This window comes from Schistocerca americana, chromosome 3 (assembly GCF_021461395.2).
Source record: "Schistocerca americana isolate TAMUIC-IGC-003095 chromosome 3, iqSchAmer2.1, whole genome shotgun sequence".
NCBI lineage: Eukaryota > Metazoa > Arthropoda > Insecta > Orthoptera > Acrididae > Schistocerca > Schistocerca americana.
Genome location: NC_060121.1, coordinates 540,739,517 through 540,811,605, shown reverse-complemented (window position 1 = coordinate 540,811,605; position 72,089 = coordinate 540,739,517). Strand labels below are relative to the sequence as shown.

Below are 72,089 nucleotides of genomic sequence, written 5' to 3'. Positions count from 1 at the left end.
CCTGCGTAGTAGTAGCTTTATAAAGCTGGTTTAGATCATGTACTTGCTGCCTGAGCCTAATCGGATTTGTTGGGAGTTTTAGTCTAGGATTACTTCCATTTTGACAGTGTTTAACTACCTTCTGGATTTCTCTGACTGGACAACTATATTCATAATGATGCAATAGGGTTGAGTAGAATTCATTCCATTTCTCATCCAACCCTTTTACCTGGTACACAGAATCCCATTTCTCATTTGCTAGTTTGTCTTTAAGAGCATTATTATTTGAGGTATTCAGCATTCGTTTCTGTAGCACAATTTTTGTTATTTGAGGCACAATTGAATTTTTGTATTCTATCACCTGACAGAAGTGGTCAGAATAAAGAAAATCTAAGTTACTGTAATTTACCTTATCTATAATATCTTTGTTGATTATAGCATAATCTATTATAGTGGAACATGTGTCCGTCACTCTGGTGTCAGAGTTCACCATATTTACAAGGTTGTATGAGGTCAGTACATCACTGAGTTTCAAGTTTACTATACTATTTGAGTTTGCACCTATATTAAAGTCACCTAATATAGTAAGTTCATTAGAACCAGCCTGACCAGCAACACTACTAAGTTTATCCATAAACAGCATTAAATCAGCATTTGGTGGCCTATACACTCCAATCACTTTATGCTTTGGTAACTTAAGATCATTACTGTGGAGTACAATGACTGTCATTTCAATTGATCCTTCTTTGGTGTGGTGATCAAGAAAGGAAATTGTTTTAGCTTCTACATCCTTATTATCATAAATTGCCACACCACCACCTTTATGGTTTTGCCTACAATAACTACTTGCTAGTAAGTAACCTTCTAATCAATAGTATATTATTTCACTGCATTTTAGCCCATGTTCTGTTATTACTAGTACATGTGGTAAGTGTTTCTCTATGAATATTTGCAGAAAGTCTAGTTTGTTTCTGAGATATTGCACATTTAGGTGCATTAACTTTAAGGGTGTTATCCCTTCTTGTTTATTTACCATTTTGCACGAATCAAAATTGTTTGAGTTACACTTTTTACGACATTTTGCATACACTGGTTTTTTGGAACTGACCTGCAATGACTGAGCACTTACTTCACAGCCTCGCTTTTCTTTGCGCACATGGGACTCGGTCATACCTGAAATACATCCCTGAAAACTATTATTATGGTCCTTTATTCTAAAAAAGTCTTGCTGTTGTAGCTCAGAGCAATTGGAGCTTTCTCCGCACTGTGTTTCTCGCACAGTTTGCTTATGTGGGAAACTATCTTGGCCTTCCCTTTCCTGTTTAAGTGAAATCCGTGTTTTGTATGTTCATCACGACTCATCTTACTTAAGTCTATCAAATGTACATGGCTAAATTTATTACACAGTTTCTTTAGCTCTGAATTGTAGTGTCGAATCTCTTTGTTTACACATGATCACATTGGTAAATCATGTCACACTTGCACGTTTGTGATGACAATATTCATTTGAAATAGTTTTGGTAATATGTTATGGAAGCCTCGCAAGGCTTGGGTGGGTAAGACACATACCTGCCTGCCCATACTCTAAGCACAATTGTGCAATAACATGTCGTATCTCCAAAACTATTTGGAATAAGACATACATCCATATGACTTTTCTTCCCCTCCAAATGGGCATTGCTGTCATATCGCTGAATATTGACCATTCCTCCTGGGACACCCTGTATATTCTGTGTGTCCCTATATTTGAGATATTTATTATAACAGTGAATAATCTGTGTTATGTAAAATCAATCTATACATATGATATCACATCAGTTGCACAACATACAAGCCTGGAAGAATTACAGCTTAATGTAGCAACAGGAATAGATTAATAAAGCATATGGTTCAAGGCGAATACTCTACAGATAAATGGTAAAAAATTAAATATCCATTGATCACTTTAAATGAAGCCAAACAGGACCATAATTCAATAAATATTCTTGCTTTCCATATTACTTTAACGATACTTTAGTTTAGCATAAGGATTACTTTAAACATAAATTTACAGTTGTCTGATCTATACTAAAGAAAATATAAATCACTTTAAATTTAGGAACTCATTACATCAGTATGACATAATAAAAGCATAATAAATTGAAATGTCATGAACCAGACTAGAAAAAGTGTTAACAGTTTTGAACTTATGTTTTCAGCATACTCCAGTGGAGAGCTCATACAGTATGCATGAAATTTTTTTAAAAAGTAAGAAAGGAATATGACTTGAAAATAAACACTTTTATACAATGAAAGAATTTAAAGGCTGTACAACATAGAATCTAGTTTTGAAATGCCAAGGTATTTAAAATGATTAATTCTAGTATGGTACAATAAATAATTTGCAACAATTTGATACATAAAGTATAAAGTCTGCTGCGCAAATATAATGTCGTTGCATGTAAACAACACCAACTGCATGTAAAATGCTCATCAACTCATTTTACATCTCAGAGTGAATCTTGAATGGAAATAATTACTCATATTTAAAGGAAAAATCTGTAGATTGCCATCTTGTAGCCATATAAATAATTTTTGTGTTTTTCTTAAATTTATATGTGTTCTATATTTGTTCAATTGACACATTCAAAGACATAATGTTTCTTATGAGTATGGTCTATAAAGAAAGTAACAAACTAAATCAGTAGTTATTGACAGTTTTAAATGTGCTATAGGGACATACATTCATAAATATAGAGATAGAAATATCACCTGCAATTATAGACCATTTCACTCCTACCTTCACTTTAGTATATTTTTCCAGAAAGCATAGCACCACAAAATATTAAATAATTTATTAATCTTAACTGGTTAACTGCCTCAAAGTCACGTTTTCATAAAAAAAAATGTTCTCTACAGAAAAAGACTAGTGCAATACAATTCGAGTGCTGGCAGAAATAACAATTAAACCATCATGTTACTATATTCATGATTTTGAAAGTATATGTTTGTGGTATTATATGCAGAAATTGATTTAAATGTACCATGGTAATAAAGTTAAACTCTATATGGATGAACATAAAATGTAAAGTTCTGCATGGTTTAGTATTAACTCTTCTCCTAGCATCAAGCCACACAAGTAACACTCCAATGACTTTTAGTGGACTGGGCTTATTCCATGAAGTTTTCTGATGATGTAAACATACCCATTATGGGCATGAAACCAACAACAGAAGACTATTTATTTATTTATTGTAGCTGACATGGGAGCTGAGTAGACCTACAAATCAATCACAGCAAACACTAATCGTTTAATCCCACATATGTAAATTACAAAATTTCAAACAAGCAGTAAGGAGGTACTAGTCCCTGAAATTGACATTGATAGTCAATATTGGTTGCACTCATGGTCTATGGGTAGCACCTTTGACTACTATTCAAAATGACCTTGATCTGGCTTTGAACATCACTGATGCTTAAATTCTGATAAAAATCATTGGCAATGGCAGCCTGAAACTTCCAATGTAAGAAGTCACCTTCATTCTGCCAGCAGCCTTGTTAAAGTGGGTGGAGAAATGAATAAATATTCATGGTACTTGGGGGTGGGAAACTGGCTCTCAAAGGCAGAAGGATCAGCAATGATCAATGGCATGAGGACATGGAAGGCAATGAAAACCACTGCATCAAAGACACATAATGTATGCGCAGGACGTGTGGCCTTTAATTGGAAGAATTTGTATAAGGCCACATCAAACCAATCGCAAAACTGATGACTCAAAAAAACTACTCCTATCAACTACAGGGTCCCCATCCTGATCTATGCAGTTCATTCAGCAGAGGAACATATTCATTTTATTGGACAAGGGGTACCTGATGAGTCTGAACATTTTCTAATAATGAAGCACAACTAAAACCAGTCCACATACAAGTAGTCAGTGACTTTTACCAGCTTCCTACTTAGTTCATACCATTCTTCTTCTTCTTCTATGGCTTATCTGCCTAGACTGGAATCAGTTGGATTGTCTCAACTTTCCTCTGTCCTAGGCTTCTACTTTAAGGGGAGGTTTACTATCTTTGGCCCAATAAAAGAATGTTCTTTGAGAATTTTTTTCTTGGTATGTGTTATAGATATCAATGTCAAATTTGATCAAAATGTTTATTGATATTTCCTCTACAAACCGGTATTTTTTCGACTGTACATGTCAAAGAGCAAAGGCGGAAGTGCCGTCGGAATGAAACAAAGTTTTGATGTAGACCTCTACACATGGTATATCACAGGTCAGCCGGCTTGTCTGAAATCAAAATTGAGTTGACATTAGAAAGTATATAAGATTCTTTAGAAGTTGTTCCTCGCTTAAGTTATTTGGACCATAGGAAACAAAATGGCGTCCATTTGAAAAAATAAGGTTATTTTCATTAATTTTTCGACTTCGTTGGCCAAGTAAAAATATTTATAATTGATGGATTGGAATAAAAGTGGTACAACTCATAGACAATTTAGTTAGTTTTGTTGTAAACAAAGAATTGTGCCAATCGGTTCAGTAGATTTGAAGTTAACATACCGTGTGATAAAACAAAGTCATTTTGAGAAAAACATGTTTGAAGTTTTGACTACATATTATGCAACTTACGTTCAATCTGCTATTCTGGGTCCATAAACTAGTCCTTTCTCTTCCTCATAGAGGGCACTCTGCTCGATCTGAGCCATCCTGCACAGCTCCAGAGCTTGGCGAACAGAGTTGAATAGTGTCCCAGGGTGACATTCATCATTGTCATGGTCCTCAGAGTTGCTGAATGCCCTTCTTTGAAACAGCTCACTGCCAGGAAAGTCGCAGTCTTCACAGTCTTCGCACCAGAATGCAAATGCTTGGGGGCTGACTTCCAAACACATGCTTTCAAATTTTCATTTGTATTTTGGGTGTTTCCTCCCAAGCCCCGGTACAATAACTTGTCCTCAAAAGAAAGAAAAAACTGGTGCTTGAAAAAGGCCGATTTCAGGGAGGTGCATTTTTTTGTTCAACCACGAATAACAAACTTTAATGTTCCATATTTGGAAAAACCATTTCAGGGGTGGATTCTAAACACTTTTATGGATCCAAAAATGCAATTTAAAAAATTCGATTTTTTGAACCAAAAGATAGTAAACCTCCCCTTAATCTGCTGTTAACCTCATCCTTTAATGTCATCCAGCAATCAAGCCTTACTTTTCTTCTCCCTTTTTCCCTGGAATCTGTTTCTTAAATGTCCCTTCATTATATATATATATATATATTTAAAAACAAAGATGATGTGACTTACCATACGAAAGCGCTGGCAGGTCGATAGAAACACAAACAGACACATACATGCACACAAAATTCAAGCTTTCGCCACAAACTGTTGCCTCATCAGGAAAGAGGGAAGGAGAGGGAAAGACGAAAGGAAGTGGGTTTTAAGGGAGAGGGTAAGGAGTCATTCCAATCCCGGGAGCGGAAAGACTTACCTTAGGGGGAAAAAAGGATGGGTATACACTCGCACACACACACATATCCATCCACACATGTACAGACAAAAGCAGACATATTCAAAGACAAAGAGTTTGGGCAGAGATGACAGTCGAGGCGGAAGTGCAGAGGCAAAGATGATGTTGAATGACAGGTGAGGTATAGGTGGCGGCAACTTGAAATTAGCGGAGATTGAGGCCTGGTGGGTAACGGGAAGAGAGGATATATTGAAGAGAAAGTTCCCATCTCCGGAGTTCGGATAGGTTGGTGTTGGTTGGAAGTATCCAGATAACCCGGACGGTGTAACATTGTGCCAAGATGTGCTGGCCGTGCACCAAGGCATGTTTAGCCACAGGGTGATCCTCATTACCAACAAACACTGTCTGCCAGTGTCCATTCATGCAAATGGACAGTTTGTTGCTGGTCATTCCCACATAGAATGCATCACGGTGTAGGCAGGTCAGTTGGTAAATCACGTGGGTGCTTTCACATGTGGCTCTGCCTTTGATCGTGTACACCTTCCGGGTTACAGGACTGGAGTAGGTGGTGGTGGGAGGGTGCATGGGACAGGTTTTACACCGGGGGCGGTTACAAGGATAGGAGCCAGAAGGTAGGGAAGGTGGTTTGGGGACTTCATAGGGATGAACTAACAGGTTACTAAGGTTAGGTGGACGGCGGAAAGACACTCTTGGTGGAGTGGGGAGGATTTCATGAAGGATGGATCTCATTTCAGGGCAGGATTTGAGGAAGTCGTATCCCTGCTGGAGAGCCACATTCAGAGTCTGGTCCAGTCCCGGAAAGTATCCTGTCACAAGTGGGGCACTTTTCTGGTTCTTCTGTGGGGGATTCTGGGTTTGAGGGGATGAGGAAGTGGCTCTGGTTATTTGCTTCTGTACCAGGTCGGGAGGGTAGTTGCAGGATGCGAAAGCTGTTGTCAGGTTGTTGGTGTAATGGTTCAGGGATTCCGGACTGGAGCAGATTCATTTGCCACAAAGACCTAGGCTGTAGGGAAGGGACCGTTTGATGTGGAATGGGAGGCTGCTGTCATAATGGAGGTACTTGTTGGTGGGTTTGATGTGGACGGACGTGTGAAGCTGGCCATTGGACAGGTGGAGGTCAACGTCAAGGAAAGTGGCATGGGATTTGGAGTAGGACCAGGTGAATCTGATGGAACCAAAGGAGTTGAGGTTGGAGAGGAAATTCTGGAGTTCTTCTTCACTGTGAGTCCAGATCATGAAGATGTCATCAATAAATCTGTACCAAACTTTGGGTTGGCAGGCCTGGGTAACCAAGAATGCTTCCTCTAAGCGACCCATGAATAGGTTGGCATACGAGGGGGCCATCCTGGTAACTATGGCTGTTCCCTTTAATTGTTGGTATGTCTGGCCTTCAAAAGTGAAGAAGTTGTGGGTCAGGATGAAGCTGGCTAAGGTGATGAGGAAAGAGGTTTTAGGTAGGGTGGCAGGTGATAGGCGTGAAAGGAAGTTCTCCATCACAGCGAGGCCCTGGACGTGCGGAATATTTGTGTATAAGGAAGTGGCATCAATGGTTACAAGGATGGTTTCTGGGGGTAACACATTGGGTAAGGATTCCAGGCGTTCGAGAAAGTGGTTGGTGTCTTTGATGAAGGATGGGAGACTGCATGTAATGAGTTGAAGATGTTGATCTACATAGGCAGAGATACGTTCTGTGGGGGCTTGGTAACCAGCTACAGTGAGGCGGCCAGGATGATTGGGTTTGTGGATTTTAGGAAGAAGGTAGAAGGTAGGGGTGCGGGGTGTCGGTGGGGTCAGGAGGTTGATGGAGTCAGGTGAAAGGTTTTGCAGGGGGCCTAAGGTTCTGAGGATTCCTTGAAGCTCCGCCTGGACATCGGGAATGGGGTTACCTTGGCAAACTTTGTATGTGGTGTTGTCTGAAAGCTGACGCAGTCCCTCAGCCACATACCCCCGACCATCAAGTACCACGGTCGTGGAACCCTTGTCCGCCGGAAGAATGACGATAGATCGGTCAGCCTTCAGATCACGGATAGCCTGGGCTTCAGCAGTGGTGATGTTGGGAGTAGGATTAAGGTATCTTAAGAAGGATTGAGATGCAAGGCTTGAAGTCAGAAATTCCTGGAAGGTTTGGAGAGGGTGATTTTTGAGGAAGAGGAGGTGGGTCTCGCTGCGACGGAGGACGGAACTGTTCCAGGCAGGGTTCAATTTGGATGGTGTCTTGGGGAGTCGGATCATTAGGAGTAGGATTAGGATCATTTTTCTTCATGGCAAAGTGATATTTCCAGCAGAGAGTACGAGTGTAGGACAGTAAATCTTTGACGAGGGCTGTTTGGTTGAATCTGGGAGTGGGGCTGAAGGTGAGGCCTTTGGATAGGACAGAGGTTTCGGATTGGGAGAGAGGTTTGGAGGAAAGATTAACTACTGAATTAGGGTGTTGTGGTTCCAGATTGTGTTGATCGGAATTTTGAGGTTTTTTGGAGGGAGTGGAGCTGGAAGTGGGAGATTGAGTAGATGGGAGAGACTGGGTTTGTGTGCAATGAGAGGAGGTTGAGGTTTGCTGGAAAGGTTGTGAAGGGTGAGTGAGTTGCCTTTCCGGAGGTGAGAAACTAGGAGATTGGATAGTTTTTTGAGGTGGAGGGTGGCATGCTGTTCTAATTTACGGTTGGCCTGTAGGTGGATGCTCTGAACAGCCAGTGTGGATGTGGGAGAGGAAAGATTAAGGACTTTTATTAAGGATAGTAGTTGACGGGGGTGTGTTCATTGGCTGAGTTGATGTGTAGGTGAAGGATTAGGTGGGTGAGGGCAATGGATTGTTCAGTTTGTAACTGGTATAGGGACTGATGGAAAGAAGGGTTGCAGCCAGAGATGGGAAATTTAAGTGTGAGGCCTTTGGAGGTAATGCCAAATGTCAGACAAGCCTGAGATAATAGAATATGGGAGCGTAATCTGGCTAGGGCGAAGGCATGTTTGCGGAGGGAATGTAAATAAAACTTAATGGGGTCTTTGTGGGGGTGTTGTGAGGGTGACATGGTATTAGAAGGTGGAAAGTGTAACATGAGGAAATGAAAATGAAAATAAAAAAAATATGGGGAGGGATAAAGGTGGACTGGAAAGTAACTGGAGATCTGGTGTGAAAAAAGGCGAAAAGGTGTTGGTTACAGCTGGGCTATGTTGGACTTGAGTTGGTGGACAACGATGTGCACAAAGGTTAGGTGGTTGTGTTGCCGCCAAAACACGTTACAGGACGGAGAAATTCGGGAAAATTTCGAAAAAACTGCGTGTAATATATTAAAAGGAGTGGTTATATGGTGGCAGATTATGAAAATGGGGCTAACAATAGTCTGACGAGGAAATAATGACATTAAAACCTGTGGGAAGCGGCTAAAAATTATCAGTGATGTGGGAAAAACGGAAATGGAAATAAAGCGAAAATTATTAGAACTAGCCGAAATGGTTGTTTAAAAGGTGAAAGGAACTGTTTGTGAATTAGAAATGGTGGATTTTATAGCGGCGGTAGTGTTGAAAGCGGCAAAAAAATTCTTTTGGTTATGGTTTGGAAGTGGGTTACGTATTATTGAGTATATATAGACGGGATAAAATTGTATAGCAGATTACGGCGGACAAGGGTTCCACGACCGTGGTACTTGATGGTCGGGAGTATGTGGCTGAGGGACTGCGTCGGCTTTCAGACAACACCACATACAAAGTTTGCCAAGGTAACCCCATTCCCGATGTCCAGGCAGAGCTTCAAGGAATCCTCAGAACCTTAGGCCCCCTACAAAACCTTTCACCTGACTCCATCAACCTCCTGACCCCACCGACACCCCGCACCCCTACCTTCTACCTTCTTCCTAAAATCCACAAACCCAATCATCCCGGCCGCCTCACTGTAGCTGGTTACCAAGCCCCCACAGAACGTATCTCTGCCTATGTAGATCAACATCTTCAACTCATTACATGCAGTCTCCCATCCTTCATCAAAGACACCAACCACTTTCTCGAACGCCTGGAATCCTTACCCAATGTGTTACCCCCAGAAACCATCCTTGTAACCATTGATGCCACTTCCTTATACACAAATATTCCGCACGTCCAGGGCCTCGCTGTGATGGAGAACTTCCTTCCACGCCGATCACCTGCCACCCTACCTAAAACCTCTTTCCTCATCACCTTAGCCAGCTTCATCCTGACCCACAACTTCTTCACTTTTGAAGGCCAGACATACCAACAATTAAAGGGAACAGCCATAGTTACCAGGATGGCCCCCTCGTATGCCAACCTATTCATGGGTCGCTTAGAGGAAGCATTCTTGGTTACCCAGGCCTGCCAACCCAAAGTTTGGTACAGATTTATTGATGACATCTTCATGATCTGGACTCACAGTGAAGAAGAACTCCAGAATTTCCTCTCCAACCTCAACTCCTTTGGTTCCATCAGATTCACCTGGTCCTACTCCAAATCCCATGCCACTTTCCTTGACGTTGACCTCCACCTGTCCAATGGCCAGCTTCACACGTCTGTCCACATCAAACCCACCAACAAGTACCTCCATTATGACAGCAGCCTCCCATTCCACATCAAACGGTCCCTTCCCTACAGCCTAGGTCTTTGTGGCAAATGAATCTGCTCCAGTCCGGAATCCCTGAACCATTACACCAACAACCTGACAACAGCTTTCGCATCCCGCAACTACCCTCCCGACCTGGTACAGAAGCAAATAACCAGAGCCACTTCCTCATCCCCTCAAACCCAGAATCCCCCACAGAAGAACCAGAAAAGTGCCCCACTTGTGACAGGATACTTTCCGGGACTGGACCAGACTCTGAATGTGGCTCTCCAGCAGGGATACGACTTCCTCAAATCCTGCCCTGAAATGAGATCCATCCTTCATGAAATCCTCCCCACTCCACCAAGAGTGTCTTTCCGCCGTCCACCTAACCTTAGTAACCTGTTAGTTCAGCCCTACAAAACCCCCAAACCACCTTCCCTACCCTCTGGCTCCTATCCTTGTAACCGCCCCCGGTGTAAAACCTGTCCCATGCACCCTCCCACCACCACCTACTCCAGTCCTGTAACCCGGAAGGTGTACACGATCAAAGGCAGAGCCACATGTGAAAGCACCCACGTGATTTACCAACTGACCTGCCTACACCGTGATGCATTCTATGTGGGAATGACCAGCAACAAACTGTCCATTTGCATGAATGGACACTGGCAGACAGTGTTTGTTGGTAATGAGGATCACCCTGTGGCTAAACATGCCTTGGTGCATGGCCAGCACATCTTGGCACAATGTTACACCGTCCGGGTTATCTGGATACTTCCCACCAACACCAACCTATCCGAACTACGGAGATGGGAACTTGCGCTTCAATATATCCTCTGTTCCCGTTACCCACCAGGCCTCAATCTCCGCTAATTTCAAGTTGCTGCCACTCATACCTCACCTGTCATTCAACATCATCTTTGCCTCTGCACTTCCACCTCGACTGACATCTCTGCCCAAACTCTTTTTCTTTAAATGTGTCTGCTTGTGTCTGTATATGTGTGGATGGATATGTGTGTGTGTGCGAGTGTATACCCGTCCTTTTTTCCCCCTAAGATAAGTCTTTCCGTTTCCGGGATTGGAATGACTCCTTACCCTCTCCCTTAAAACCCACTTCCTTTCGTCTTTCCCTCTCCTTCCCTCTTTCCTGATGAGGCAACAGTTTGTTGCGAAAGCTTGAATTTTGTGTGTATGTTTGTGTTCGTTTGTGTGCCTGTCGACCTGCCAGCACTTTCATTTGGTAAGTCACATCATCTTTGTAAAGATGCTGTAACTTACCAAACGAGAAAGTGCTGGTAGATAGACACAATAAAAACACACACACAAATTTCAAGCTTTCACAACCCAAGGTTGCTTCATCAGGAAAGAGGGAAGGAGAGGGTAACACAAAAGGATGTGGGTTTTAAGGGAGAGGGTAAGAGTCATTCCAATCCTGGGAGCAGAAAGACTTACCTAAGGGGAGAAAAAGGACAGGTATACACTCACACACACATATATATCCATCCGCACATATACAGAGACAGGCAGACATGTCTTAAAATTTGTGTGTGTGTTTGTGTATTTTTTATTGTGTCTATCTACCAGCACTTTCTCATTTGGTAAGTTACAGCATCTTTGTTTTTTATATATATTTTTCCCATGTGGAATGTTTCCCTCTGCTAATTCAATCTATACAAGATGTAGAATCTTTAAGTTATTAAATAGAATTTTAAGAGGTGTTTCCATGCATCTCTGTCCTCTGCTGTCTTCTGCCAGTTGAAGCCCACAACTTTCCTGAGTTCCTGACCCCAGTAATCAGGTGGTCCTGGTGGTGTTCGTTTTTCTCTGGGACTCCACTCTAAAACTGATTTTGTCCATCTTCCATCCTTCATTCGTGCAATATGTCCTGCTCACTGCCATTGTAGAGTCTTAACCCATTCTATAATATCTTTTACTTCTGTTATTGCTCAAATGTCTTCAGTTTTCTGTCGATCTTTCTTGGTGAGACTTAACATTGACCTTTCCATAGCTCTCTACGCAGTTCTAAGTTTCCTTTTGAAAAATTAATTTAAAGTCCAAGTTTCACACTCGTACGTCTAAACCGGTAGTCCACACTGGTCAAAAACTGTCTTCTTTAAGTAGACTGGCATGTTATATTTGAAAACTGTTGCATTCCTGCCATAGGCCCTTGAACCCAGTTTAATTTGACAAAAAGTTTCAGGTTTCAAATCCACTTTTGTGTCAATTAATTGCCCCATATAAACATATTCTGTAACATTGTTTAGGATGTTGCTGTTCAGTGTTGCTTGTCCTGCAGCTACCCACTTATTATGCATAGCCTTAGTTTTGGAGTGATTTATTTTAAGTCCAACTTCTTGACAATGATCTGTTGTCTTTTATAGAGGACTGCATTTCCATCTTACTGTTAGCTAGGACCACTGTATCGTCATCAAATCTCAGGCTTGTGAGCATTTTACCATTTATCCTTATTCCTCTGTTGTTCCAAATAATTTTCTACATAGCCATCTCGAGAACTGCTATAAATAACTTCGGGGATATAGTATCGCCCTGCTTTACTCCTTTTCATTTCCAATGGGAAATTCACACTTGTGTTTTCCTATGCTGATAGATGTTACAGACGTGCCATAAATGTTGCACAATATGTTTATATATTTTTTTTTTACTCCTTTTACAAAAGAGTAAGAATGATTATATGTCTTGTACTTTATACCGAAGACTATTGTGACTTTGTATAGCGTTGTTTACTGTGGAGGTTTTATAGGCTGATGTCCTTGTTGACTGGACATGAAACTTTTCCTTTTGTCTTGTATCATGTTGATGGATATTGCAATGCTCATTACATCTTTTAAATTCTTTCTAATATATTTACTGATTTCTAATACATATAGACATGGAAGTGGGAGAATTGATGACTTTTGAAAGAGGGGTTTGCAAGAATATGTTTGTCGAGCATGTTGCACTGCTCTTACAGTTCTTGTTTGAGCTAAGAAGTTGACTGAACTAGATGGTGTATTACCCCAGAAAATAATTCCGTACAGTAGGATGCTGTGGAATTGGGCAAAGTTCAGACAGTGCTATAACTTGCTTTGACAGAGAGTAATTACAGACTTTAACGTATTTTCTTTAGTGTTCCATTAATTTTGTTTATATGTGTGTGCCATTTGAAGTTATTTTGAGTCATAAGCCTAAAAACTTTGTTTCAAGAGAAGATGAAATTTTGTTGGAGTTGTCACACTGCATCACCTTTTAAACAGAAATTTAGGAATGTTGGTTTTTGGTGTTTATCATAAGTTTATTCCCCTCAAACCATCTATTTAGCTGTTCTGTAGTCTTATTAACAGCTATTTGAAGTTGACTTGGGGTATTTCCAGTAATTAGGATGTTTGTGTCATCTGCAAAAAAAAAAGTGTTTGCTTGTGACTCAGTGTACAGGTCTAGATCATATATATACAGGAGAAAGAGGATTGGCCCAAGAATGAATCCCTGAGGGACTCCTTTATTTAGAGCATCTGCATCTGAGAAGCATGTCCTGGTGTTTTCCTTTACTTCATGTTTTATTTGTATTTTTTGTTTCCTGTTTGTCAAGCACAAAATGAATCATTTTAGTGCAGTGCCTCTAATGCCATATACTTAGAGCTTCTCCAACAGTATGTTGTGGTCCAGTATGTCAACAGTTTTACTTAAGTCTAAAAAAAATGCCAGTGGCTTTTTTTGTCTATTGCTTGCAGGGCATTTTCTATCAAATCATAGATTGCACTGGTTGTTGAATTATTTTTTCTGAATCCACGCTGAGAGTCAGTGAGAATTTTGCTTCTCTCTAAGAATTTCACTAACCTATTATACATTACTTTTTCTATGATTTTGCTAAAGCCTGATAATAATGAAACTGGTCTATAGTTTTCTATATTTGTTTCGTCTCCTTTCTTATGGATAGGGACCACTTAAGCAATTTTTAAAGTGTCTGAAAATATGCCTGTCAGAAAAGATGAATTTACTATATCTGCAAGAGGAAGTAAAATGTTTTTAATACATTGCTTTATGATATAATCAGGAATACCATCAATCCCTGATGACATTTTCCTATGAGCTGATGTAGCACTGATGATTTCATCTGGCATTGTTCTATCAATGTAGATTGAAGAGGAACATGAGCACACTTTGTTTTTCTGTTTCTCTCTAGTATCTGTTTTGTCACTGACTATTAAATTATTTGTGATCTCTTCAAACGACCATTTAAAAATATTTGTGATGTGTTGGGGATCAGTTATACTCTTGTTCTCATGGTTAAGAGTGATATTTTCCATTTTATGAGACACTTTATTTGCTTCCTTCTTTCTGACTTTCCATACTGCTTGGCTTTTATTTTCTGATTCTGTTATGTACTTATCACTGGACCTAGTGTTTCATCCCCCTCCCTCCCCCCCACCCCCCCACCCCACCACCACCACCACCCTGTCGTATCACTCTTCTGTAGATTTGAATGTATTTCTGTATGTAACTATTTAGATGAGGATGTAGGTTATTGTTTTTCCTGTATCTGAATAATTCTCTTTTCCTTGCTCTTGATATTTTGATCCCTGTTGTTATCCATAGCTTTGCTTCTTTAGTTGTGCCTCTTATTTCTTGTGTTTTGAGAGGGAATGCAATTTGAAAGTAATCAGTGAAGATGCTAAAGAATTTCTCAAACTTTTTGTTGATGTCATCTATTTGCAAAACTACTTCTCACCTTTCTCCCATTAACATGGAGTTGAACATCTCTATATTGGAAGTATTAAACTGTCTTGCTGTTAATAGTTCTTCTATAGTTCTGGTTGGGCAGTAAGTGGCTTTCAATGCTGACAACTTGAGCTTCGTGATCACTAAGGCTTGTACTTATACAGGGTGAAAAGTATTTAAACCGACAAACTCTGGGAGGTTGTAGGGGACACCAAAACCAATATTTTTCCCTGATGTCATTTTTTCCTATGAGGAGTATTTAAACTTGTAGAGGAAGATTTCTCTGGTGGCAAATTAATTAAACCAACAAACACTTTTTCATTTTTTTATGACCAAGAGACAACAACTAGGTAGCAGATACGGCCCAATTAAACAGTCTCCAACAAAACCCCAATTAAACAGTCTCCAACAAGACTGACCCATACATTAACGAAGAGCCACACTTGATGAGTGCTAGTAACTGTGGCATGTGGGTTATCCTCACTCCAAACACGCAAATTGTGCATGCTGAAGACTCCGTCACACCCGAATGTTCCTTCATCGGTAAGCAATTTTGCGTCATCGGTAAACAATACAGAGGATGGAAATGTAGGATGCATTTCACACTGTTCCAAGTACAACTGCGAAAACTGTGCTCTGGGTAGATAATCAACTGGTTCCAGGTTGTGGACACGCTGTAAGTGAAATGGATGTAACAATTGCTCTCGAAGGACTGTTCTTACATTCGTCTCATTCATCCCCATGTGACGTGCAATTGTACGAGGAGTGCTGATTGATGGATCCCACTCCACATTCTGCAAGACAGCTTCCTCAAATTGCAGCGTTCTTACTGTGCAACAGCATCCCTGTCCAGGTAATCTGCTAAATGGCCTGGTCTCATGCAGACATTGGTACACAGCATCAAATGTTGTATGATGTGGGATACGGCAATTAGGATATTGTTGTTGATAAACCCGCTGTGCAGCTCGCCCATTCTGGTGCGCTATGTAGTACACACCAACCATATCAGTATACTCACTCCAGGTGTATCGCTCCATTAGCAAACAGAGACAATGCACTACTACGCTGGCGGACAGCAGTTGCCTACAACTGAAGAGCGTAATACGCCCTCTAACTACTGAAGACCGTAATACAGCCTCTATCAACTGATGAGCTTATTACGGCCTCCAACGGTTTAAATAATCCTCGTAGGAAAAAATTACATTAGGGAAAAATATTTGTTTTGATGTCCCTTACAACCTCCCAGAGTTTGTTGGTTTAAACACTTTTCACACTGTATATTTTGCAGTACAGCTTACATTCACAAATATCTGAACCAAAGCAGTAGCAGTAGTTTTTGTTATTTTTGTTGGGATTGTTATAATCTGTTTTAAGTTGAAAGTATCTGTGAGGTTCCAAGAAAATCAATGTTGAAGTCCCCACAAAGCACTATTAATTTTTTGTGTAGATGAAGCCTGTTTAGTACATATTCAAGCTTATTTAGAAATGAGTCAAAATTTCCATTGGGGAGTGATAAATACATGCTACAACTGTATTTGCCTCACTGACTTCAATGAGTGTCAGCTCAAAGTCTCTTTCTGCACTGAGATGTTGAAACTTATTGACTGATTTACATTTTAACCCATGCTTGATTAAAATTGTGGTACCTCCATTTTTATAGCTGTTTCTATGTAAATAATTTGCTAGTGTGTATCCTGGTATAGAAAAAGAGTCAATTTCGTCATTATTTAACCAGTATTCTGTAATGCACAGAACATTAATAAAGTTAAGCTCTGTATTTAGTAAGATCTCTACATCTAAAAATTTGTTTGTTATTGACTGAATATTTTGATGGCAAACAGAAAAACGTTTGTTGCTGTAATTTATTTGATTACCAGTAATGGGATTTACATTTACAGTTGAGATTCCTAAGGGCATTTTTATTGTATCACTGACCTCATTCTTGCTTGGTACAGATCAGTCCTTAAAAACCCATCTGTGTGGGAGCCTGCAGTCTTCTTCTACAGTGATGGAGTCTGCTTCTCTTCTTCCAATGTGCTGTGCCCCACTTCTGCATAACAGGGAGATGACTGCTGTTTTTGTGAACAGAGAAGATGTGATGATGTATCTGTTTTCTTTGATTCTGCATGTCTTACCTCCAATTTCTTGTCGACACATATGTTCATTTTTTCCACAACAAGCTGCTTCCCTAACCCATTTAGGTGTAGTCCATACGTCATGTGGAATCTACGTCCTATACCACTCAGATTAATGGCTTCTACTTTTTCATATCCTGTGCATATTTTCGACAGTAACACGTTTGCAGAACTTACCTCTCTGTTTACACACGACTGTGGTGGTAGGTCGTATTTTTGTCAAAATAGTTTTACAAACTATCCTATTTTCCAACATTTCTTGGATATGCACCCAGGATATTTTAACTATGGTATTATTCTTCCTCTTTCCCTTTAACTGCCCATGATTCGATGCAGAGGCCTGTAGCAGTTCTCTTCAGATAACTCATTCCTGTCATCTAACTTTCCAAGTACTTTTTCCAAGATCTTTCCTTCTAATGGTATATTGATGGAATATTCAGAATAGTTCTATGCATACCTTTACGTCAACTGACCTCGTTATATGTCCCAATGATAAAAATGATCAATCAGGATACTACACCACGTCCCACAGCCTTTAAACATTTATCTGGCACTTTATCACAGCCTATTGTTTTCTATTTCTGAGATCCTTAATGTCCATCTCTACTTCACTTCTCAGTATAACTTTGCCACATTCCAGTTCAAGCTCTAATCTCAATTTTGTATGACCTATGTGTGTTTCTTATAATTCTTCAACCTACTCCTTCCATACACATTTGTTTCCTCTCACACATGCTGAAACCTTTCCATTCTTATTGAGTATTTTCTGTTTGTTGACTGCCTTTGGATCTTTGATTGTAAGAGAGATTGTTTCTAATTTTATTATTATTTTTTTTTTAAATCCCCTCATCCATTCCTCTTTACCATCCTCAGTTAATCTCCTTGATTCTTTATCCAGCTTTATATACTTTTTTCCCCTCTGCTCCACAATTATCATTCTTCCGTTATTCACATTTATTTATTTTATTGCAAGCTCTGTTGGTCCTGATAGCAATGGAATTGCAAGGGTATGGAACGAGTCAGTATTTTTACAATGTTAACAATACAATAGCACACAATATGGCTAATTCATGACAAGACTCATAGTAACAACTTGGAACACTAGAAGGAATTAAAGCTGATTACGTACATAATAATTAATATTTATGTATACACATTCAAATTAACAATAACAAAGTAGTTGAACAGTCCACAGGTGCACTGCCTGTCCATAGTGTCCAACAGCCACAATATTTCGGCGATAAGATATGTCGCGACATGACTGTTCAAGCAAGAAATACGGTGGGAGAATCTGAAGAATCATAACAATATCAAAGTATTTGAACAACAATATAACACTACAACAACAAATAGTTTACATTTATGCTTACACTGAATGGCTAACTCAGTTGTATAATAAAAACTTGCTCCTATGCACTAAAAAATTCACTAATTGAATAGAATTACTTTTGTATTAGGTATTCCTTCAGCTTGCTCTTGAACTTTGGTGTTTCACGAGCAAGACTTTTGATGACACTGAGTAGAGCACTGTAAATTTTGATTCTCTATAATTTACTCCTTTCTATACAAGGCTATAGTTTGACTGGTTGCTATGAAAGTCCTCTTTTGACCTTCTGTTGTGACCATGATATTCACTATTGGTTTTGAAGAGAGAGTGGTTTTTATTAATGAAACATACAAGGGAGTATATGTACTGAGATATCATTGTAAATACCTGTAGTTTCCTAAACAGATTCCTGCGTGAGTGCCTTGGTTGCACACCACTCATGATGCATATAGCTCTCTTCTGAGTAATAAAAGTTTTTTTGCCAAGGGCTGGTTGCCCCAAAAGATGATTCCATAAGACGAAATTGCATGGAAATATCTGAAGTATGCAGCTCTTGTGGCATCCTTATGTGTGGTTGATGCAATTATGTGTAAGGCAAATGTTTCAGAATGTAGCCTTTTATCTAAATGAAGAATATGGTTGGATCAATTTAATTTGCAATCTATGTACACACCCAGGAACTTAGATGAATTGATTTGCTTTATTTGTTGCCCACTACATTCTATATTTATGTCTCCCGGTTCTTTATGTGCCATGTGAAACTGTACATAATGAGTTTTTGTGATATTCAGAGAGGGTCCATTACAGTTAAACCATTTCAGAATGTCATCAAATGCATTGTTCACAGATGTTTCCCGGTTGTTCCCTTTTGCTTTATTGTGTAGAAGAGAAGTATCATCAGTGAATAGGGTGAACTTGCTCACTGACGTTGTTCAGTGTGGGAGGTCATTTACAAATATAAAAAACGCTCCAATGTTGACTGTGCCCCACTTGGATAAAGCTCGGACTCCATTACTGTCAGTGGTTATTATCCTTTGTTTCCTATCTGTAAGGTAGGATTTAATCCATGTCCCCATTTTTCAACTTAACCCGTGGTAGTCTCCTTTATTTAGCAGAATTTCATGGTTGACACAGTCAAAAGTGTTGGGTAGCTCACACAGGATTCCAATCGGTGCCTATTTTCTGTTAAGAGATTCAAGAATTTGATGGGTGAAAGCGAAAATAACATCATCAGTCAATAGGCTTTGCCAGAAACTAAACTGACATTGTCTGAGAATGTTATGGCTGTTCAGGTGATTAACAATTCTCATAAATACCAGTTTATCAAGGACCTTTGAAAAACTTGTTAGTAGGGATATTAGGTGATAGTTTGTTACATCAGTTTTTTCACCTTTCTTGAAAAGTGGATTCACACAGGCATATTTTAATCTAAGTGGAACATTACCTTGTTTTAGGGATACATTAAAAATGTGACACAAGACTGCATTTATATAGCCATGACTGTGCTTAAGTATCTTCATTGAAATGTTTCCAATGCCACAAAAGTTTTTTTTGTCTTCATCTCTCTGACTGTCTTATTGATCTCACTAATTGTTATGAGGGTTATCTGCATCTGGCAAACTCTGGCATTGTTAGCTTTATGCAGAAGGGCTATCACATCACTCACTGAGCCTTCACAGCCAATTTTTTCAGCAACTGTTGAAAAATGTTTATTGAAGGTATTAGCAACTTTCTCAGTATTTTTTACAGTATTTCATTCTGAATTAATATTCTATGTCAGCCATGTATTCTACATTTTTATCACTCTCCCTTTTTGATTTGTTATTTGAGTTATCAATTTCAGATGTTATGTACATAGTTTTCAATTTTTTTATTATCTTTTTTAAAATATTACAGCACAACCTATAGTCCTCCTTTTTGATGGGATCATTAGATAGCCTTAGGTATTCATACAAGTTTCTTTTTGTTCTACAGCATATTCTGGTCCCTTTGGTAATCCAGGATTTCCATTTTGCACCCTGAGGATTTTTTCTCAAGATTATTTTTGTAAATACTGCTTCAAACAATGACACAAACTCATTAGAGAACAGATTAAAATTTTCATTGCTGTTCCTCTTCATAAATACAAGGGTCCAGCCGATCTGCTGTAAGAGAAGGTTGAAGAAATCTACGGTAAGTTATCATTACTGACTGACCTGACAGTTTTAAAGGAGTGCTTCGGTTTATCACACAATTTGATATCATTTATTGTAAGCAGCTGACCATCATGATCTGACAGACCATTGAGAATTTGACTTACATTAATACTGCTGCTTCTGTATCTGTCCAGGGATATATTGTCAGTTAGGCTCTTACAAGTACTAGTTACTCTAATAGGAAAGTTAACTACTGAAATTAGATTAAATGATTCCATCAGGTGCTCTAGTTCCCTTCTGCTGTTGTTTGTAGTTAAGAAGTTAATATTAAAAATCACCAATGATAATTAAATACTTGTGTTTTCAATATATTTGGTCCATAAGTTGTTCCATATGGTTTAGAAAGGAAGATTTTTCCCCGTAGAAGACTTGCAAACTGCTAAAATTATGTCTAGGGATTTATATTTTGCATAAGTTTTAACATAGACTGCAGTCCCTCCTTCTTCCTTTATATTTCTACAATGGCTGTCTGCTAATGAGTATCCATCAATCTGAGGCATTTCAGTTCCACTTGTCACATGGTGTTCTGTAAGACATATTACTAGTGTGTGGTTTACAGGTTCAGCATCATTAATGTCAAGGTTTGAGGCTCCATTTTGCTTCTGAGACCATTGATGTTTTGGTGGAACACACAGAGTTTACTGCTACTGGTATTTCTTGGTTCGTTGCTACACTTAAATAGCTTGGCATCTCCCCATTTTTGGGAAATTATTGCATGTCGGATTATCACCAGTCTTTAATACTTAGCCTAAAAAAGCCTTAGAAACAGAATACTTATGTTCGTCTAATGATATTGTCCATGTGATTACCTTCTCAGGCTTCATGCATTTTAGCTTATATATTTCAAGTCATTCATTCTTTCCTATTCTTTCTTATCTTTAACTCTCCAACGTTTTCTTCAAAAGCTTTTAGAACTGCATTTTTATTCACCTCCTATTCTTCTGTTATGGCAGTACTTCATATCAAATTTTCCAATTTTTCTTCAATAGGTTGAGACCTGACCCTATAGTCTTCAGTGTTGACCTATATCTGATATTCTTACCAATTGTCATCTTTTAACATACTTTAGCTATTTTCATCTATCTGAGCCAGAAAGTCATGATCTGTGTCAGCATCTGCTGCAGGGAAGGTTTTTATGATTTTGATTATGTTTTTGGATCTTTGATTGTTATAATATATCTACTTGATCTACTCATTATATAACTAGTACCACTGAAACACTTACATGCCTGCAGTCTTCAATGGTGATTGTTAAACTGAGTGTCTGTAATACAGAGATCAAAATGAACACAGAAGGATATTGGTTTTCACCCCTCTTGTTGCTCTGTCTATGTCCATACTTACACTACATTCTTCTTTTTAACTTGACCCTAACAGGCTGTTAAAGTCCCGCCATTCTGTACCTTTTACTAGTCCCTGTCCATTTCTGTATAGTTTTTATCTTCCTCTTTATTAGTTTTTAATAATCATATCCAAATTTTTGTTTTACATAAATCCAGGACCGTTTGCTTTTCCTCTGCTCCTCCTTCTTCTTCCAACAACACTTAACTCCTTTTTAAAATATTAGCACTGTAAATATTCATTTCTCTTATCAGTCTTCAATTTACACTCTCTGTTCATCTTTATTACATTCATCATCTGTGTTCTCAATTCAGATTTTTTCTTTTTCCCTCCTTGTTATTCACTAACATTTAACAGTTCACCCCTGAAATAGTTCACACTTGGAGAGCATAGTGTAGTTATTACTCTGTAATTCTTCTCAGGACCTGATATGCCTGCAAAATTCATCCAATGGGGTGAGGAGGCCTCTAGGTCCTTTACTGTGATGTTTTTCGATTCCTGTTGACCTTAGTATTTTCAGCTGTCGTTATGAATGGTTCTGCATGTAAGGGTTATTATAATACTCTACCCTCCTCCCAATTACCTCTTCCAAAGAGACTATTGGTGTTTTGATGGAAGGGATCCACTTGTCACAGGGTGTATTTAGTCCTCACATCAATGATCATCTGTACAACATTTGATCAAATGTTGCTGCATCTCTGTCATGGAAAGATCTTCCTGAAGTATATGACCCTATGAGCATTTCTAGACTTCCTAGTACTTCCAGAGAGGCACTGAAGTGTATCCATCTTGTCAATGACATGTCACACGGTTATTTTTTTTGTGTGTGTGTGTGTGTGTGTGTGTGTGTGTGTGTGTGTGTGTGTGTGTGTGTGTGTCTGTGTGTGTGTGTGTGTGTGTGTGTGTGTGTGTGGATATTTACTGACTTTTCTCAGATTAATAAATAGAGCAAAGACTCATGTTTAATATAGATGAATTTATTATTTCTAGACAATGTTCATGATCATAGTGATGCATATTTAAATTTAACAATGAAAGTAAATGTTTTAGACTGCCACATATGTTTATATTTTTCTTTATGTAAAAAGCAGATGTTGTTAAACTTAGCTGTTTGAAAAGGTTAGTAATACATTTATTCCTGTTTGAACATATTTAATTCCTAGTGTTGTCCATCTTAAGATCCATATAACACTGTGAAAGATCTTTGACAACAATCTTTCATAAAAACCCTTTTGTCAAATTTTTGACAGTATACTAGATACATTTTTATAAAAGATTTCTCTTCTCAAAGATCTTTGATAAAATTGAGAATGTAGTCCTAGATTTTGTAAAAGTTTGCCGTTGTATATATGTCACTTTACTTGCTTCTGTTCCCTTTAACCTGTAAAAAGTAAAAAGTGACAAAATATATTTGGTGGGTCGCTATCAACACAGTGGTCATTGCAGAGTATGAAAAGTAGGATGCTCTTCATAAGAACAACACAAAGCAGGCTGACTTCAAAAACTGCAATAGACAGTTAGAATGTTATAAAGAAATGGCTTCAGTGTTCAGCTGAATTCAAAATGGCTGCACTGTGGATGATGTAAGGAAGAAGTTAAATGGACCAAGGACTCATATTTGCTATAGAAGTATAAAGTTAGTACATAGAACCACAATTAATTGTAAATATACTGTTTATGTAGACTGATATGTGGTAACAGACTTCAAGTAGTGTGAACAGCATCGTAAGTGCATAGGCTATACACAAGCCCAATGTTTAGTGGCACCCATCAACGGGTTTTGCTGATAACAGGAATAATCATTTTCATGTCTTGCATATTATTGCTTATATTCTGTGAGAGGAAAGACTGATGAGAGTTCATCAAGTAATTCATCAGGTTCTTCAAATACAACACCAGTTGTTACATGTAGCCCACCCCCAGATTGAAGGAAAAGAAAACTATTACTGGTAACTCTCTATGGTGATATGCAATTCCAACTGTTGTAATAAAGTGTACACAAGTGAAACAAATATATTTATTTGTTACTCTAAATATGTTGTACTTCATAAATTCCTTCATAAGTAATTTGTATATTGATTCACATGTTTCTGTAACAGTATTTGAATTGGGACACTGTGGGATGTAAGTATCATATTTCAAGCTGAAATAGCCTCCAGCTGTTACTAAAAATCTTATTGTAATCATGAAATTACCTTTAACTGAAATAGTATTTCTTAAATGAATATCTTATTTGTAAATCCAAGGATCAACTTTCATAAGGACTAACTAAAATATTTGCTTTGTCATTCTCAAATAATTTTTGTAGCTCTTTATGTTCTTGCACTATTGCTCTGGTGAACATTTCAAGTTTCTCTTCTCCCTGTCCATGGTTTCACTCACAATGTTTTCTGTTTCTCTTTATTTTCAAGCACTGCACTACCTGTCAACATTACATTAAATGTTGCTGCACAGGCAGTTAACTGTTTAGCATCCATTTCTGAGCAATTAGGACAAAAAATTTATGATAGTGTAATGGCTCCACTAGTTGGATCAAAGATGTTTAACAAAGTCTTCAGCAAAGATTTTTTATAGTGTAATATGGGCCTAAGGATTGGAGCAGCAGTTGTGAAGATCATTGTTATAGTTAATGTGAGGAATATTACTCACAGATATGCATTATGGGAGGCTACTTGTTGTGACAGTCTCCTACCTGGTTTGCACAACTGGCTCTTGTCAGCCATAATGTTCTTTGTAGCATAGTTCTAGCTGAAAACAGTTCATGTTGGTGGTTCTATTGATGAGCCCTACCAAGTATTAGCTTTTAAGAGGGTTCCTTCATGTTTATTGCCACTTTAAATGTTGCAGTCATGAAGTACAGGAGTCTGATTATGCAGGCTGTGAAACTCAAGTTTTTCCCCTCTTCATTGTTCAAGCAACACATATCAGTGACAGAACAGCACTCAGACACAGTCCTCATAGTTAGCAGTAGTATGGAAACACAAACTGAACACGCTTGGAAAACTATTAATACTATCAGGTTCAATGATGGTACTTAACAAACACTTCAAAATTATAGTCCCAAAATTAAGAATCAATTTCTTGTTTCTATCTAAAGTTTGGGCACTAGACATTACAAATTTGATAACCAACCATGCAGACTCAGTTAATACTCTGCACAATACCTTTTAAATTTGATAACCCTGGAGAAAGCTATATGGTATTTGAGATGAACAAATATTTAATGAAGAGAGCTGAAGTGACAAACCATATCAATGTAATTGACGTAAGCAGGTTTCTTAAATGAAAAGATTTTTCATGGCATGGATTTCACGTGGCAAAGTTAGGGAAAGCTAAGATATGTGCAAATTTATTGAAGCTGCTGACAAATAGTAATCCTACTATCAAATGCCTGATCCCTTCCCATCAATTTTTTTCTATCTCCTTGTGCCAATAAGTGGAAAAATAATCCAAACAAGATGGGAGCCTCAACAGTTGCTGTAAAACCAACACAAGCTGCAGAAGTTGAAATACAGGCTGCACTCTCCAAGAAGACACCACTACCACATACAGAAAAGAAGAAAGTAGCCTCAGGAAGTACAGAATCTATGTCATCTCCTGCTGAAGTGGTACCAAGTACTTCAAAACAGCAAGGTCGCATAAATTCTGCAGAAGGTCATGTAAAGCACGTGTGTCTGTGTCTCAGGCAGACTCAAAAAAATGCTCAGAGAAGTGAAGATTTTTTATGGGCTGCATCATGGAAGTCCAATTGCAAACTCAGTTAGGACCTACTGCCTCACAGACAATTCTGTGTTCTACCCAATTTCCCCATAACACAATAAATCTTCCTTCCTGTAATAACTGTTCTGTTTTATTTTTACACTTAAATATCAGGTCCTAAAATATAAGACTGATGAACTTGGTATTCTTTTGAAAGATAATAGAAGAATGACATTATGCTTAAATGAACAATGGCTGAAAGAAGAAGACATAAAACTTAATGCTTCACCACATTTTCATCTAATAACAAGTTACTGTAGCCCCAGTGCAAATTATGGGTGTGCCTCCACACACACACACACACACACACACACACACACACACACACACACACACACACACACACATGAAAGTGATACAGAAATTTACTGAATGCTTAGAAAAGTTTGTTAACCATCTGCAGAAACATACCAAATACAGCATACTAATTTTTGGAGACTTAAACACTGATGTTAGAAAAAATACAGGTTAAACTGCTAACTTAGTATAAGTAAAGATTATATAATTTCTTCTTTACAACTGATAGTCCTACAAGGCTTTAATTCTGCTTTGATAACTTCATAACAAATGTACATAAAATCAAATATGAACAAGGACTGTTTAATGTTGATCACTTGTCAGACCATAAAGGTATAAGGGTGGAATTAATTACTGAGAAAATAAATGCAGACCAAAAACAAATTAAGTATCAGAATGTTAGATTATTAACTGACAATAATGCAGAGGGAGCCTTCAACAGATTCACGAATATTATCCTTAAAAGTTTTAATATCTGTTGCCCAAAGACCAAAAAACAATATAGTAATAAAGTCAGAAGACCCAGGCAACAAACCAAAACAAATGGTTTACACCTGACTTACAGAAACTAAGGCTCTTGGGAATTATTTTCTGTGAAAAAGTAAAAAGTGGTAACGTGGACAAAGCCACATATAACAACCCCAAAGAATATCATTGATCACAAATTAGAACAGCTTAATGTAGGTCAAATGAACACTACATTGAAAACTCAAATAGATGTAAGACTGTATGGAGGATTATAAAAGCAGAGTCGATGTAAGACTGCATGTAGGATTATAAAAGCAGAGTCAAGTGTAGAAATAAATTGTAAAGAAATCACAAGTACTGACAGTTTCATAGCATATTAATTTAATCAATTCTTCAACAAGGCAGCAAATCCTTTTACCATCCCAATTTCTGGCTGTCATATTTCCAATTCAATGTACACTCCTAATCTAGACCCCCCCCCCCCCCCCTTCTGGCAATCAGTTTCTTCAAAATTGGGCAAATACTGTGCCAACTCTCACATGGACATAAATACAAGTAGGTGACATGGTTAAATCAATAACAAAACTAGGAAAACCAAAATCTGAGGACATTTATAGCTTATCAAATTCTGCAACTAAATAAATAGTGGACCTCATATCAAACCCTCTTTGCACACTAGTCAACTGGATCTATACTAGCGTCAATTTTCCAGAGTATCTAAAAAGAACAGTTGTCATCCCTATTCATAAAAATGGTAACAAGTTATGCACAAACAATTATCAGCCAATTTCACTGGTAGTTATTCTTGCTGGAATAATAGAATACTTCATACAATAGGATACTTGCAGACATTTATCTGAAAACAATATTCTGACTCAGTCCGAGCATGGTTCTAGGTCCAAATTATCAACAGTGAAAGCAGGTGAAGACATCATTTCTTTTACACAAACCTCATTTGAATCAGAGTTATCTGCTGAAGCCATTCTTATGGACCTAAGCAAGGCATTTCATTTGGTGAAGCATACAATACAACTGGAGAAACTTTGGTGTTATGGACTCAGTTATTACTCTGCCTCATATGCTCCTATCTGAGTGACAGGAAATAAGTTGTAATTTACAATAACCAAAAGTCACAATACTTAGATGTAACTTGATGCATTCCTCAGTGTTCCAAGCTTGCTAAATAATGATAATGATTATTTACTCTAGCCCAAGTTTTTATCAGTATGCACTAATATCCCTACTGTCTGTGAAGAAGCTCAAGCAATGGTGCACACTACTAGAACAATGCTGTTGTTATTCTATATCACAGGTAAAGATATTGACAAGCAGACAAGACATAAATAAATTATATAGGGTTGGCAGCTTCTTCTCCAAAATGTTCAAGATATTCACTAAATATATGACCAGCTGCATTGAAAAACATTGGATTTTAGTCAGGTAAATGAACAAGTTAATTTTAGAAGTGGATATTGCATATGGTATAGCATTTTCATATTTTGAAAGAAATGAATGCTTTTCATTCAGTTCTAACAAAATCAATACTAAACACATCTTAGGAATCATGGGATTGATTCAAAATATTTTAATGTATTGAATAGTATTAGGGTAAGCAATGCTACAGCATCAGGGTTACAGAAAATTCTAAATGGAAGCTAAGTCTTGCAACAAAATTCCATATCTCAAACATTAGTCTCACTGTACTTTAGCATATTTCAAGTAGTCAGGAAAGTAACCCTGCTTGAATGATTGGTTTATAATATTAACTAATGGTGATAACAGGCTCTCTATACAGTCTTTAGTTAGAAAAACTGGAACTTCATCTAAACCAGCTGAATTTTTATTTTTCAGTTTTCAGACTACTTTGTAGACTTCTTCCTTTGTTATGGGCAGTAATACCATTGAATGTGGTACACTTTTGTCTAGATTTGCGATCTGAGGGACTTTTTGCAATTTCTGCTGTAATTTTGTACCTGTGCTGCTGAAATAATTACTTATATAGTTGGCCAAATATTTTGGATCTTTTATTAGAATCCCTTTTTTTTATTTTTATGTTTGACACATTCATGTTTCTATTGCTGGTTTACTGTTTTACAATCTTCCAGAATGCTTTGTTTTTGTTTTCAGCACTCAGCACCAGTTTGGAGTTGTGAGCCCTCTTAGCAACAATTGTAAAATTATATTGTAATGACAAACCAATTACTCTTTTGCAACAGGAATTATATAGTAATATAAGTATGAATTTGTAGGATTTCACCAATCGTAATATAACCATGTAATAACAAACCTATTGTTCTTTTGCAACATGAACTATATTGTACTATATGTATGACCTTGTCAATTGCAATATTATACGGTAATAACAAATATATTGCTCTTTTACAACAGGAATTAGATTGTGTTATAAGTATGACTTAGTAGGATTTCATCAATTGGAATATTACACTGTAATAACACACCTGGTGTTCCATTGCAACTTGAATTATATTGTATTATATGTATGACTTTCTCTATTGTCTTAATGGCCTAACGACAGTAAAATTATTCTACTCTAATCTATTCTATCCCCATAGTGGGATGTTAGCATTACCCCGGAGGGACAAGATGGTGGATACCTAACCCTACAGACTACTACACACTTTGAAATGTTACAACTGCTGTACCAAAATGTTCCAGCTCCACACCTCACGAGACAATACAACAAACTAGCATATTATTTTCAAATTATGCACAATGAAAATGTCAGTAGAATAGTGCGAGCTGCGCTGTAACGCCGCATAAAGGTAAGTCTGAAGCCCACAAACTTAGGTGACTCTTCTCAGTATGACGCTGCGTGGCACATCAGTACACAGTCAAATTCACTCACTAACGCATTCGACATTTCATTTCTCCAAATTTATACCAATATGCTAGATTCCTCATAAATACATACTAATAACTATCACATGCAGTATACACAAAGTAATGAGTAATAGCAACCTTTGCAACTATATGGATGTAGACGTTAAATACCTCAAAATCGCGCTCGTCATCATACGTAGTACAGGCATCTGGCGCCACCAGCTTACTGTAGAACTACGTATGGGCCCTCGTACAGGTGGAAGAACAGTGTGATCCTTTTCCTTTTGGTGTCCTGTGGGTCTACTCATTCTTAACGAGATCTCAGTCCTTCCTTGTTTTCCAGAAGTACGTTTGGCAAAACTGTTAGGAACAATATCTTGTGTCTTTAGAAAATCACCAATAAAAAAATCAATCTACTGATTTTGCGATTTTTGAAAAGCATGCGTCACACCTTGACAGAACAAGGTCGTTATTTCGTCTTTTCTTTCAACCTAGATGGATTTTTTATTGGCCAGTTACACGCATTGAAAAGACTGAATTACCCATGACTCGTATATGATGCTTCTTCTGTAAACAAAATCTTGCAAACATTGCATTGCTTTGCTTGCTTTTATCTACACTGTTCGGAAAAGCTGTTGGAGCGAAATCTGGAAGGAATGAAATTCTCTGGAAAACAGAACTCGCAGAACACTCCTTTGGCTGATACCACGTACACACTCAAGCTACCTTTTAGCGACATATGAATTGTATGTTAACTACTGCTGAGATATTCGTTGCAGTTCTACAGTCAGTTTCTATTCTGTTCCATTGGCATATTTTGTATTTGACACATCCAATTCTTGAATTCTTAACGATGTTTGCAAAGACAGAACGTGATTGCTAGTATAGAGGAGCACAGGGGCTTCAGACACACACGTTAACACACTAACTGTGGGGAACCTGAGACAGAACGGTTGAGGCGAGGCAGAACGGGGTAATTGTGTTTTTTGCCTTGTATGTGCTGCTATCTCTCGGATATTGCTAGAATTATAACGATAGACCGACTCAAAACATTTTAACAACGCGTCGACGCCACTGCGAGATTTATTCTTTCTTGTGAATCGATGCATTTTTGCTACACGTTTCAACCATATTCAGGTGTTAATTCACTGAGATGACAAAAGTCTTGAGATAGCCATGTCCATATACACAGATGGCGATAGTATTGTGAACACAAGGTAAAAAAGGGCAGTGCATTGGTAGAGCTGTAATTTGTACTCAGGTGATCCGTATAAAAAGGTTTCCGACGTGATTGTAGCAACATGTTGGGAATCAACGGATTTAGAACGCGGAGCTAGACCCACGGAACATTCTGCAGTATTTTGGAAATTGTAAGGGAATTCAATATTCCGAGATCCAGTGTCAAGAGTGTGCCGAGAATACAAAATTTCGGGCATTGACTCTCACCACGGAAAATGAAGTGGCTAACGGCCTTCACTTAATGACCGGGAGCAGCGGCATTTGCGTAGAGATGTCAGTGCTAAAGAACAAGCAGCACTGCTTGAAATAACCGCAGAAATCAATGTGGGATGTACCATGAACGTATCCATTAGGACAATGGAGCGAAATTTTGTCGTTAATTGGCTATGGTTGCAGACGACCGGCGCGAGTGCCTTTGCTAACAGCGCCACATCGCCTGCAGCGCTTCTGCTGGGCTCGTGACCATTTATCGTTTGGGCTCTAGACGATTGGGAGCCCGTAGCTTGGTCAGCTGAGTTCCGAGTTCACTTGGTAAGAGCTGATGGTAGGATACTGCCCTGTTCTGCCTCGTGTTCATTATTTCGGATTTTTTTATGTTTTGTACACAAATTATTTTTTTGTTTTCTATACAGAATATTTCGAATCTATAACAGAAAAACTAAAAGGTAAAGTTGTTTCATTATATCCACGGAAAAGGCTGAAAAAGCTGTAATAACTGGAATAATGGGCTATAAGAAAGCGGCAACTCAATTCAGCATTATTCAGATATTTGACCAAAAATGCAAGCTTGACTATTTGTATTAACAATTAATGAGCTTCAAGAATTCGCCAAGGAGTAAAGTGGGTAAGAGGATTTTTGAGGTGGCGTCAAACACTGAGTTTACAGAAGCCAATAAATACATCAGGACTCAAGCTATGGGCTATAATAAACCAGCAGTTGACTGTGACTTGTTGGGCAGTGTTGTCGGCGAGCACAAGCTTACTGGGGATACAACATTTACTAGTGATGAACTGCGTCAGTAAACCCTAAAGGCCACACAGGACTAATTGCTCTGGAAGGGCATAAGCAAGTAGTGACTCTCACTTAATCTGAATGAGGTGATACTGTGACAATGGAGATCTGCTTTTCCACATCTGGTATGTACATCCATCAAATGCCAATTTCCCCTAGGAAAAGGATGAGGCAGGAGTTTCAGACTCCCAGACGTTCAAGAAACAGGGTGGATGACTTAAGAGCTCTTTTTAGAATGATTCAAACTGTTCGAACCATTTACAATGGTTAATGAACAAAATCCATGTCCTCTCATTCTGGTCGGACACTCGACTCACACAATAATTTTGGTAAGTAATGGCGGCCAGTGTGAAATATTCTCAAAACAGCAAATTTTGTTAGTAAAATGAAAGCGTGTGTTAAATGAAAAAGGTAAAATATGAAACCTAAATGAACGTGTTTCTAGTTTGCAACATTGATCAGTGTATTTAAAGTGGACATAAGTAAACTTACATTAGAAAATCGTGAGCGGATGTCGAAGCAAAATATGACGAAATTCAATCAACAAAACGCGAAGTCTTCGGATATGTGGACAAATGTATATAAAAATAGCCCTCAACCCACGGGCGTGAGGCCGGCCGATGTGGCCGTGCGGTTAAAGGCGCTGCAGTCTGGAACCGCAAGACCGCTACGGTCGCAGGTTCGAATCCTGCCTCGGGCATGGATGTTTGTGATGTCCTTAGGTTAGTTAGGTTTAACTAGTTCTAAGTTCTAGGGGACTAATGACCTCAGCAGTTGAGTCCCATAGTGCTCAGAGCCATTTGAACCACGGGCGTGATAATAGCACGGGAAGTGATCAAGACTATAGGACGGGTGCTCTTGTGGTCTCCGACATTAGTTGGCGTAACTTCCGCGCTACGACGTTTGCGATAAGGGGATGTGCGTCATCATGAAGCAACAGCACCCATTCTCACACCATTCCACAACGGATGTTTTCGACAGATATGCTGCTCTATACACATTCTTCATCTTCCGATGGATGTGTACAGGTTTTTGCCCTTCATCAGTCGAGAATAGAATAACAGCATGTTGGTCTTATTTGGACGCATTTGGTGGTAACGTCGCCATAGTTCACGTTTGACTAGATTTCCTATCAGCCCAACTCAAAAAGTTCACTTTACATTATCTACTATCGAGGTTACTCATTTAATTACATTTTATTAAAAATTTACAACATAATTTCTACCCACAGTGGATGGCGGAAAGCATACGAGATGTTACATAATGTCAGAGATGTTAGAAAAAAATGAACTCTAATGCACTCAAAGCATAACACCCTGTCTTGCATAAGGAAGTTTCCGGGATTGCTACCACAGCGACGTACGTCGGGAACGTGGTCTTCTTGCACGCAACCAATTCGAGCCCTGTAACATATTTATCTATCCGTGGTAGTGCTGAAAAAGTTTTCATCTCCGAAGGATGCGTGACGTATTGCATGGAAATCATCCTGTTCACCTTCATCGAAAGGGTGAAATTTGTTTAGCCTGCACGTAAGCAGAAAGAGGGACAGAAGACCATTTTAACGACCTGTCAACGGTGAGGTCATTAGCAACAGAACACAACCTCATACTGATAAAGTTAGTAGGCCATATTCATTTCAAAGAAACCATCCCGATGTTTGCCTAAGAGATTTATGGAAACCAGTGATCTTTATAGCAAGAAGGGCTAACTGAATCTCGGCCTTCGTGATTTTTAAGTCCTGCATTTTAACCTGTGTGCTGTCTCCGTCGGTTCTTGTGTACGGTGAAATGGTTCAAATGACTCTGAGCACTATGGGACTTAACTTCTGAGGTCATCAGTCCCCTATATCTTAGAACTACTTAAACCTAACTAACCTAAGGACATCACACACATCCATGCCCGAGGCAGGATTCGAACTTGCGACCTAAGCGGTCGCGCGGTTCCAGGCTGAAGCGCCTAAAACCGCTCGACCACCACGCCCGGCCCTGTGTACGGTGACGACGATTTGATTCTTTGACTGCCGTAGAATGGTTGTCAGCATCAAAATCTCAAATACAACGATTATGTGTAAGCTAAACGAGGATAATGGAATGTAGTCAAATTAAGTCGGGTGATGCTGAGGGAATTAGATTAGGAAATGAGACACTTAAAGTAGTAAAGGAGTTTTGCTATTTAGGGAGTAAAATAACCGATGATGGTCGAAGTAGAGAGGATATAAAATGTAGACTGGCAATGGCAAGGAAAGCGTTTCTCAAGAGGAGAAATTTGTTAACATCGAGTATAGATTTAAGTGTCAGGAAGTCGTTTCTGAAAGTATTTATATGGAGTGTAGCCATGTATGGAAGTGAAACATGGACGATAACTAGTTTGGACAAGAAGAGAATAGAAGCTTTCGAAATGTGGTGCTACAGAAGAATGTTGAAGATAAGGTGGGTAGATCACGTAACTAATGAGGAGCTATTGAATAGGATTGGGGAGAAGAGAAGTTTGTGGCACAACTTGACTAGAAGAAGGGATCGGTTGGTAGGACATGTTTTGAGGCATCAAGGGATCACAAATTTAGCATTGGAGGGCAGCGTGGAGGGTAAAAATCGTAGAGGGAGACCAAGAGATGAATACACTAAGCAGATTCAGAAGGATGTAGTTTGCAGTAGGTACTGGGAGATGAAGAAGCTTGCACAGGATAGAGTAGCATGGAGAGCTGCATCAAACCAGTCTCAGGACTGAAGACCACAACAACAACAACATGTGTAAGCCTATATCGTATTTATTTTGAAGCTGCCAGCAGATCGCATACGACGAAAGTACCACGAAATACAATCGTATGTTTAATAAACGTAAACATGGTCCTCATTAGGTTGTAATGTGATTTTTATTTAATCGTGCGATTAGCTAATTTCGACTATGTCTCATTGTCAGGCACCTGTAATGTAGCCCAGTTACCATGTGGTTGTAAGAAATTTGTGCAGTAACGTCTTATAACATGAGGTGCGTAAAGAGTTCTTTATACATGACGATGTATGCATTAAGATAGTGTTTTTCCATGTTGGTGTTACAGGTGCATGACAATGACACGGAGTCTAACTTAACTAACCGCACGATTAAGTAATTAGCATTACAGCGTACTACGGACCACGTTTATGGTTGTATGTGGATCCCCACAAGTACAAAACCTTAACAATCGTGTGTTTGGTGGTCTTGCAACGACTGCTTCGTTTATGTCATTGTTATTCTGAAAATAACTGAAAAGTGTACCGCGATTACAGTAGCTCTCCAGATCATGCATTTCCAGTCTGTTGTTGTGATGGTTTTTTCCTCTGATAAAACCAGAGTTACGTGGCAGATATTTTGAATTATCGGAGACCGTTTCGTAGGCGAAGGCAAGCAAGGAATTACCACAGACAATCTTGCTTTAAGTCATTTCATCAATATAATTGTTTTTCAGGCCTTTTCTAACACGCCCTTCTGGTATTCAAATACGGTACACAATAATATCAGAGAAATTGTAAGAAGTTAAGAAAGATTTAGGGTCGTTTACTAATTTTTGGTTTTGGTCTTTAATGTGCAATGCTAATGACTAAATAAATAAATAATACGGGATCCACTTAGTTACTGGTGCAACCTAAGCGATTTGAATACTGGCCGTTCATTGCACGTAGGTCTCCATGGTTCTTTGTGAAGAAACATCATTGCTTACTGATAGATATATACATAAACATTATCGCAAAGCTATCTCTGACCAAAGTATCAGTTACTTTGGCGACTATATTATTAGGGCAGTGTTTCTACTGTCGAATCATTCGGGCATGCTTCATAATACATTTTGTAATTTTTTTTTTTTGAAGCACCGATTGTTTTAGTGTAATAGTACTACGCTCCATAATATATTTCGTATTTTTGAGACAACGGTTATCTTCGTGTAATAGGATTACAAAATACCTGTATCTGTTGTGGCCTTGGCAATGAGTAAATGCTTGACGTGTATTAACGCCGCGTCAGTGAACCAAGCAGTCCGTCAGTTTCATTATAATTTTTACAAACTTTACTTAATACGTTGGGTGTCGTAATGAACACTCTTCTCTATGACAATGAAGAGGAGACGGTAAGAATCATAAATACTTTTGTATAACTTAAATTGTACGTTAGCCCTTAATACATCGTTCTATGGCACCAGGTTTATGTTTTAAGTTGTTGGTTAAATGTTCACCTAAACACAGCAAAATATTACAGTGTTTCTCGTCCACAAACGTATTTGATGCCGTTCAGAAGTGCCACTAAGCAAACAGTTCCTCGAGTTAATTTCCTTGATGTGTTAATAATAATGCAGACGTCATATGTTACAGAAACCAAAGACCGAAAGTTGTAGTACAGTAATCAGCTTTTTCCTACTTCTTGTTGCTCTGTAAGTTCATGTCCTATCATTGCTTCCGTAATAAGAAAACTCATATCTGTGAAGTAGCTGAATTTAGAAGAGTTGTGACTCGTGGCAAGCACAGAGTGCACGGTAGCCTGAATATGAATAGACTTTTTTTACAGAAGAATTGACATATTTGTGAACGAGCTCGTCATAGTTTTGCGTACAAACATAATTCAGTTATGGCACAGTTCAGTTGCGGCATGATTAGAGTTCTTGTAAGGTTTCTCTCGATAGTTTGCTCAGTATGTCGTTAGTCAAATGTACAGTCTAATCAGGGTGGCCTATACGCAAAATAAACGATTACTCTTCATGTATACGTGGGTGTAACAATTACACTTCACAATGAATTCAAGCAAAACATGTATTACTTTCGGCAGGTAGGCTGATATTGTTAATTATATCGCTTGGGTGCTGCACGGCAGGTAGGCTGATATTGTTAATTATATCGTTTGGGTGCTGCAATGTACGTGTAATTTGTTGTTCAGTTTTCCGGAATAATTGTATGTAAATTTTAGTGGTGACTAATTTCGAACGCTGTCGCTCATTTTCAAACCATTAATTTAATTTCTAATACGTAACTGCAACATAATTCCAGTGTAACATTCGAAAGGCTTGTTCATACAACATATCATCATAACAGCTATTTGTTATTTTGCCCTGGTGCATGAACAAGTTTTTCGGTTGTTCCACTAGAATTATATTACAGTGAAGTATTATAGATGCATTCAATAGTTTGGGAAATGAGCGCAAGCGTTCGAAACTAGTCACCAGTAAAGTTTTTACCTGCAACTGTCACCGAAAACTAAATAAGCAGTAACTTAATTGAGTTACTGATCCTTTACGCCATGGCAGTGTTGGAATTCTGTAAGTGTAATTCTTGATACGTTCTGATTGCATCTCACATGGCAATGGAATTCAGTCTCTTTTGGAATTTGGATTCCTGTTTTTCTTCATATTTTACCATCTTAAGGTATGAGACAGTTGCGCTGCTCCTTCATCATTTTATGGCCGAAAATTTTCTTGTATCAATAATTATTGTAAAAGAAGAAACCTGCAACGAGCTCGTAAATGGAGAAATGTTAGAAATGCACACTGTGTATGTTAAGCTCTCAAATCTTAAGAGTTGAGTCAAAGCTTGAAATACTTGTGTCTTGGAAACTATTGAGAACAGTGAATACCTACATTTCTATGACGGTTTTCCTTCATAATTGTCTACTAGAGGGTTGCCCACAGTGTGACTAGCGAGCCGCGTGCGGCTCTTGCCTCAATCTAGTGCGGCTCAAATCGACTTTAAGCCCTGTACAAGGCCACGATGTGATGTACATGTAGAGACCAACAAATGATCACAATTTCAGAGAGATTCGATGATTTATTGAAGATAAAGAGATTCACAAATTGAGCACGTTAATAACGCATTTGTCCACCTCTAGCCATTATGCAAGCAGTTGTTCGGCTTGGCGTTGATTGATAGAGTTGTTGGATGCCCTGCTGTGAGGTACCGTGCCAAATTCTGTCCAATTGGCGGGTTAGATCGTTAAAATCCCGAGCTGGTTGAAAGGCCCTTCCCATAGTGCTCCAAATGTTCTCAATTGGGGAGAGATTGGCGACCTTGCTGGCCAAGGTAGTATTTGGCAAACACGAAGTCTAGCAGAAGAAACTCTCGCCGTGTGCGAGCAGGCTTTATCGTGTTGAAATGTAGGCGTAGGATGGCTTGCCATGAAGGGAAACAAAATGAGGCGAAGAATGTCGTCAACGTACCGTTGTGTTGTAAGGGTCCGCGGATGAAAACCAGATGGCTACTTCTATGAAGAGAAGTGTCACTTCAGATCATGACTCATGGTTGTCTGGCCGACAGTCAGGTTGGAATCCGACTGCTGTCCAGGGAGTCTCCTGACATGTCTTCGGCCTGGAATCTCATTGACTGGAGTAGAATTGTCTTCAGTGATGAGTCCCCTCTTCGAACTGAACACCGATGACCAGAAAAGATGTGTCTGGAGACGCCCTGGACAGCAGTGGGATACAAACCTGTCGCCTGCCATACTGCCCGACAACAAGGAGTGATGACCTAGAGCGTCATTTCTTTTCATACTAGGACCCCTTTGGTTGCCTTCTGTGGTACCCTTACAGCACAGCGTTACATCGACTGTATTCTACGCCCCATTTTGTTGCCCTTTATAGCAAGCCATCCTGGGCTTACAGTTAAGCAGGATAATGCCTGCCCTAAAACGGCGACAGTTTCTAATGCTTGTCTTCGTACTTACCAAACCCTACCTAGGGCAGGAAGGTCCCCAGAGATCTCCACAACTGAGAACGTTGGAACATTATGGGTAGGGTCCCCGACCACCTCGGTATTTTGACGATCTAAGGCGCCAATAGGACAGAATTTGGCTCGATATCCCTAAAGACGGCATCCAACAGCTTTATCAGTCAGTGCTTGGAATAAATTCTTGCACAAGGGCCAGAGGTGGAACAAAGCGTTATCAATTTGCTCAGTTTGAGAAGAATTTTCTCTTGAATAAACTATCGAATTTTTCTGAAATGGTAACATTTGTTTATTTGTACTTGTACATTGCATCTACCTATTCCCGAATTTGAAGCCATTAAAAACTTTACATGCCGATTCCCGACCCATTCGGATAACTCCTTCGTGGTGTGTCACGTATTTTTTTCCCTTAGGGCATATTTAAAGTCTGACTTGACTGAATAAACGAATAGCAGATTTAATCATTGAACACACTTAAATCTTGCTTTACATTTCTGGATAGTCTGTTTGTGGTTGATGTAGGGAATGGTTATCCCGTTTCACCTACATTTATAAAGGTTTCAGTATCTGTAAAGATTGAGCTACTGGAACTACAAAGAAACGAAGGACTGATAATGATGTGAGTGTTCAACTATAGAAATTTGAAAGAAATTTCCAGTAGAAAAACACCTCCTGGTAAGTATGAGTTTGCTTCAAGACTCCCGAGTATTTGGCACCATATGTGAGTGAACCGCTGTTCTCAGCACTCAAGTTCATTTAAATATCGATCTGAACTAACTGATGAATATTTAAATAAGTTTGTGGAAACTCTGCTTGGCAGTTGACAGCCAGACAATAAACAACTCACGGCAGAAAGACTCGAAAAACCACAATAGAGAAGGAACTTATTAGCTTTTTTTAATTTTTTTGTAAAATGAAGTGTAGTTCGGTCACCTTACTTTAAAGAAAAAATAAATGTTTCCATAGTAATTAAATAGAAATGCTTCTGCATTAATGTTGACTATTAGGCTGCTAACAATGCGGCTCTCAACAAATCAGCTCCAGTTTTTTACTCATCGCAAAACATTGATAACAGTCTCCCCAGAGGGCTTTAACTTTCTTCGCCGATTGTTGATGCAGGATCACCAGATTACACTGACTACGCTCTTAGTCTAGTCAACGATAAAAAATAGGGGGAAAATTCGTGTACTCACAAATTTTTGCACAATGGTAAGGGAGAGTGTCATGAACAACAGATTAAAAATCGTGCTGGTGGGGTGTGAGCATGAGGGCATTGGGGAGGGGGTGAGGGGGGGGGCATTTAAAGGTACACTATTTTATTTCTTCTCGAGTACCTTGAAAACCATGACTTCTAGCGAAAACGTTTCCCAGTACAAAATTAAAAGGCATTAATTCTACAGAGAAGGTTCCATTCATTTTTTTTCTCTAGAATTAATAGTTTCCGTGGTTCAAGGGATGAAAGAACTGTAGATTATTAAAAATAGTTTTTAGAGGTATAAAATTGACGTTTATTGGTAAAAGCAGTGGATTAAGATGTGCGTACCACATCTAAGTACAGAAGAACCGTATCAAGGGTTAAAATGTGTCGTGGCGGTATAAAGGGTAGAAAGTTGAGAGTGGAGGTTACAAGCAGGAAGAACAGTAGGTTGCCGGATTGTGGTCAAACATTTTCATCCTTCACAGGTCTGCAAACTGAAGAGTGTGCAGCCGATGCCACACTCTCTCTATCGAACTACACCATAAAAAGAGACCATACGGTGTTTCACAAAGCTATACTGACCCTTTTGCAACCAACCTATTGAATCACTGGGGATGCAGTGTACAGACATGCCCGGGGGTGTCTATTTCCCACAACGTGTGTTAACACTACGTGGAACACAGATAAGAGTTACAAATAATACTAATGCAAACAAACGCGTATCTACGTAAAACTCTGCACACTTTTTTACACAGCTCTAGGGGAAACTGGTTCTTAGTCAACCTGTATGGCAGCTGTAGCGATTTTTCCTGGAAAGGGAGCTCCTCCCGCCACGAACACTGCTCTCTTTCAGTTTACAGACCACTATTAATCTCCCCAGCAATTTCTGTCCAGTTCTCTCACGCGAGCAGACAAGATAACTTTACTGACCTCGTGTATATATAGGTACCTTATCCTAAGATACTAAATGAATATTTATTTGCAGCTATTAAATGAGCTATTATATAAAAAGCTTAACAGCTGGAGTTGTCAGTTGTCTACCAAATTGAAGAGCCTGCCCCAAGTGCAACATACTGTCAATATATATTTGACAATGCCGATTTCATTGCCTCTACTATCAATAGCTGGAATACTTTTGGCAGCATGAAAGATATCAAATGCATCACTAAAGCTTCATGTCTCCCAACATCTGAAGACGATCAGACGCTTAAATTGGCTCTTTCCATAACGAGAATAGGTGACGTAAGTGTTACGGAACTTCAGATATTACATTAGTCAAGCAACGCAATACGAATTTGGACGTGATTAGTCATATTCCGTCAGACATATTGACACCCAACTTGCAACATTATACTGTTGAGAAGTGATAAGTTGCCCTACTCGGCGCAGCCAGTTCTACAAGCGCGAACAATTCCTGAACTGAAGAGAGTTATGCATTCTACCAGTAACATAATTAAAGGTGATAGAAGTGCAGTAACATTGCAAAAGAGAACTGGACAGGAAATGCTGTGGAGATGTAGTCTGTCTGTAAACTGAAAAGCGAGCAGCGCTAGTGGTAGGGGATTTGCCTTTCCGGGAAGAACGCTACACTGCCGTACAGGATGACTAAGAATTTGTTTCTCCTCTAGCTGTGTAGAACAGTGTGCAGAGATTTACGTGAAGTCTGTCCTTATGTGTTTCATAGCGTTGGTATTATTAGTAAAGCATTTCTGTATTCCATGTAGTGTTAACGCACTTTGTGGAAAATAAACACTACCGGGCATGTCTGCACACTGCGTTTCCAGTGGTTCATAAGGCGAAGTACAGAAGGGTCGATATAAATTTGTGAAACTCCCTGTAGTTGCTTTTCGTGATGTGGTTGAATAAAGCTGTTGAATTTGCAGACCTCTGAAGGAGGGAAGTGCATGACCACAATCCGGCAATCCACCTTACCTCACGCTTCTAATCCCCATCCCAACTTTCCACCCTGTTACGCCCCCACCACACAGTTTACTTTTCGGTATGGTTCACCTGCACTCACATGTGGTAAACAGATTTAATATTTGTTCTTACGCCGCTTCAGTTAACAATTAAAGTCAGTTTATACCATTAAAACACTATTTTTAGTTTCTAGAATGACATTTTCACTCTACAGCGGAGTGTGCGCTGATACGAAACTTCCTGGCAGATTAAAACTGTGTGCTGGACCGAGACTCGAACCCCACTATTTTTAGTTACTAGAATGACATTTTCACTCTACAACGGAGTGTGCGCTGATATGAAACTTCCTGGCAGATTAAAACTGTGTGCAGGACCGAGACTCGAACCCCACTATTTTTAGTTATTAGAATGAAATTTTCACTCTACAACGGAGTGTGCGCTGATATGAAACTTCCTGGCAGATTAAAACTGTGTGCAGGACCGAGTCTCGGTCCTGCACACAGTTTTAATCTGCCAGGAAGTTTCACTATTTTTAGTTATCTTCGATTTTTCGCACTCTCCAATGCGGGAACTATTAATCCCAGCAAAAAATGAATAGGACTAATTTTGTAGAAAATTTAACGTAGTTTAGTTTTGTATTGCGACACATTTTCGCTAGAAGCCGCGGTTTTCGGGATAGTCAAGACAAACAAAAAAGTGACCTTTCAACACCCCAACCACATCACCACACCCAATCCCCCAGATCACATCCCAGCGATCAGGATCTTTCGAATGTTGTTCCTGACACTTCCCGCCCCCCCTCCCCCCCCCCCCCTCTTCCACGGTGCAAAAATATCCGACTACACAATTTATATCTACCGTTTTTGGTCTTCTTTGACTCAGCTATTGAATGATGTTCCGTTTCTGAAGTGTATTTTCAGATAAAGTAATAAACAGACACACAAAATTAGATCGACCCGTTTTAAAAAGTTTCTGTCATAGGAGAGAAGTACGTTTTTGCATTGTACAAAGCGTTCTCACAGTTGTTTTATCATGTACTGTATCGTTTCTGAGTTAGGTCCTACCAATGGCGTCAGTCATATGATAAACGTTTAATCGTTGCTCGTCAAATGATGCGGTTTTTACACGTTTTAATCTGTGGTTGCAGTTATGGAAACGCCCTTCATGTTGATGACCGGTAGGACAAGTACAGCAGAAACTTTCTTTTTAACCCAGTACATCTAGGGAAACGAGCAATCTCCATATTGTGCGAGCATGTGGTTTCATAAGGTCACTTCTCTCTGGTACGGAGGAACAGAATTAGCTTGATTGGATTGGATTGGATTGTCTGGGGGAGGAGACCAGACAGCGAGGTCAACGGCCTCATCGGATTAGGGAAGGACGGGGAAGAAAGCCGGCCGTGCCCTTTCATAGGAACCATCCCGGGATTTGCCTGGAACTATCGAGGGAAATCGCGGAAAACCTAAATCAGGATGGCCGGACGCGGGAAATTAGCTAGATTCTCTTATAATCAGTCATAATTCAAGAAAATTGGGATAAGTTATCCGATTGTTCTTGTCACTTAATGTGGCGTTGATGCAAGGGCAATCTAGACTTGGCATCTGAATCGTGCGGTTGGTGCTTAGTAAATTATTTGTTTTCATAAAACTGACAATACATATGGACACAAAAACAAAGAGAGGAGACCGAGCGAGGTGGCGCAGTGGTTAGACACTGGACTCGCATTCGGAAGGACGACGGTTCAATCCCGCGTCCGGCCATCCTGATTTAGGTTTTCCGTGATTTCCCTAAATCACTCCAGGCAAATGCCGGGATGGTTCCTCTGAAAGGGCACGGCCGACTTCCTTCCCCATCCTTCCCTAATCCGATGAGACCGATGACCAAGCTGTCTGGTCTTCCCCAAACCAACCAACCAACCAAAGAGAGGAAACTACATTTTGACAATCAAATAACGAATCATCCTCTGCTTTATTACTGCCTAGGGTGACACCGGTCAGCTACTACCTCTTCTTTCGACACCATGGGGTGTTTAGGAATTAATAAGAATATTCAACAGCTACCCATGTTACGCTAGATACCATCAGTGAACTAGGGTTAGACTCGGCACAGAAAATATGTACACTGAGCATTAGAAGTAATTCTCGGAAAAAATCAAACAAGTAGCCACATTAGGAAAGGGATTGTCATTGGTAAAAGGTTGTGCAGACAGAATTACGATGTTGAAGGGAACCTGGTAACCGGCGGCAGTATTACCTCATAAGCATTTGTAGTCACGGTTTTGGATGTGGCGGCTAAAACCTGGCATGTCTTCTCTGAAGCAGTGCCCTCTGAAGCACGTACGTGGTAAATCGGAACCTACTGCTATTTAAAACCAACGATCGCTTCTAGTACCTTGCTGTTTCGGAGTGCTAAGGTCGATGTCCAGTACTGTGTTATCGTCTAGTGAAAACTTCCAGTGATGAAATCAAGTGAGTAGATAGGAGCCAATGGAGACTAATGAAAAAATGAGAGAAAACCAAATTACATTTGTTCTTTTATGATTTCAGTTTGGAAGGAGTGACTTAAGAACTCATCCCCTCCGCCGCCTCCTGATGGAAAAGAAAAGAAAAGAAAAGAAAAGAAAAGAAAAGAAAAGAAAAGAAATGGTTCAGATGGCTCTGAGCACTATGGGACTTAACATCTGAGGTCATCAGTCCCCTAGAACTTAGAACTACTTAAACCTACCTAACGTAAGGACAGCACACACATCCATGCCCGAGGCAGGATTCGAACCTGCGACCGTAGCGGTCGCGCGGTTCCAGACTGAAGCGCCTATAACCGCTATTTTTATTTTTCATTTTGTTCGATATGGTTCGTTGCATTTGGTCTGGGCGGACGTCACAAGACATCCGATCAAGTTGATCGTTGATTCCTTGGCTCAGTTTTTTTATTACAGAGAGCACACAGTCCTGTGACCGAACACGCTGAGCTACCGTGCCGGTTGAGATAGCACCCTAGTCGTCTTATGTTCGAGGAGGGTTGATGTCGTCTTTCTGAGGTTGGGACACACAAAGAAAAGAAATAAAATAGATCGGCGGTAATTGATAGAGAGTCCGGTACTATTTTCTTTGTGGAGACTGTCAGAAAATCACTCCGTGCAACGGTCGTCTTCGGCGTGCCCTGGCTCGTCCAAGAAGGACAAAGATATATTCATAATTTGTTGGCCATCCTAGTTATTTTCTTAAAAATTTTGATGTCGTATTATAAATAACCAGAAATTGGGCAGATAGTTCTCCAGTTCTTCAGAATCACAATAGTGTGGCTGACTGAATTTTAATTCTTTCAACTGACTGTGAAATCATTTACGAGAATTCTTAACTAAATAATTAATAAAACATTTAATGCAGGTGATCTTTGGTGGAATCATTCCTCCACACTGCAACAGTTTTATTGCAGTTCTTCCTTCGTTTCCCACATTTCTGAAGGAAATGAGACTTTCCAGTTGTGCTCTATTTTTGTTTCAGGACAGAAGGAGCGGTGGTGGCACCCGGCTGAAGGAGCGGCCGATGCTGATCGTGAGGGTCAGCGACGACGAACAGCTGCGCCGTATCTACGATTTCGGAGACGAACTCGGCCGCGGACGATACGGGGTGGTCGTGCAGGCTCGCGCCCGCCTCACTCGCATGTCCTGGGCCATCAAGGTCATCAACAAGAGCCAGGTATGGCCAGAGCAGCCACGGTTTCCTGAGTGGCACATTAGCTACTGACATCGATAGTGTTCCTCACTGCTTTCTTGTGGACAAAATAGAGTTAATCCCAGAGAGCTCTGGAGTTTCAGAAGACAACTGTGTGAAAACTACAAGATATACAGAAAACAGACATTCATCAATGGACAGAAGATCTCTCCAAGTTTTTAACTTCCATTATAGTTGGTCAATACGGGCAACACTGGTGATGCGGTAATGCCAGTTCGATAGTCATACTCTTGGCACATATGAAGGGCTTATTTCAATAGTGGTACAAGTCCATTTTTGTTCATTGTGAGACACAGATTCCTAAAGTTAAATGAGAGATGAAAAATCTGCAGCGAGATACCAGAAATATCCAAGCACATGACTTCTTGCTAGAGATGAACCTTTCTTTCTGTTTGTTTGGATCATTAATTGCAGAAGCATTATAGGCAGAAAAGTGGAGGTAATGGACTTGTACCACTATTGAAATAAGCCCTTCATATGTACCAAGATGTCACATTGGATATAAGAAACCGCATTTATTATCCTCACTTGCAGCTCTTCCAAACAAAGTAGCAATGGAGGCAGAAGAACATGATCTCTGGCATAACCCAATAAGAAGAAATCGTATGGAGTTAAGTCAGGTGACTGTGGGGTCAGTGTAGGAGAAGAGAGTCTTAATGGGAAGCACATGCCATCCAGTGTTGAGGCGGTTCAGTCTTGAGGTAATCACAAGCGTCAGAAAGTGTGGCGGTACCCGTCTTGTTGCAAAGTGAAGTTTCTACTATCTTGTTGTAATTGTGACACAAACCATAGCTGCAGCATATCCAGTCACGAAACTACCCACAATTTTCTCCGCACAGAAAAATGGTCCATGATCTTTTGAAGAGGGCGTGAAACAAAATACGTCAGCTTTAGGTCAATTACTAATGTGCTCTACAACCTCGTGTTGATATTCCTTGCCCAGAACACGCACGTAATGACGCTTCATCTTTCCAGGCACGTGATACGTGGCTTCGCCATTGAAAACGAACTTCTTCCTCCAACAGGCACTGCAAAATCCATCGATGCTCATTGTCCCGAGTAGTCAGACCATGTAATAACTGCAGTCGATATGGTTTTACACGCAGACGTTTGCGCCGAATAGCCCAGCCAGGTGGCTTGCTATCTGAAGTTCTCTGCTCGCAAGTGTCGTGCATTTCTTCGGTATCCTGGCGAATGATTCCCACGTTCCACCCTCTCTGCTTAAGACCCCAGCTGGCCTGCTTTCTTCTCACCACGTAAGCGGCCTGTCACACGGAATGTATTGTCTTGTCTGTCGTAGTGTTTACCTTGACTTAAACTGAGGAAATACATGGTCACAAAACGCGCTCCTAGCTCCATTACACACCATGTTCTGTCCCAATGTGGTGCGTTCTACAACTACACCACGGAGCGTATTACGAATCGAAAATTGAAGAGATGTTCCATCCACTGAAATGTGTCTATTTTCTGTATGATACCCCTTTCCATGTTTACTGTATACAAGACCAGTTATATGCGAAACAATCCTGCTGACATATATGACATAAATTAATTGTAAATTGCAGCTCGCATATTGCATTTAATCCTAAAATACATCTAGTTTCTTACAAGTGATCGAAAACTTTTGGAGCTGGAAACTATACATTGACATGTGAACACTTAACCTGTCGCATTGAGATTGTTCAAGATTATTGATCGAATGAGCAATAATTCTTATTCACTGCAGACATCGTGCGGCGATTTTTTGGGAACGTTCTTAGTTCTCGAGTGAAACTATATGGTTCCACAGACCTTTCCAGTTTCAAACATCTATGATATGTATATGCAGATCTAAGCGATGAATGAAAATTTTTATCAAGGCCAGAATTCGAACCCAGGTCTCCAGGTCACTAGGCAAATGCGGTAACCACTATGCCACCACGGCACAGTGGCTGTGTGTGCCTACGCTTACTACACTAGCACACATCCCTCCACAATCCAAATTCACATTCACGCCGCAGCCCTCTTAGCATTTTCCATGAACTCGAACAGCATTGCAGAAGCTCTCCAGCTGTATTGGAATAGCACCTCAGCATTGAACGGAAAGGGGGATCCTGCCTGAAACCCAGGCATACGTGCTTTAATCAAATAAAAGTACATGGTTTCAGAGACCTTACCAAGTCTCAAACATCATGCCTGGGTTTTCTCTGCACACACCGAAGAGTGCAAGCCTACCACTGCTACATGCAGTTCGTATAGCTCAGTAATTGCACTGCACGTCGCCGATTTATGTTTGCAAGGTGCAGCTCGCAGTAACGCTGTCACCTGATGGGCATCAAATCAGGACCGTCCATTCTGTTACTAGATCACATGTAATACATGATTCTTCAGTTTACCCGGTGTATGTCATGAAGGAAATGTACAGGGTGTTTATAAATGAATATTGGGGTGTTAACGCTTTATAATATTTATTATATTAAACTTACAGTTATAAATGATACGTCAAATGAAAGAGCAACTCAGACAGTTTTACCAAGAACCTTATAAATGTACACTGTGAGCACCATTTGTCACACAGAATACATAAAGTCTATAGCCGAGTTCTTCCCAAACGTTGATAAGTGTGTCTTCAGTGATTGTAGCAACAGCTGCTTCAATCCAGTTACTTAATTCAGGGAGGTCTGCTGGTAGCGGGGGCACGTACACACGACCCTTGATGAAGCCCCAAAGGGGAAAATCGCATGGCGTTAGGTCCGGTGAACGTGGAGGCCATGCAAAGCAAGCCCTGTCATTGGGCCCCTTGCGGCATATCCAGCGCTGTCTAGCGGATTGCGGCGGTAATATTGCGCGCTGCGCATGCGCACTGGTCCCAAACACAACTGTTTAAGTTGCTCTTTCATTTGACATATCATTTATAACTGTAAGTTTAATGTAATAAATATTATAAAGCGTTAAAACCCCGATATTCATTTATATACACCCTGTACTTTAGACAGCAACAACAAGCAAGTATGCCCATACCATAGTTTGTAGGCGGGGGAGGCAAGATCTAGGAGTTGGGAGTACGGAGTATTTTTAATATTTTAGAAGACGAATGACGACTTGTAAATAGCCATAAGAAGTTCTAGTTCCGCCGACAATGTTAAAGACCTGACTACACTATATGTTTTCCTTTCACTGAGAGCTATTGTGGGGTGGGGGCGAGGGGGTTTGGCTCCAGATGTGAGTGCCCTTTACAAGTGTTGGTAGAATATGTCGTAACTGCTTCGACATTCACGACTCTAAATAACAGTAAAACGTACTCAGTTGCAAGGATACAAAAGAACCTTGACATCAAAGAGCTGCAACTGGAATGGAATTATAGTGGTGTGTGACAAATTAAAAACAAGGTCTGTCGCTTTTGTGCTCACATTTAATGAACCGAAGTAATTAGAATACACTATGTAGTGTTGCACAGCACATTTCATTTGTTTAAATGTAACAATACATGTACCTGCATCCAACGAGTTGGATTACGTGCCGACCACTGAGCCACACAACAATGATATGTAGAAGGCAGGCGACGAGCAGAAAATCCAATTCAGCTGCCAACGACTCAAATACCCCGACTACTACTCTGTCCGTGTGTGTTAGCAGCCCAGGAAAAACACAGTTCGGAGCAGCTACTATTAGGTCTTCATTGATAAAGAAAAGGTGCTCGTGTTTATAATTACTGTAATTCAACGTCTCTCGTACTTGGGGGCGGAATAGGCCTTTAAAGCCGCACAACCACCAACTTTCATAAAGTCAGTAACCTCGCTGATGAACCATGTGGCAGTTTTAGGTGGTGGGAGGGGGAGGGTAGACAGACCCCCAGCAAACTTGTACTGTGGATGTTACCGAATGCTTTATGTATAAGGCATTGCTTTACGGTTGTGCATTCTCGTTGTTTTCTTTTCTGGAAACTTTCTGGTACATTAAAACTATGTGCCGAGACTTATGGCTTTCGCAGGTAAGTACTCCACAGACCGAGCAACACAACCACTTCTCGCGGACCTTCTTCCTCAGAGCTTTACTTCTGGCAGTACCTCGTCTCCTACCTTCCAAACTTCACAGAAGTTCTCCTTGTAAGAGTAGCACTCCTGGAAGAAAGGATACTGCGGAGACATGGCTTAGCCACAGCCACTCTGTAGTGGAGGGTGCGCTGATATGAAACTTTCTGCCGGATTAAAATTGTGTGCCGAGTTCGAGTATCGGTCCGGCAAACAGTTCTAATTTGCTAAAACGGTTCACATCGATGCACACTCCACTGCAGAGCAAAAATTTCATTCTGATTTGCATTTCTAATTTGGAAATGAGTGAATAGATTAATGGTGGTCCATGACGGGTTTTGGAGTACATTTGTATCTACAGTTACATGAGTACTCTGCAGTTTACACTCTACGCCTGTGGAATGTTCATCGTGCCAGTTACATGATTACTCTGCATTCAAATTTAAGATCCTGGCAGAGGGCACGTCAAACCATCTTCACACAATTTCTCTACCGTTCCACTCCCGAACGGCGCGCGGGAATAACTAACATCTGAGTGTTTTTGTATGAGTTCTGATTTCTCTTATTATATTACGATGATCATTTCTCTCCGTGTATGTGGACGTCAACAAAATATGTTCGCATTCAACGAGAAAGTTCGTGATTGAAATTTCGCAAAAAGATCTTGCTGCAACGAAAAACGCCTTTGTTTCAACGATTGCCAGCCCAGATCGCCTTTCATGACTTTTCTTCTCACAATTACAGCGTAAGGGGCGGACCTATATTTATATTTTGGCGGCCCACAACTAGTGCAGGCACTGTAGAATGGCAGTCGTGATGTCACAACCAACACGAGCAGCAATAATATGGAAAAATAAACTGCAGTCTCGATATGCCGTGGTCCTGATTCTGTCGATTTCCGACGTGTGCGGGTGGACTTTACTTGAGCTATAACTCGATTCTGTCATAAACAAGCCACATTCAAATGAGGCTTCTGGTTGAGAAACCAGAGGAGTGAGCTTTCCCCACTCGCAGAATGTAGATAGCGTTACTCCCGCCTACACTGTGCGGCTGCGCTAAAATACTGATCATCTGCACATCCAAGCAGATAGCACTCTTCACAGTAGTTTGGTGTTTGTTGCATACTGCATTCATGGTGTTGCAACGTTAATGGCCAACAGCGCCATACACAGCAGAAGCATTATCGAGGCAGAATGTCATTGTTAGTGCAGCAGTGCATGTTACGGGAAGCGCTGACACCAGCATCAGCGCCTTCTTATCTGCAGTGCCATGTTGCAGCTGAGACAAATGCCATGCCATATTTCGATGATAATTGCATCAGCACTTTCTTATTTCCAAGGCCATTTTTGGAATCAGATCCTCATATTATCGCATCTGGCCGTGAGCCAAGGCCATGAACGGTTAGGGGGCTGGGGTACGAAAGGGCTTCCACGACCCATGGGTCTTGTGTCCCTGCTCAGCAGCCGAATACGATGAATATCTGAATTGCTTAAAATACCGAAAATTTAGTAAACTGTGTTTGCATTACGGACTTCTGAAAATTCGGTTAACGACTGACCTACGAGTCACAGTGATAAATTTCATTTTTTCAGCTACACACATCAAAAAAAGTTTTCCATCACCCCAGTTCCCAGAACTCCTGAAGATAGACGTTGGCTGTGTTTATTGTATCACAGACACAGTTCCTTTGACTGTTCAGAGATAAAGATGTGAACAACCACGCATAAGCAGCACCTATTAGACGGAGGGGTCCGACAGCCGATCAGTTTGTCATTCCACCAGGGAGAAGGTATATGGCTCGTGTTGCCTGTAGTTCAACCATGCCTATGCGGTCAATACCGCGGTTCGATCGCGTCCGCATTGTTACTTTGTGCCAGGATGGGTTCTCAACAAGGGAAGGGTTCAGGTGTCTCGGAGTGAACCAAAGCGATGTTGTTCGGACACGGAGGAGATTCAGAGGGACAGGAACTGTCGATGACATGCCTCGCTCAGGCCTCCCAAGGGCTACTACTGCAGTGGATGACCGCTACCTACGGGTTATAGTTCAGAGGAATCCTGACAGCAACGCCACCATGTTGAATAATGCTTTTTATGCGGCAACAGGACGTCGTGCTATGACTCAAACTGTGTGAAATAGGCTGCGTGATTCGCAACTTCACTCCCAACGTCTATGGCGAGATCCATCTTTGCAACCACGACACCATGCAGTGCGGTACAGATGGGCCCAACAACATGCCGAATGGACCCTACAGCATTGGCATCATGTTCTCTTCACCGATGAGTGTCGCTTATGTCTTCAACCAGACAATCGTCGGAGACGTGTTTGGAAGCAACCCTGTCAGGTTTAACGCCTTACACACTGCCCAGCGAGTGCAGCGAGGTGGAGATTCCCTGCTGTTTGGGGTGGTATTATGTGGGGCTGACATACGCCGCTGATGGTCATGGAAGGCGCCGTAACCGCTGTACGATACGTGAATTCCATCCACCGACTGATAGTGCAGCAATATCGGTAGCACGTTGGTGAGACATTCGTCTTCATGGACGACAATTCTCTCCCCCATCGTGCACATCTTGTAAATGATTTACTTCACGATAGCGACATCGCTCGACTAGAGTGGCCAGCATGTTCTCCAGACATGAACCCTATCAAACATGCCCGGGATAGATTGAAAATGGCTGTTTATGGACGACGTGACCCACCAACCAACTCTGAGGTATCTACACCAAATCACCGGTTTGGAGTGGGACAGTCTGGACGAACAGTGAGTGATGAACTTGTGTATAGTATACCACGACGAATACAGGCATGTATCAATGCAAAGAGACGTGCTACTGGGTATTAAAGGTTCCAGTGTGTACTGCAATCTGGACCACCATCTCTGAAGGTCTCGCTGTATAGTGGTACAACATGCAGTGTGTGGTTTTCATGAGCAATAAAAAGGGTGGAAATGATGTTTGTGTTGATCTCCGTTCCAATTTTCTATACAGGTTCCTGAATTCTCTGAACTAAGGTGATGCAAAACATTTTTTCATGTGTATATATATCGTTTGCTATGAATAATGGTGTCAGTAGGTAGCATATTTGTCTATAAATGATTATAAACCAACGTTTGTTTACAAAATATAAATATTAATTAGGATATCGAATTTGCTGGAAATGAGTTTTGCCTTAATTATTGTCTGCTGCAGGCTGGGTCCTATGACTGCTGCGCAGTGAGGAAGAACCATAGAGAGCATATCAAAGCAGTTAATGTAGTCTTACGAGGTGTAGTTTCGTGATCCAGAGTAGTATGTGAATGCCACGGCAGTATTTATGAATTAACGACGTTGGAGCATATTTTGCAAAAAAATGGCTGTACATAATAACGTGATGGAATAATTTAATGGTAAATTCCGCGATATGTGTGTGACAGAGCACCAAATCGCGTTGGGCAAACCATGCCACTGACGGTATTATTATAGAATAATGCTTGCCCATCTTTTAACTCTTTATTTACTGCAGTTGTAAGAACTGTAAAATAAGAGTTCAAAATTTTACTTTAATACTTGATAAACTGTTTTATTTCAAAAATGGTATGAAGTCACTACAGTGTATAAAATGTTCAGACGAGTTTTAAATCCCAACAGCACTATTCAGGCGAAGTACATTATGGGACTGAGCAATCAGAAAATAATCGTACACTGAAGATTATTGCTTCTGGTGATATGTTTCTTTCTTTCATGAACAGACAAAACTATTACTCTTTGAACACTTTAAATGGGATCTACGTGGAACCATTATACCTGAGCGAAGTTCACATCTATCTCTTGACCTGATAAATGTTGGCCAGTGAGATACTGTATTCTGAAAACGCTAGTCTTTTGGTACCAAAATGCTGTCTTCCTTGCCCTTGCAGGTGAAGAAAGAGAATTTTGATCCTTTTTGGGCCATTCCAATATTCTGGGTATTTGCATTCCAACTGTGAGTAGACCAAGTGCAGCTCTACATTTGAAATCAGTCAATGGAAGTGTCCCTTTTATATTACAAAATGAGATATAGGAATTCAAAGGATAATTTCCACCACTGCATAAAACAGACTCTATCAGTACTTTTTTGACATTATGTCTATTTCGTAAAGGGACCCTAACACATCAGCTTTATCTACGTCATCCACGCCTTCATTATAATTATGTACGAGTGTCACCACTCCTACTTTATTCTTTGTTCTCTCTTTCTGGGTTTTGGATACACTGCATAATTCATTTCCATAATAATTTGTACGAAAGTTGCTGTGGCCGCCCACTTTATACAGCGTAGCGCCTACTGCTTCGGCATCCCACTTCACGTCCAACCAACACGGGATGCCTGCATTACAGGGCGTATATTCGCCAGGAAAACCTACGTCGTCTGTGTTGTGAACACAAACATTTACCGGCGGCCACAACACAACACAACACCAGGTCCCCACTAATGGACGTCAGGGACCGCTACCCGTTCGCGGAGCCTGCAGAACAGCTTTACCAGATGTCGCAGCTAGCCCGACGCACCGTTTGGCAGTATATAGAGCTGCCGCCCCAGTAGCCACGGCCACACGCCTCTTCTGGCTGGCCAATCTCTTGCAGATGGACTTGGTATAGTCGACGAACAGCTTGACATTGCAGAATTGTTTTATTGTGATCTCTGCCCGTGAATAATCGGGTCTTTTCTGTTATTATTTGTTATTTTATATTTGTGACGATCCGCAGTTGGGATCGAGTATGTTGTTCTTTCGAAGATTGTGTTATTGTTTCGTTTTGGCCAGTCCAATAAATTGTTTTCGGACTTGTGTTTTCCGCATTTCTATTCTGCTAGCGCAGATACTTCAAAAGCGAACTGCATGGTTGTTTGTTTGCATACGCCTGAAGAGATTTTGCTTTATTATTCCGTGGAGTGCATTTCATCTTCATTGGCTTCACTTCATTCAAATGGTGTATCAGTATCATTTTGATAATTTTCCAGTTGAGTACGAATTTCTTCGTCTGCAAGATCTCTTCTGTAGTAGGTAGCTATAGCCTGAAACAAAACAAAATTTTACCAAGTTCACTAATATTTTACCAAGTTACACATTATTCGTTTATTATGTAAAATTAAATGCCACATTGTCCTCAGCAAACAACATTTTATTTACTAAAGGTCCTGAAAGCAGAAAAAGCTGTAAACATGAAAGCAAAGCAACCAAAAGGCAATGTAACCTCAACTTAGGTGAAGTCACTGCACTGGACGTGATGTGTCTGCTAAGCCCAATCATGTTTTTCGTTGTAATTGAATATTACAAATGTAGTTTGTTGATATTTTATCCAAATTAATTTTAGTTTATATAAAGAGAACTACACAGGAATTATCACTCACCACAGTTCACACATAAACCTTACATTTATTTACGCAACCTTGCAGCAAGCAGCCATTTGCAAAACAATTGTTCATATTTCAGGTTCATGTATAGGATTCGGAACGGCGTAAAGCTTGTACTGACACCCAGCGTAGGAGGCACAAACTGTACTACAGGTCTAATGGGCTATTGAGTTACATAATTCCACACAAAATATTCCGCGACACCTAAGTCCCGCCAGTAAATAGCTCTTCTGCGTCGTACTTGTTGGACTCGCAGAAGCTTATTGAAGACGTATGCACATAGGCCAATCGTTTACCTTTACATCAGTAGACAAACAGAAAATAGTTGTTAAACACAACGCAACGGTTGTTCTGTTAGTTATTCGTTAATCGACACCACATTGAAGCAATTGGCATAGAGCAGAATGGAGGACGTCGTAAATACTGTTTGATGGTGTTTAATACACGTAAGGAAACTTGCATAGGGTCTAAATACACGACACATCCTGTTCCCAGTTATGAGAGTCTACTGTACCCTTTATTTGGATTGCGAATTCTGTGGTGTTCTATCCCAACTCATGCGAACCATAAGTAAAGTTCTGGCTATAACAGTATAACAACTTTTACGTAAGTTAAAAAACTGGTGGATTAAACAACTTGTAACTGTTAATTCTGAAGCGCTCCATAGCATCCTGCTGTCAGATTACAATCGAGAGACTCTGTACATGCAGCAAAATGCCAGTTTTTGTGTGATGTTCTGCAGTCTGTATACTGGAGTAACAAGTCCCTAAGCTTGGTTAATGTGTTACGTTTACTAAAAAGAAAAGTCAAGAAATGAAGTCAAGAAAAGAGATATGGACACGAAAACTGATAATATGGGGTAGACGACAGTTGCGTCGATGCGTTGTCTGTAAATACTACAAAACCTGACCACTATCTGTCTTTTAAATTTTCGCACAGTAAAGCAATACTTGGAACATGAAAAAGATTAATGTATCTACTAAAGTATGGCCTTAGCTGTCATTTTATATGTGAAATGTTCCCTCCAATTAAACGTTACTCCCCACATAGAAAACTTTATAGAACGACCGAAGCAAACTGTTTACGTCGGAAGTTACCATAGCATGTGCTCCCTATAGTGTATGATATCGTATTGCAATATTGTCGAAGAGATGTCGCATGGAGCAGTCAATAACACATACACAACAGTAGGTATTATACAACGCTTGATTCTATGGAAATGCGTTCAACAGTATCATTGTCCAAAGACTGGAGAGATTTTGGAACATATACTATGTTTGAACTATAAGAAACAGTTTCACACATTCGAATTCACTTATTTTCAGGATAATGCAACGTATTGAGGACAAAACACAACAATGCAGACCGCCCTACACATGGCTGGTAGCAAGTTAACTCCTAGGAAGCTTTCGGGTATGAAAAGCGTGCAACCAATATTCTTTTTAGGCGTTTCAGTCAGTCAGGAACCACATGTCTAAGGTATATCTGTGATATGACCTATGTTGCAGCAAGCATATTACTGTATGAACAAGACCAGCTCTGCGTGTCAGTCCACCAATAAATTTACATTATGGTACATTACAATAGGGGATGGAGTGCCTTGCATATTGCTAAATTGTGGAGAGGTGGTCGACTGCTTTGTGGTGACTGTGGCATCGGTGTATGTGCGAGTACCGTGAAAGGCAGCTGAAACTCGAAGAAGTGCTGCATAGCAATGTCGACCAGCCTTCTGCAGAAGTCACCTCATTTTGCATTAAAAGCAGTTTTCTCCATCCTAGTTTCACAGGACAGTTGTTATTCAAAAATTGCAAAGCATTCTCTCACGTTAGGGATTGTAATCGCTAGAAATTCTTGTAGGGTGTCTGTAGGTTATGCCTATTGACAGGTCATGGCGGGTTGCACTGTTCCACAGTTATAAGCATTATAAAAATAATTTTCACGTCTGTATTACTTATGAAAATGCTTGCTTACTGTAATATAAGCAACACCCTTACGAAAATTCGAGCAAAGGTAAAGTTGTATTATTTGTAAGATGTCACATAGTTTGCAAGCACAATGAGACATCAGATACACACAATGGCTAATGCTCAATACCCAAAGCTGAACGCCTAATGCCTAACGCCTAATTGGTAACGCCTAACACCTAGTACCTCACTGTAAATGTATAACGCCTAACACATAGCGTCGGATGCCTAACGCAGAACATTCTATGTAAGCACACCATTGTGTGATCAATTTTTCATTGCTATAAAACCAAACAAAAGCTACAACACGTATTGCAGTAATAAATAACAGAAAGGTGTCATGATATTTCTACTCTAACCACACCCCCATCCTATCGATATTTGCTATAACTTCTACTGATGTTTTCTCTTCAAATACCGCCGTTTTTCCATTCTAAGATATAAGTAAACGTGTGATGTTAAATTGGGAGTAACACAGTGCGATATTTTAACAAAATAAACCAATAACACACACTAAAACAGTAATCACAGCATGATAAATAAAGTTAAATATAACTATTTAGTCCTATCTATTTAGTTGAAATATTTAGTTAAATCTAACTAACTAACTAAACATTAAAACCATAAGACACTCCCTGGCTCCTAGGTAATATATACAGTGATACAGTACTTCAGCAGAATAAAAACATTATCTGTAGAGATAGTCATCTGCACAAATGTGCTGCAATAGCTAGTTTCTTCTTGGAAAAGCGTTAAGTTGATATGAGCAAAGGTAACCCTGCAGTTGACTCCACACAACAGATTTTAAACCTGTTCAAAATACACTCCTGGAAATTGAAATAAGAACACCGTGAATTCATTGTCCCAGGAAGGGGAAACTTTATTGACACATTCCTGGGGTCAGATACATCACATGATCACACTGACAGAACCACAGGCACATAGACACAGGCAACAGAGCATGCACAATGTCGGCACTAGTACAGTGTATATCCACCTTTCGCAGCAATGCAGGCTGCTATTCTCCCATGGAGACGATCGTAGAGATGCTGGATGTAGTCCTGTGGAACGGCTTGCCATGCCATTTCCACCTGGCGCCTCAGTTGGACCAGCGTTCGTGCTGGACGTGCAGACCGCGTGAGACGACGCTTCATCCAGTCCCAAACATGCTCAATGGGGGACAGATCCGGAGATCTTGCTGGCCAGTGTAGTTGACTTACACCTTCTAGAGCACGTTGGGTGGCACGGGATACATGCGGACGTGCATTGTCCTGTTGGAACAGCAAGTTCCCTTGCCGGTCTAGGAATGGTAGAACGATGGGTTCGATGATGGTTTGGATGTACCGTGCACTATTCAGTGTCCCCTCGACGATCACCAGTAGTGTACGGCCAGTGTAGGAGATCGCTCCCCACACCATGATGCTGGGTGTTGGCCCTGTGTGCCTCGGTCGTATGCAGTCCTGATTGTGGCGCTCACCTGCACGGCGCCAAACACGCATACGACCATCATTGGCACCAAGGCAGAAGCGACTCTCATCGCTGAAGACGACACGTCTCCATTCGTCCCTCCATTCACGCCTGTCGCGACACCACTGGAGGCGGGCTGCACGATGTTGGGGCGTGAGCGGAAGACGGCCTAACGGTGTGCCGGACCGTAGCCCAGCTTCATGGAGACGGTTGCGAATGGTCCTCGCCGATACCCCAGGAGCAACAGTGTCCCTAATTTGCTGGGAAGTGGCGGTGCGGTCCCCTACGGCACTGCGTAGGATCCTACGGTCTTGGCGTGCATCCGTGCGTCGCTGCGGTCCGGTACCAGGTCGACGGACACGTGCACTTTCCGCCGACCACTGGCGACAACATCGATGTACTGTGGAGACCTCACGCCCCACGTGTTGAGCAATTCGGCGGTACGTCCACCCGGCCTCCCGCATGCCCACTATACGCCCTCGCTCAAAGTCCGTCAACTGCACATACGGTTCACGCCCACGCTGTCGCGGCATGCTACCAGTGTTAAAGACTGCGATGGAGCTCCGTATGCCACGGCAAACTGGCTGACACTGACGGCGGCGGTGCATAAATGCTGCGCAGCTAGCGCCATTCGACGGCCAACACCGCGGTTCCTGTTGTGTCCGCTGTGCCGTGCGTGTGATCATTGCTTGTACAGCCCTCTCGCAGTGTCCGGAGCAAGTATGGTGGGTCTGACACACCGGTGTCAATGTGTTCTTTTTTCCATTTCCAGGAGTGTAGTTTTTCGAACCTAGGCACTGGTAACCTTCCTGTAGACTGCCCATAAACACCAAACACACACACACACACACACACACACACACACACGCACACACACACCATATTACCCATGCTTACTGACTTATTACTCCAGTACACAAACTGCAGAACACCGCCCAAAAATTTGTCCTGCATACAGAAAGGCTTCCCATTCGAAAATGACAATAGACTGCTATGGAGCATTTCCGAATTGCCGTTACAAGCTGTTCTTCTGTCAGTTTTTTAAATTTTGTAAACGGTTGTTGTATTTTTATAGCCAGAACTGAACTTACAGCTCGTATGTACTGGGATAGAATACCATAGCATTCGGAATTAAAATGAAAGATACAATAGAATCTTGCACTGTGAACGGGATATGTCTTATATTTTGACCCTGTGCAAGACTCCTTTCGTGTGTTAAACATAATCAAACAGTATTTACGATGTGCTCCACTTTACTCTGTGTCAACTGCTTCCATGTCGTGTCAGTTAACAAATAACTTACTGAGTAGCTACCGTGTGGCGGTTAATAACGATTCTGCTGCTTGTCTACTGGCTTACAGGGAAACAATTAGGCAAACAATTAACATCCCTTTAATACCTGTTGCAGCAGTTTTTTAGTATTAATGACAATAGAGGGTGGTTATACACAGTCATGCATTACACGTTAGGTGTATTTGATGACTCATTGTGGTAGCTAGGTGTGCGAAATCCTACTTGTAATACTATTTTATTTTAGCTCGTATTTTCGTGGAGATCATGCTTATATTACGTTAAGCATACAGTTTAGTGAGATACACAGACAATTTAGATGTCGAAATATTTAATTTCTTTATAAGTATATTTTTCATGTGAAGTGTGAGGCGTCTCGCAGTAAATGGTAAGTAATTTCATTTACTTCCTGCCTGTTGACTCTGACATTTTGTTTGGAAATGTCACATGTCTCACACTTAACACATTTGTTCATGTTTTTATAAACAGTTCCTTTCGTCTTGTAGTCGAAGTGATGTATCGTAACCAAGCACCTTATTCCTTCCTTCCCTAATAAGGCAATTGTCTTGCGCATGTATGTGTGACATGTAATTGATTAAAGATTTTATTACTCATATTTTCGTGAGCCATATTCCCAAAACGCAACTTCACAGATTGAATACGCACTTTACATATCTAGATACTGCTACAACATAAAGGTTAGATTTAACCATACATTTTTAGAATACTGTGACATCATATGTGCTGACTTGAGCCTTACAGCTTTTTTCATGTGTTTAACCTCAACTAGTCCTACATAATCAGAGTAAACATCACCTTTCCGCATTGTCAACGTATTTTGTAGATCTTTTAGAATATTGCGACGTCGCAATTCTGGAAAATACTACAGCTATAAAGTTTTAGAGAGCTCTGGCACTGTAGTTCTGGTTGCAAACTTCGAAGAAAGTAGGCCTATTTGTAATAATGTTAATAACTATCATTCATTATTATTGATTACATTTCTTCTATTCAATAATATGATACGTCACTTGTGTCCCTCCTAAAACTGTGCTTGAGAACAATATAAATGTGGAAATATTTAATTTGAGGATGTATTGCGCCTGACAGCAAGAGTATGCCTGATTACTTACATTCAGATTTTCATTTTGCCTGTGTGCCTATCTCTTTATTGTAATACTTTACGTAATACCTAATACATATTTTTCTTCCGTTATAAGCCTGGTCAGAATAGTTTTATGACATTGGTTTCTTAGGCCTACCCTCTAAAATGTCAACTGTTATCAGGATGGAAAGCTAGCGCTTTAGGCATTAATTTGACAAATCTGTGTACTCGTGGAAATTAACTTGGACTTTTCTTTAGATTGCAGACGTATTTTTGCAGGAATTATAGACTACTGCAACATCTTATATGCGCAAAATAATTGATATACAACTCTGTTGTTGTGTTTTTAACATGGGAGCCATCTGTTAGTGACAGTGAGACCTACTCATGCTACAACAAACGACCACTTCACGTTTCCTATAGTGCAGGCATCTGCTGACGATAGGGACAACCTCATAGAAAATCGTGGTACAAAGATCGAATTGTCCTCATTTTCTGCTGTGCAGTCATCTGCTGGTGACAGGAGCCCTAATTTTTTTTGTAGTGTAGCCATCAGCTCATGACAGGAGCAACAGCGATGTGAAACAAGACTTGATTTTATTTCACGCTTTCAGCATTTGTGAGATACTTTTTAAGGTAGAACTGGTTTCCAACAAATTTGAATTCCTAATTCACATTTGCAAACAAATGTTGGTTTATAATTATTTATAGAGAATTCAAGTATTCGATTGTGAATGATATACAGCTTCAAATGAAATTTATAAATGTGATTGATGACTCAGTCGTTAAGCGAATATTTGGAAGTCCATAATGCAAACACATATTACAATTTTTTTTGTATTTTAGGCAATCCAGATACTTTTTTCATATTTGGCTGCAGAGCTGGGGTACAGGGGGCATGGGCTGGAGTCTCTTCTGTTTCCCCTCCCCCTGCCGCTCCATGGCCTTGACACTGGCCAGATGTAATGATCCTGATGTCATGATTCCCCGAATGGCCTCGGAGATAAGGAAGTGCTGATGCTGCTATCATCGAAATATAACATGTGCAATTGTCTCAGCTACAATATGACACCACAGATAAAAAAGCATCCATGCTTAGGTCAACACTTTTCTGTTTAGGACATACACCCCCCCTCCCCCCCAACTACTGTCGTGTCCAGTGAGCTGTTTAGACACTTAATGACATAGACAATGAGGAACGTCTGTCCAGTTAGCTAACGGTAAGATGGATAAATGAATGTTCTGAAGGAATTATGGAACTTAGTCAGGAAATATATGAACAAAAATCGAGACTAATCAACAGAAGTCTTTAAAGCCTCTCTGAGCAGAAACTCAATGGATGACTGGATGAAATTGAACTATTTCGGTCTATGATGTCCGCTGTAGGGAGATGTGTCTACGCTGCTAAATACGGACGCGAGAAGAGCCAGAGGGAAAGCTGCTCGTTCAGGCTCTGAGCCTGTCCTGCACGAAGCTCCCTCTTTTATCGACTGTCTGAACTGAACTCCTTGTCGGGCGCCACGTCCTCCGTCTTTATAATATGCGGTAGGCCACGTAGCTCTTTCACCGACGGCGTTTCTGGCCACTTCTTCCGAGCCCTTGTGTGAGACCATATATGGTCATCGCCAATGTCTTGAAAGTTCTAGCAGCTTCTTCGAGTGAGCTCCACGTCAACATTCTGCCACGCCCAACCGCGCCCTGCTGGCTCTGTTTTCTTGTACATTCTCAAAATTTTTCATGCTGGCTCCGATTCTTTGAATTTCAGGTGTGGCATTTTCTAAGTATGTGACAAGAAGGAGTTCCAGCTTCTTTGATGTTAATGATCCCTGAAATACTAAAATTTTATATATAATCAGAAAGCTAAATAATCAGAAATGTGTTGCGAAGAATTGATCTGTGCAAGAATCTGCAAAAGCGCAGGAAAGCCTGCAATCATAAAGCTCCTAAAATATCTAGTCAGTTGTGGATAACAGAGAAAAATCCAGAACACTGAACCACAGAAATAATCCACAACTATTTGAAAGTTAGATAATTACAGATGTGTAACATTTCTGGACTCACATACAGAATCTTTTACCATACAGTTTACAACAAGACCAAAAGCACTCTGGAACTATGACTTGGAGAATACCAAGGAGAATCTCCCATACAGGAGCTGCCGAGACCAGTTTCTCAGCCTGAAAGTAATAATGGAATATTACAAGTACAGAAATAATCAGCTTTTCGTTTCATAGCACTCATATATCCACACTTTTAAAAATCCTCAGATCTCACATTCCTCATCCCAACTTAACAATAAATCATTGAATTAACCTTAAGCAACACAGATTACAAAGTAATGTTCACACAAGAAATGTCAAACGCTTTCAGAATAAAAACTGATCATAGATAAAGTAAGTGATTATCCTTACTGCTCTTCAGTGTAGCCCTGATTTACATCATAAATATTTTGCTAAAAGGAAACCCATCTCAAATCAAAATTAGTGCAAAACCCTCAGTAGAAATGAACTATATGGTTTTTGCTTGATTCAGCTATCTTAGCTCTTGACGTGGAAGCAGTTCGTGCCCAATCAATCAGCCTCCGTAAAAAACACCTTCAACATAGGATAACAATTATACTTTTAGGAAACTGAGATCAGGCTTAGCAAATCCCTGTGTATAATTAAAATCTTCATCAATAATTTAAAAATTGACATATCTCTACAGTTTAAATATCTTGGGAAAATAATCAAGCATAACTTAAAAAATGTGGATAAATAGAACAAAAAATGAAAAAAAGCTCAATTTCTAACTACCTCAACTAATAATAAGAAATGTTTGTCGTTAGACATTTAGATCAAACAAAATAATACCATAACCCTCACAGAAACCACTTATTCTTGCGAACTATGGAAGAAGAACTAATCGGCTCCTCAAAACTGAACGAAGAATCATTAGAACTTACGTAAATAAATAAAAATCAGGGTGAAAGACTCTGGAGAATCGTTTGAAATGTAGCTCTCTATCGAGAGATGAACCCAGCCTGAAAACAATGAAGAAGAAAAGAATCTCTTATTTCTTTCACGTCTTGAAACTGAAAGGAAAAAGGATTTTATAGCAGCTTGTGAGGAGAAATCTTAGAAAGAAGACAGTAGGACAATGTATGCAGGAAATCCAACAAGATCTTAAAACAGTTGGACTGTGTGTAGCAGAAGCAAAGAATAGAGGTTAAATTTGTACAACTATAGTTTTGCATTGGTATCAGGATCGGCAACAAAATTTATTTATAAATAATTAGTTAAGGTTTCTGTGACAGATGCATATAATATTTTTTTTGCTGGTGACTAGTTTCGAATAGTTTCTTTCATTTGGAAACCATTACCTACGACAAATAGAAAAAGTGTGAAAATGTTTAAATACGTACACAATTATATATATATATAGGATGTCCCACTTAACTTTGCCACCTCATATATTTCCGAAATGACACAAAATGCGAAAAATGTAGTTGGCTAGGGATGCTCCTATGTCAACTACTCGCACAATGGGCGGAAATGTCAGATTCCCACAAGTAAACAAATATGACTTTCAACACAGAGTTACGTTGTTTTAAATAGCACATGAATGTTTTTTCTACCGAAATGAAAGCTAGACGTACAATTAGTGATGGCAGACGTAGTTTCACTTCTCTGAACCTCATACCTTCTCAAATACGTAGACTGTAATTAATGGAAACGATACCACAGCTTTTGCTGTAACGCTGTAATGCCGCAATGCGGGTGATCTGCACTGCCCCGATGCCTACAACAGGCAACACTTGGTCTATGCATTACGGCATAAAATGTGGCACGTATTTCAGAATATATGAGTCGTCATTAAGTGTATATTTAGTTTTCATTTAAAAAAAAAGAAAGAAAGAAAGACATACCACTTAAAAAAAAAAGAACGTAACTTTGTACTGAAGGCGATGTTTGTTCACATTTATGGATTGTGCATTCTTACCCATTGTGTGAGCCCCAGAGTAGATGCTTCCGTGACCAATTGCAGTTTTCACGTTTTCTTTCGTTTCGGTGTCAGAGTCAGGTGGGACACCATGTGTAGACAAATATATGTCTTATTTTTTGATACATAGTCGTGTGAACTCATTCTTCAGGCGACTTCAAGGTGCGCGCGCGCCCACACACACACACACACACACACACACACACACACACACACAGTGGCACCCTACAGTGTAAATGCACGAATAAATTTTTCTCTTTCGCTGTTACTTACATTTTGAATGCTGACTGCTCTCCTTATCAATTTATCCTATGATAACGAGATGAAGAAATTTACTTTTCTTTTTTTGTTTTATTATGTTCTGGAACTAGAACTGATTCCATTTTTTAAAACACATTTTGAAAATTGTTCTCATGAAGCTTGCGCAGCTTGAGAGCAATGAAAATGACGATCACTATACGGAAAAGTAGCTTAGATTCAAGCGATGGCAGTTGCTTTACAGTAATTTAATATTTTATTTCTTCCTTTTTTATTTTACATTTTATTTCTTGCCTTTCATAATTGCTATGTAGACTATTATCGTAAATTCACAGTGGCTAAAAAAAGCGCGTATCTTTCATTATAGGCCAAGTACCCTGGAATGAAGTTGGTGGATCGAGAAATTAGAATCTTGCGCCTCATTACGCATCCAAACATTATCCACTTGGAGAAGGTCTACGAATCGCCAAAGGTATTTATCAACCAAACCTAAATTAAAATTTCGTAATTGAGTAGTTACTGTAACAGCGATCCATACAGAAATTGAGCGACTGAATATATTCAGAAGTCCCTTTAACTTTGAATTTTCGTATCTCATAGATGCTTATGAATGATACTCAATTTTAAATAAGACAGTTAAAATCCCGAAATACTAATGCTATTGAGCATGCAGACAATGTTTCTTTCTTGTGACGTACGTCTCTCCGCAACAACACGATGACTGCCCGGAATGGTTCGAAAATAGAAATTATTGTGCAGTAATAAATGCAGTACACTTTTTTCTGTCGTTCCTCTTGGAAACATAATTAATAATATTCAACAGAGAAATATTTATCAATTAAGTCGTTGACTGATTTAGTACTGCGCAAAATGATACATAAAAGATTCTAAGAAGTGACTTAAATTTTAAGCATTTCTGTTTCTACCATTCAGCTAATAGAAGGTGTTCCTGTTTTGAACTGACAAATTACTTTTTCTTCATATTTAAATCAATGAACAGCGGCCCCTTGCAGTCGGAGAAAAGGTCATCATTGCTTTCCCGGAGTTGGCGTGCCTATTTTTCCAATTACGCTGCTAATGTTTCGCTGGGGAGCCCTTACACATCCTCCTTCCAGTTTCGATCTCTCCCCATGTGATTTCCATATATTTCGTGCCCCGAAGAAAAACATTCGCGGCCGTCGATTTGCTTCGGAGAAAGAGGTGCAAGCCTGGGTACAATAGTGATTATGTAGGCAACCTCAAACATTTTTCCATGAAGGCATTGACCATTTTGTCTCACAGTAGGATAAACGTATTAACTTCTAAGGCGATTTTTATTTTTAAATAATAAACAGTTTACTTACTTTTTTCCATCTGTCTCATTTTCATTTAATTGCCCTTATAGTTCTTAATTTTGTCATCACCCTGTTCATTTATGCTGAATGACCTTTCTACGTGGAAAGTGGAAACGGGAATGCACAGCACACATTCAGCGAGTGCCCTTAGTGCTTCATAGGCGATGTCGGCCATTAAGATAAAAGAAATAACATCAGAAGATGAATCTTCTGATTCATTACGAGCAACATATCTAAAAGAACACTAGTTTGATGTAAGAGCGAGAACTTTTTAAAGTACTAACGTGAAGCATTATCAGTAAATTCTTGAAATGCTTTTAAGTCTTCCGAATACGCACTTAGCTCTATCACTCACACAGCCTTGCTATTCAACCGTTAGTCTGTTTCGTTATTCATACTTTTCACAAATTTCCTTACCTTTTCATGCTTTGTTTCTTGTGCTCCGTGAACAGCTCCGTAACTTTGTTGTGTCTGTTTGTAGTTTCTTAATTCTTTTAGTGTTTCATCTTCCGCACAGTGTCCGTTCCAATCGCAAAGGCAGTCGATGTATTTTAAATGTTCCAGACTTCTCTAAACAAGTACAGGGGGCTGTGAAATTTTCAGTGATTGTTTTTGCAATGCTCTGCTTAAGTTCGAGACGGCATTTAATGTATTTTGCAAAATCAGTAAATCTACAATGAAATGGCCACTCATCATTCATAAGAAGATTTCATCTTCTAAAATTACTAAATTCGCACCATCCTTGTGTATATATCCACATGCTACCATAATCGACTTGTGGCTTAGGAGTATAGCCTGAAGTGTGCGATAGGTACTCAGTCCAGCTGAGTTTAACAGCTTCTTTTATTTTTTAGAAAAGTTCTCTTAGGTACACAGAAATTATGCAATATATTTTCTCCTTTAGGAGAAGCATGAAAAAATTTGTAAATGTTCTTAACAATATGTCACGTGCGTTTTATTTTAGGGCATTAATCCTAAAGTTGGAGGCAGCAGCTGACAAAACGTGAGCTCTGCAGTAAATGTATGTCAGCTCCTGTCCCTTTTTCTCTAATAACTGAGGGCGGACCCCAATGACCAAACCACTAAAACTGGCAGCACCATAAAAGAGCATATTACTGATTTGCCGTAAGAAAGTTGTCGTTTCTTTAGTTGATTATCAATTGCTGTAAATATGCATTCAGCTGTAGTACTCTTCACATCAACCAGGCTTGAAAATCTTTGTTTCACCTCAAAAGACAGAGTCGGCGCAGCATAATGAACTAGCAAAGGCAGTTCGCTTCGGTTGGAAACACTTGTAAACTCGTCTGCCACTAGGGAAAAGCATTTATCACGGAGAATTGTTTTATATTGATTGTCTAATTCATCATCAACGCAATTTAATAATTCTGAAGCAGTGTACACTGATGAGCCAAAACATTATGACCACTTGATAAGAAGCTTGTTTATCCGTCTTTGGAACGAAAGACATCACTGATTCTGCTGCGTATCAGGGATCCTACAGTTTTTTGTAGGTTTGCGGATGTCTGTGGCATAACATGTCTACGCATAGGTCTTTTAATTCGCGTAAATAACGGGCCGCTGGTATGCATACGTGAGGACGGCGTCCGATAGCTACCCATATGGATTCCAAAGGATTTACATCAGGGGAATTTGGTCACCGAGACGTCAACACGTGTTTGCTATAATGCTCCACAAACCACTTTAATATGGTTCTGTATCTGAGACACGGAAAGCTATACGTAGGCGTCTGGGATGACATCAAGCATGTAGGAATGCAGGTGGTTCCGAACGGTCAGCGTGTCTTCGATTACTACCACAGGTCCCATACAAGCACAGGAGAATGACCCCCATAGCATAGTACTGCTCTCACCATCCTACGTACGTGGCGCGCTGCGCGTTTCGAGCTGCCGTTCACCTCGATGACGGCGTTTGTGGAGACGACCATCGACATACTGTAGCAAAAATATGATTCACCGAAGAGCCGACACGTTCGACGGTCGACTCTCGATGTTCCCGTGCCCACTACAATCGTAACTGACGTTGTAGGGTCAACATGTGAACACGTAGGGCTGATCTGCTGCGAAGCTCCATGTTCAACAATGTACGATGAACGATATGTTCCGAAATAATTGTGCATGTACCAGCATGATGCTCTTTCGGCGGAGGTGCCACGGATCACCATCTATCTTACTTTACAGAACAGACAAGCCTCCGAACCCCACGTCCTGTGAACAGTCATGGACGTCCAGCCATTTAACACCTAGTGGTAGTTTCACTGTCCTTCTACCTCTTTCCATAGATGTTCACGAAAGTAGCATGTGAACATTCGACTAACTTCACCGCTTTCGAGGTACTCGTTCACAGGCACTGTGTAATAATAATCAGCCCTTTGTCACAGTCGCTTATCTCAGTGGATTTCCCCATTTGTAGCCCGTATCTTCTCTAGGGTGATCCTCCGTCCGTGTCTGCTCCGCTTACATCTTCCCCAACCCTATGAGGTGTTCCACGTGCCAGAACTTTGAGCACAACAGTATGGGGTGTGAAGATCAAGCTACGTTTGGTAAGTGTGCTGTGTCCGGTCACCCTGTAAGAACTGCGTATACTTTCCTTGAACTTTGTGTCAATTCTTCTGTCTCGCAGTCCGCTTGGAAGAGAGAGTGTATGGTGTTCAAAGAAGAAAAATTCATGAACTGAAGGTGACTAAGCGCATATCCTACGCAGATGCGAAGAAGATGAACAAATCTCTTCAACCTGCAACATGTTCAACATCGTTTGCTGCAGCACTAACGAAGAAACCTGCAACAGTTAGTGTTTCCACCGATATGTCACTTATGGATTATGATAGCAAGAAACACTGTTGCAAATGCACCTGCACCTGCTGAAGCAACAATTCAGATGAAACTGTTATTGGTACCACGCGAATTCCACTGACAAGCAGTGCTTCAGCCCCTGTCTTAGTTGCCCCTCTGAAAGGGCCATTGCTGAAATCTTGTTTGCCTCAGCCTACATCAGTGTCATCACATCTGATGGAGAAGACTAAGGCTCAGCGTATGCCAAGAAGACGGAATCAAGCGAATGGACCGTCGGATACAGAAACATTCCAGGGACGAAGACTCTGCTATGAGCTTCGAAACCTGCCTGACTGAACCCTCGAGTCCTCCCAAATGTCTGCCTTCTGGAGCGGTTCTCTTACACGCAGAAGAGCAAGAGGAAAACATAAATATCCCAAGTAAATAGCTCCTGTGCTTCAATGGTACCTTAATGGGCACAGAACACACATGGAGGAGCTGAAACTGTTGGCACAAGGGAGGCCCCTGCGTTTCGTTACTTCAGGAAACGCGTTTTGAATGCAGCGACAGACTTGTACACAGGAAATTCAGCCTCCATCAATAAGATGACCTCGGTGGAGACAGATTTAAAACTGGAGAGGCTGTTTTGTGAAGGACACTTACCACTCCACTTCTGCCCATCTCCAAACAGCTATTCAGGCAGTTGCTGCCTTAGTGCACACTCCTTTCGCCGTTACAATTTTTAATGTTAATGCATATAATGTGCTATGAGAATCTAAACCATCCAGCCCCAGGGTCGACTTGTCGAAAGCTGCATTATGTCAGCAGAGTTACGCCTTCTTAAATCTGGTGGTAGCATGCATTTTAGCATTGCCATAGCGTCATTCTCGGCCGTAGACCTTGCTTTCTATCGTCCTACCTTTATAATCGCTGCCCACTGGGAAGCGGTCGATGACTTGCATTCAGGTGACACTTTCCTATCTGGATCCATATCTCACGTAGAGTTGACCCTGAAAGGAAAAAACGGCAGTGGATGCACGGCAGAGCAAACGGGACACTGTACAGCCAATTTCGTTTTTTTGAAAACCGAGATAATGTCCAAGACTGGGTGGATTGCCTTACTATTGTGATCCACCGTGCTGCTGATGCATATATCCTAAAGTCCTAAGGCAGATTTCAGAAGCGACATATTCCTTGGCGCAACGGTGAGTGCCGTTCCACAGTTAAGGTTAGATGCATAGCTTTGCGACGGTTAGAATGCCAACTGTCAGCTATGAACTTTGCAGCCTTTTGGGTAGCGAGGGCAAAGGCATGAAGTACAATCAAGGAGAGCATGAAGAGGTCTTGACAAATGTTTCCGTAGTCGATAAATAGTTCGACTAGCTGTTGAAAGGTATGTGAAGCCATAAGGAGGATATCTGGCAAATGTCTCAGCGTCTGTAACTCGTGTGTACTGAGGCAAGGATGTGTCCAGTTTATGCCTGAGGACACCGCACAGGCAATGGAGTGTACTTCAGTTTGGTCATTGGCACTGGAAATCTGGATCCAGATTTCCGCTGCCATAGAGAGTTAATGGAGTGGTGTGGTCTGGATTTCCATCCACCAGCACCAAGGACTGCAACTGCCGCTTCTCTATATGGGAGTTTGAGTGTGCATTGTCTCGGGTCAAGGAGACTGCACCAGGTGGAGATCGAATCCCATACAAGAAGTTACAGTGTCTCACACAGGATGCAAAGTAAATCTTCCTGTCCCTTTTTGATAAAGTTTGGTTAACTGGCGATTTTCCTGATTCGTCGAAGGAGGCGCACATTACCCAGCAGTTACTGTTGCATTTCACGCACAAGTTGCAGACGAAACACGCTATAACACAGAATCAACCACCGTCTGACTTGGGTTCTAGGATCGCGGTATCTACTTAGTCGCTCCCAGTGTGGGTTTCAGATGTATCGTTCAACCCTCGACAACCTCGCCATGCCGGAAGCGGAAATACAAGTCTTTCCTAATTAGACTGCATTTGATTGGCATTTTCTCCGATCCTGAGATGACCTACGACACTACTTGGAAGCATCATATCCTGGGGCAGCTTCAGTAATGACGCTTCTGATGACAACTACGAGTCTTCGTGTGGTCCTTCATTTCCGGATGTTGTTTTCCGCATTGTGTCGATTATGCTCATTCTGAGCGATTCGAGCAAGAGAATATTGCCCCTCAAGGATCTGCTTTAAGTGTGGCTCTGTTTGATTTTGCTGTTCAATAGTACGAGGGTCACTCCAAAAGAAATGCACACTATTTTTTTTAATCCATCTTTTATTCTACATGTTTGAAAGTTTTACAGTGTGTAGATACATCATTTAGGAACAATATTTTCATTTCTCAACATAATTTCCATCCCTCTCAACTGCCTTACGCCATTTTGGAACCAGCGTCTGTATACCTGCAAGGTAAAATTCTGGACCAACCTGTTGGAGCCACTGTTTGGCAGTGTGCACAAGGGAGTCATCATCTTCAAACCTTGTTCCACGAAGAGAGTCTTTCAGTTTCCCAAAGAGATGATAGTCACATGGAGCCAGGTCAGGACTGTAAGGCGGGTGTTTCAGTGTTGTCCATCCGAATTTTGTGATCGCTTCCATGGTGTTTTGACTGACATGTGTCCATGCATTGTCGTGCAACAGCAAAACATCCTGCTTTTGCCGATGTGGTTGAACACGACTCAATCGATGTTGAAATTTCTTCAGTGTCGTCACATATTCATCAGAATTTATGGTGGTTCCACTTGGCATGATGTCCACAAGCAAGAGTCCTTCGGAATTTAAGAACACCGTACCCATAACTTTTCCAGCAGAAGGTGTGGTTTTGAATTTTTTTTTCTTGGGTGAGTTTGCATGATGCCACTCTATTGATTGCCTCTTCGTCTCTGGTGAAAAATGATGGAGCCATGTTTCATCACCTGTCACAATTCTTCCAAGAAATTCATCTCCACCATTCTTGTACTGTTCCAAAAGTTCGCTGCATACCGTTTTTATTGTTTCTTTGCGAGCCACCTGGCACAAACCTTTTTTAACGCCAACACTTTCAGTATTCTGCAAACACTTCCTTCCCCTATCCCAATTCGTTCACTGTGATGCGTCTGTCAGCAGTCACCAATTCGTTAACTCTCTGCACATTGTTTGGAGTGTGTGCAGTACGAGGCCTGCCGCTGCGAGGACAATCCTCAATATTGCCGTGCCTGCTGTCATCACGTAACGTGCTTGCCTACCGACTAACTGTACTGCGATCGACAGCAGCATCTCCATACACATTTTTCAACCTCTTGTGGATGTTTCCCACTGTCTCGTTTTCACAGCACAGGAATTCTATGGCAGCACTTCTCACGTTGCTTCTGACGAACGTCAAGTATAGCAGCCATCTTGAAACCATGCTGTGACGGCGCCACTCACGGGAACAGGTTGAACTAAGTCTGAAATCAAACGGGAAGGATGTATCTACACACTGAAAAACTTTCACACATGCAGAATGAAAACTGTATTTTTACAAAAATAGTGTGCATTTATTTTGGAGTGACCCTCGTATTACGTCCACAGCGAAGTCTTTTGTTTGATGTTTATTATTTGTGGACGACTTTGTCATATTTTACTTCTTCTCTGAACCTTCAACTAAAGCACGTAAGTTGCAAATAAC

At 40.3% G+C, this 72,089-nt stretch overlaps 1 protein-coding gene across 1 annotated transcript; it reads left to right on the top strand.

Moving 5' to 3' along the window:
• The first annotated feature begins 25,155 nt into the window (after window positions 1–25,155).
• On the top strand, window positions 25,156–66,619 carry LOC124606211 (serine/threonine-protein kinase 33-like). The gene is made up of 4 exons (XM_047138184.1): window positions 25,156–25,356; window positions 44,615–44,809; window positions 64,656–64,760; window positions 66,587–66,619. The coding sequence occupies exons 1-4, from the start codon at window positions 25,156–25,158 to the stop codon at window positions 66,617–66,619; spliced, it is 534 nt and encodes a 177-aa protein (XP_046994140.1).
• Window positions 66,620–72,089: the final 5,470 nt, after the last annotated feature.

Excerpts from the sequence above, each read along its gene's own strand:
- LOC124606211 (XM_047138184.1), top strand. The coding sequence starts at position 25,156 with ATGGGAGCCTCAACAGTTGCTGTAAAACCAACACAAGCTGCAGAAGTT. Across the intron at positions 25,357-44,614 it reads TAAATTCTGCAGAAGGTCAT|GACAGAAGGAGCGGTGGTGG; the intron begins GTAAAGCACGTG and ends TTTTTGTTTCAG. Across the intron at positions 44,810-64,655 it reads AGGTCATCAACAAGAGCCAG|GCCAAGTACCCTGGAATGAA; the intron begins GTATGGCCAGAG and ends CTTTCATTATAG.